We start from the raw sequence: 71780 nt of genomic DNA, 5'->3' as shown, positions 1-71780 counted from the left end.
AAAGAAATCGAAGCAGCTCAATCCTTGGATCACTAGAGAGATCATTCAGTTAACTCTTTCCTGTCCGCACCTATTCCCATCGATAGCCCGCTATCGATGGTTTCAAGTTCGTATTTTCCTGCTTTTTGAAGCGTTCCTGGACAACTTGCGCCATCCAGTGTGAAATAAAGAAACTCTTCTTTCAGTTTCGCTTTTGGTTTGACTTTTTCCGCCAAGCGGTGATTTTTGAAGCTCCTACAGAGTCAGCTGACCGGCGCTCCTTGTTTCCACCATGGCGTCGACGTCGCGCGCTGCTGCTGCGCCGAAACCGCGCGTTTCCACAGAAATTGATGCTCCTGAGAGTTCGTTTTTGGACGAGAACAGCAGCAGTGAGGATTCAGAAGACGACTTCAGCTCTTCAGACTTCACCACCGACAGCGAAACTGCGTCAGACCGACCCGGAACGTCAACAGCCATGCCTCGGTAAGTTTCGCTTTCTCCCCCGAAATGTTCCGCTTTTGTTGCGCGCTTATCGGAAAAGATCAGAGTGTTCTGAAGGTCATAACTCTTATCTGCAGGGTGTCAACGTCTTTCGGGCGGGATTACTTGATGCCGGCAGCGCAGAGAGTCGTGTTTTCGGCTCGAAGACAGCCAGGGGTCGACCTCGGCGTTGCGCGCCGGAGTGTCGCACGGCGCTCGGCGGTGCGGTCGTCAACAGCTTCATACTTTTTGACGCGCATCGCCAGGAGCATCCCGAAGCGCCAGAATTGTCGAGGACATCAAGATTTGATCAGTTTGCGGTCAGACTTGAATTGATCGAGCAACTCCTCGGATTTGATCAGCCACATCCTAAGGACCCCAATGTTCGCCCTCTGTTTCCGCCTCGTGATTCACCTCAGGGGCTGCAGCACAAGCCGCAGAAAATGCTAAGTACCGGAACTGCAAATTGTGCTACGAAGAAAAAAAGGTGGAACAAAAAACAAATGTTTTCTGTGAGACATGTGCGGCCAATCTCTGCTTCACGGCAACAAGGAACTGTTTCGCGCGGTGGCACGATAGTCACTAGGACTACTGTTTCCTTTCCTAGCCCAGCTAATACTGTTCGCAGCAAACTAAAATTTGCTGCAATGTTGCATCGATCCCTGTTGTAAAAAATGTATATTTTGAAATTTTTTTATGTTTTACTTTGGTGACGAAACTTTGATGTTTTTGTGTGTTTTTTCTTTGTAACTACAATTTTCTTATAATTTTTTTCATCTCTTACTCAATAAACATGTTGACTGTGACTAATAATAATGTGGAGAATTTCCTCCTCTACAATTCGGTACCATACACTCCTGTACCAAGCAAGTTTTGTTAAACAAAAAAAAATATTAATGATATGACCTGAAAACCACCATTTTCCCCGCGGACAGGAAAGAGTTAAAGCGCAAGGTAAAAAGGCTACGAAAGCAAAAAAATAGAGCGACAGAACTTTCAAACATCAAAAAGAAGCTCAAAACAGTGTTATTGGATTCGAAAAAAACTTTCTTCAATACAACACTGACTAATTTTCTCACAAGCTCACCACAAAAGTTCTGGCGATATTTTTCAGCGAAAAAGAACGCAATCACACAGGTAATGGATGGGAACGATGAGGTGACTGATAAAACCGATATTGCAAATCTGTTTAATGATTTCTTCCAGTCGGTCTTCAGTAGGGATGATAATGACATTGAGAGTGATCATACAACAATTTACACGTTGCCTTACTCAATGCACGAGATTCGCATCAATAGGGAGGGCATCTGTCAGCAGCTGCTGTCTCTGGACCCGAAGAAATCGAGCGGTCCCGATGAAATACCGACGGAATTCCTTAAACGGTATGCTGAGTGGTTATCATATTATTTGCAAATTTTATTTGAAAAGTCATTGCGGGATCATTCTTTACCTCGTGACTGGCGCAGCGCAATAGTAGTTCCGGTATTTAAAGGCGGTAATCGACTTCTTGTAAAAAACTACAGGCCAGTTTCACTCACTTCCGTATGTTGCAAGGTTTTTGAACACATAATAGCTAAACACATCCTTCATTTTTTAGAAATAAATGACCTATTGTGTCCATTTCAGCATGGTTTTCGGACCGGCCTTTCGACAGTGACGCAGTTAATTGAAACAGTGAACGACTTTTGCAAGGCTATAGATGAACGTCAGCAGGTAGATGTGGTCTGTGTAGACTTCTCGAAGGCTTTCGATAAAGTTCCGCATCATAAGCTTCTTTTTAAACTACGCAGATTAGGAATCGCTGAAAATATAGTACTATGGATTCAGGCCTATCTAAGTAACCGCTGTCAAGTCGTCAAAATAGAAAGTGCAGTATCGAATAGGCGTGAAGTTCTGTCGGGGGTGCCACAGGGCTCCATTTTAGGTCCGATTTTGTTTTTATTGTATATAAATGATATTTCTACTATCGTCGAATCGCCTGTCAGAATGAAACTTTTTGCCGATGATTGTTTATTTTCCCTCCCGTGGCTTCCCCGGCAGATCAGATGAACATAAATAGATGTCTTCAGTCGTTAAACTCGTGGTGCCTGAAATGGGGTATGGAAATAAACTACCAAAAATCTAATTACATGCAAGTAACAAGGAAGCAGAATGTTATGATGTTTCGATACAATATCGGTGAAAATTCCTTAGATCAAGTAAAGTGTCTCAAGTACTTGGGAGTGACATTAACAAATAATCTTGACTGGCGCACCCATATTGAAAATGTCTATTTAAAAGCCTACCAGAAGGTCTGTTTCCTGAGGAGGAAGTTGCCGAATGCGACTACAGAAATTAAATTGATTGCGTACAAGACGTTCGTGCGGCCAATAATAGAGTACGCAAGTGCAATGTGGAGTCCTCATCAAAAGGGTTTAAAACGGAAACTGGAAAGATTGCAAAGGATGTCAGCACGTTTTATATGCTCTAAATACCGCCGCACTGATTCAGTCACAGCAATGCTAAAAGAGTGTCAGCTAGAATCACTAGAAGTAAGAAGACTAAAGCAGAAATTGAAACTTTTTTTTCTGATAATGAATGATAAAGTCAAAGTTAATAAACATCACTATGTTGCACCTCCCCTGAAGCGTTGCCCTCGGAAAAATCACAGTAAGGTATTACAACCTATTATTACACGTACTGATGTCTATCGCTACTCCTTTTTTCCCGATGCTGTAGAAATTTGGAATCAACTACCAAGTGACGTTGTGGACCAAACAGATGTAGACAAATTTGTGATAGGTGTGAACGCGTTCCTGGAAGATTGCTGTGCAAATCTGTAATTCTGTGCATTTGAGTGTTTCTTTTTTAGCGAAGAGAATTGCACTTGTGTCTGTATATGTTTCCCTCCCTGTAATGACCCTCATGCAGAGGGTTAACAGTATGAATAAATAAAATAAATAAAATGTTTTGAAAAGAGTGAAGAGGATGCCGGTGGCGGCTGGGGCTAAGACGTTCTTTTTTAAGCTCCACACCAGCACGCTAACGGTCAAAAAGTGGATGGACCAGAAAGGACTTTTTGTGCCTTGGGGGGTGCACTGCATCATATGCCGGAAGGACGAAACCATCGAGCATGTGTTTCTGGAGTGCTGGGACGCCATTTTTCTTTGGGATGGTCTCCAGCGGACACTCAAGAAAGAACTCCCCCTGAACCTACACGGCATCCGGTTTCTCCCTGTAGAGAGTGATGACGGCACACCTTTTGCTCTCATCATGTTACTTGCATTGCATAGCATATGGAAAAGCAGAATGTCTGTTAAAAATGGTGACATTGATGCTCGTTCAGCACGACAGTTCTTTAAGGAAAGTATTAGAAGCTATGTCAATGAGCAAGAAGTGCAGAAATGTGTACCTGAATGGCTGGAACGCGTGGAAGTGCTGGCAAATGTCAGAGACTTTTAATCGCACAAATTCAGCCGAAGGAGGGCTGAAGAATATTAGTATCGTGAAATGAGAGTTTGGATGAGCTATTCAGGCAATAAAGAAAAAAAAAATGGCCTGCTGGCTCAGTCTGTCAGAACTTCGTGCTAATAACGTAATAACGCGAAGATCGTAGGTTCGATCTCTGCGCAGGCCACTTTTTTGTTTTCCTGCTCTCAGCGCACTTTATTGTTTGTAGCGCAGGCAACACCACTTTTACTTCAGTCGCCCAAGTGCACTGCTTACATGAAGGAAGGACGAGTGGTGTGGATGAACTTGGTGCCGTGAACAGTTCTGGCCTGCTAGCTGGCATCCCACTTCCGGCTTCCGTGGGGGACGGTCGTGTGATGGGAAGCTCTGAGCGCGCTTCGTTATCGGTCATGTCTGGCCGAGGTTTCGGTGAGCGACGGCCACCAGTGGGCTATCGCTTAGTTTTGCCTACGCTGCCTTCGGGAGACGCAATGAAGACAGCGGTTTTCCTTCAGCGCATTATTTCCGGGCGGCCTTATCGCATACAGGATTTTCGTGAGCCTTTGGAAACTGCCGGTGTTCTACCTTTCGTGGCTGGCATTGGGGCCTTTCAAATGTCGCATGTGTGGATGTTGAAGCTGAAAACTGCGGAAGCGAAGGAACTACTGCTGAAAGAAGGAGCACTTGAAGTGAAAAAACGCTATTGTGCGGTCATTGACCCCAACAAAAGTGAGTTGACATTCAGGGTGCACTGGGTGCCCTTGTACGTGTCGAATGAATCTGTGCAGAAAGCTTTTGAAGAATTCGGAGATGTGACAGACGTCACTCGCGAGCAGTGGAACAGTCCGGGTTTCGAAGACGTCGAATCGACAACCCGTCTGGTGCGTATGGTTCTGAAGGAGGGGCTCTCTATTGGTGACTTACCTCACATGCTCAAGTATTTCGGAGGGCAAGTGGTAGTGGTGGTGGCCGGACGGCCACCAATATTCCTACGGTGTAAGAGGACGGGGCATATTCGACGCGACTGCCGCACGCCAAGATGCAGTTTGTGTCACGCCTTCGGACACGAAAGGGAAGGATGCGTCCGCACGTATGCGCGTGTGGCCACGGGTACTGCTCCGGCACAAGACGACGGGAGCGAGCTGCTCATAGACCAGGAGGAACTGGAGATCGCCGGAGCCCCGCCTCCTTCAGGACTCAGCGACGGCCCTGCTTCCCAGCAGCCGGAGCTGCGTGCTGGCGACGAGAAGTCACAAGGTGACCCCGCTGCAGTAACGACTGGCAAGAAGGCGGATGCTGCTGCGCCGCCAGAAGAGCCAACGAGGGAGAGGCGACCACGACTCCGAGGCGCCGATGGATGCGACAGTCTCTTCCATTAAGCGACCTCGTGACTACGAAAAGGCACCGGCCACGGAACGAGAACTTCGTCGGCTAGAAAGGCTTTGGAGAGGGGAGGGAGCCAAGAAAGGCAAGTTAGCCTTGTCGCGGTCCTCGTCGCTCACTCGCGACGAGAGACCGAAACAGTGAGCTTTAGTCACTGTTGTTTGTTTGCTGTGTGCACGCTCTGGCTTATTTGAAGATACCGCTAAATGTTGGCACTCTGAACGTACGAGGACTTGCCTCGAAGCGCAAGCAAGTGCTGTTGAACCCACTGTTCGGTGAGTTAGATCTAGATATCGCGGCTATTCAAGAATTAAAGTTGAGGATGAGCAGTAAACAGATAACATGGTGCTTGATTTTGGTTCGCATTTCAGTGTTTGTGTAAGCCATGCGGCTGGTTTGTCGGCGGGATGCTGTCTTTTCCTGAGGAAAAACATAGGCATAGTAGAGGAACAAATAATAACTTGTGCAAGGGTGCGGCTTATCGTGTGTGAATTCACATATGAAACATTCGCGGCGAGGGTTGTTGTCCTGTATGCTCCTACGATACAAAAGGAACGGCGCGGTTTTCTGGAACAGTTAGCCTCGTTCCTTGATTGCAGTCGAGTGCTCATATTATTGGGAGACTTCAATTGTATTTTGGACCCTGAAGATCGTTCAAATGTAAAGGATGTAAAACACCTGAGTGTTCATTTCTTGAAGAGTGTCCTCAACGAGTGCAGCTTGGAGGATGTAATAGGCCTGGCGAAGAGTCAGAATCACGTGCATTTCACGCATTTACGAGGTAGTAGCCACGCACGACTGGGCAGAATATATGTTTCGCCGGAGTTTTCACCTTCCTGTGAGCAGTATGAAGTGAAGCAAGTGTCTTTAGTGACCACTGCCTAGTTACGGTAACTTTGGTAGGAAGGAAGCAGCGTAAAGCAAAAATCGTTTGGTTTGGTTTAGTTTATGGAGTTTAAAAAAAAAGCAGGCTTCTCCGCAGTCACGTATGGGGTTTAACGTCCCAAAGCGACTAAGGCTATGAGAGACGCCGTAGTGGAGGGTTCCCGAAATTTCGACAACCTGTGGTTCTTTAACGTGCACTGACATCGAACAGTACACGAGCCTCTAGGATTTCTCCTCCAAATAAATTCAACCGCCGCGGCCGGGATCGAACCCGCGTCTTTCGGGTCAGCAGCCGAGCACCATAACCACTGAGCCACCGCTTTTTTTTTCTTTATTGCCTGCTTGGCACACAACAAAATTACAACAGAGCATTCACATTGCAAAACAGATAAAATCCGCCAGTGATGCTGTATTCAGCTGACGGTATTCATTTAAAAGCGCTTAAGTGCTGCAAGACGATTCAGCACTGGCATCCACTCTGGCCGCTCCTTCTGGGTCTTTAATACTTCTCTTAAATGCAATATGCTGTCAATAAAGTACTCTCTGACAGATTTCACAATTTCATCAGCATGTCTGAAAGCCATACGGTTTTTCCATATACTGTGCAAGCTCAAAGCCATGAACATATCATATGGGACCTCATTTTCTACAGGAAGGAAACGAATACCATAGGGGGTAACAGGTAGCCGCTTGCTGAGCGTCCGCTGAAGAATGTCCCAGTGGAAAACTGCATCACTACAGTCAAGAAACATATGCTCGATTGTCTCCGGTTTCCTACATATTATGCAATATACGGACCACGGGACAAATATCCCTTTCTCCTAGAGTCATGGCTTCACTGGCAGTGTCCCTGTGTGCAACTGGAAGAAAAAGGTTTTCAGTGCTGGCCTAACAGGCATCTTCTTTACCCTTTTAAGGACATTACCTTCTGAGCCTACACAGTATATGGAGCGGTAGATAGGTACAGGTAACCAAACATCGACAAGATCTTTATATAATTTTTTCCGTGGAACAGCGGCGAGGTATTCCATTGAAAACCGAACTTTAAGCGTTTGAAAAGCACGGACGACTTCCCAGAGAAAACCTCGCACTCTAATACTTTTAACATTGCTGGAAGACACAATAAATTCTGGCAAAGCGTCCTTCAGCCTCACTTGCATAAGAGATCGCAAAAACCCATCCGTTTGGTCCCTAAGAAAGACAAACCTCGAAATTACTTGCCTTAAGCAGAAATGTGCCAGTCCCAGCCCGCCACTTCCCACAGGACGAAATAGGTTTGTGCGACTTGCTCGCTCCCATCCCGACCCCCAAATAAACACCGCAAAGACTCTATGCATCTTCTGGACGCTCGTCCGTGCCATGCATAGTACTTGAAGGACGTACCATACTTTCGCCACAACAAACAGGTTGCAGACAGTGGCACGGCCGAAAATGAAGAAGTCTCGGCCACCCCACTTGTCCGTATTTGTACGAGAACGCTGGGTTTCTTCCCGCCAGTAATCTTCAGGTTCGCGATAATGCTCGAGCGGCACCCCTAAATATTTTATTGGTGATGTTGTCCACTCAATATTTTCAAAGCTCGCAGGCGCTCTGTCCCAGTTACCATGCCAGTAACCGAAACACTTGTTCCAGTTAATCAGGCTTCCTGACAATTTACAAAACCGTTTCGAGTCTTTCACCGCCTCTGACACACTTTCATTATCGCTGCAAAATACAGCTGTATCATCAGCGTAAGCCAGCAGCTTGACTTCATTTGATAAGAACTGAAATCCCTTTACCCTTTAATTGCACATTAGATTGAGACAAAAGGGTTCTAGGTACAGAGCAAATAATAAGGGGGACAAGGGACAACCTTGTCTTACTGACGATCGAACAGTGAAACTCTCAGTCAGTTCCTTATTGACGGCCGCGTTGCAGCCCGCATACGCCATTTCCACACCTCGAAGGAGCACTCGGCCCACATTCACATGCTTTAATATCGAAAAGAGAACAGTGTGCGCCACACGGTCAAAGGCCTTTTCGAGGTCAAGTTGTAACATGGCCACCCGCCCATCATATGCATCACAACATTCTAGAGCGCTTCTTGCTACGTGTATGTTAGTCTGTATGGTGCGGCCCTTAATTCCGCATGTTTGATGCAGACCTGCAATCAATTTTATCACATTCTGCATCCTACTCGCCAGGACCTTCATAAAAATCTTATAGTCCACATTTGTGAGACTTATAGGACGGTAATTTTTCACTGACACACGCTTCATTGGATCGTCACTTTTCGGTATCAAAACAATGTGAGTTTCCGAAAAGACGGAGGCAGCATACCACTTTCGTAAGCTTCAGCCATTATACCCGGAGTAAAATATGAGCTAAAATGCTTTTGTACACTTTATAAAACCCTGCACCAAGACCACCCGGTCCAGGCGATTTTCCAGGGCTTAACTCGTGAATAGCTCGCTCTACTTCAGCTACGCTTATCGGTTTCCTCGAGTCTCTGTTTTTCATCATCGTCTAATACCGGCATGAGTGACAGGAACTCGCTTTCAAACCCGTCTTCCACGCTTGTCTCGTGTCCCAGTAATTCGTGATAATATTCTTCGAAAGCGCGTTGAATAGCCTTACTATCGCGCACGATTTCATTCCCGTACTCAATTTCTTTTATCTCATTTTTCGTAGTGTGCCTCTTTTCATCACTGATTGCTCGCTTTGTCGGTGCTTCCCCCAACCACAGTCTTTCTGCGCGTGCCTGTATGGCCGCGCCCTTGTATCTTTCTTTATCAATTACCTCTAGCTTGCTTTTGATTTCCCGAGCATCTTTCGTGAACTTCCCTGGCTGTGCACTTTCCAGTGCCATGACCACATCAAGACGATGTTGCAACGCTCTTTCCTCTTTTTTTTGTTCATGGTGAAGCTCGCTAGCTCGTCCTATGGCGCTCATCTTGCTTTCTTCTTTAAACAGTTCCCATTATCTTATGATGTTGCCATTCGCCACTGAAAGTAAACTATCCATGTTGTTCGTAATTGCCTTCTGAAATGTTTCATCCTCGAGAAGCTTTATGTTGAATTCCCACAGGTCCCAATTAAACCGAGATTGCTTCCGTTTCGTTCCAACGGCAAACATCACTAAGGTCACTGAAACTAACACTCTTAACTTGATAGTTATTGCTCAATGACACAAGGCATGTGGAAACGTACGCTCTATCAAGTCTAGCGTGACTTGCTCCTTGAAAATGTGTATATTGTGGTCTCCTACCGTCGGACAAAATGTTGCCTATATCCTCAAGATTGTTTTCTTGGGCAATAGCTATCAGGCGCCCTGCGCTTTGATCAGGGGTGGGCGTATTAGATACTCGATCTTCTGGGGAACACACACAGTTAAAATCTCCCATCAGGACTGTGTATCGCTGAGTGCTGAGATAAGGTTCCACCATGTCAAAAAAGGCCCTGCGTTCATTGTCCTTGTTTGGTGCGTACACACAAATTACACGCCACTGTAAATTACAGAAAGAAAAATCGCACAGAACAAAACGACCGGTATTACAAACAGTTACCGCTTCTTCTGTAGCACCTATCGAGTTTCTAATTAAAAGCACACATCCACCCGAAGTACGAACAGAGTGGCAAACACACACGTTGTATCGGCTCGTGAAGGGTTCGACCATGCGGTTCGTTTGTTCTTCGCTTTCCACCTTGGTTTCTTGAATTGCCACAACATCAAGGTCATTTTACAGAAGGAGGCGACACAGTTGGTGCTGACGTCGCCTCGCAGCTAAACCCCCTACGTTAATAGTTGCAAAACGAAGTGCCGTAGCTGAGCTGGCCACCATGTACGCGATAAACCCAGACAAACCGCATGGTGCTCACCATGATGCTTAGCCAGAATAAAGACCAATCCAGTGACCTTCAGTCTTACTGCGGAAAATCCATGGGCATAGCGACGACGTTGCACATTGTCGCGGTGCTCGCTGGCTTCCTCGGTCGTCTCTCTCCCCCCTTGCCACAGCCGAGCTGTAGCCATCGTCACTGCGTTGGTGTAACCGATGCCGGCCTTTTATCCGGCGGGAGATTCGGCTTCGGGCGAAAGGACGCCCGACACTGTCCCGTCGTTTTAGCTGGCGGCTCTTCCGCACTTGAAGCGGCTGGCGTTCCATCGCTAACGGTCTCTTTATGCGTCCTCTATCCCGCTGCGCTGCTTGTGTCTGTCTGAGTTAGCTCCATTTTTTCGACGTCTCCGCCTGCTGCTGGCGCCTTCGCAGCATTGACCTTGTCTCCTTTGCCGCGGTCGTCAATGGTAGTTTCTGCGGCGACCACTACTTCCAGCTTCTTCTTTGCATCATTGCTGCGCTTCTCCTCTACACTGTTAGTTGCAGTGGCTAGATGGTCCGCTTTCGCACTTGCTCCTCTAGCTGCTTCTTCAGCTTCAGCCTCGTCCATGAGTAGTTCGGACTCGTCCTCTCTTCGCATGGGCCCTGTGACATTTGCGTAAGTCCTGACACATTGGGACTCGTCCTGCCCAAAGCGACGACGGTGCGTGCACCGCGGGACTCGACAGTCACGTCGCACATGACCCACAGTACGGCACTTTAGAAAGAGCGGGGCTCTGCCAGAGACCATGACTAGTGCCTGCTCCCCGGCGATTCGCAGTTGCTATGGTAGGTCGTCAATTGTGATTACAGGCTTCAACTTCAAAGACACTGATCTCGTTGACGAACCTTTTTCCGTGACGCCTTGCACACGCCATAATTCCCGGCTGACGTCGGTGCCGTACGGCGCTAAGGCCTCCCGCACATCTTCATCCTGAACGTTGTAAAGCAACCAGTGAATTTTTATTCTCACTGCCTGGTTCCCGGGGTCGACAATGATGCACTGCCGTTTTTTCACTGTCACGTCACGGGCCGCAAGCAGGCTTTTCATTCCTTCTGCACTATTGAATGTGACCGCCCACACGTGGTTCATTTGATACGCCCCCAAGGCAACGACCTCGGGGAGCAGTGCCAAAGGAACAAGTGCGTCGCGAAAATCCTCTACCTTGTAGGGCCTGGCTCTAACGTCGGCATGCACATAAAGCGTATTCATGACGATACGACCTGTTGGCAGGCGGAGCAAAATACCTTCGTAATCCTGTTGACTTGATGCATCAGACCTGTTTTCACGTCCAAGCTGGGCCGCTGATACCGCTCCAGCGGAGCTCATGATCGCACGTCGTTCGCCACGGCGGCCGGATGTAGAATCCGCTACACCACGGAAACGGGAATAGAAGCAGAGAGTTCTTGTCGGTTCTGCAGGTTGTGTCCGCGACTGCCAAAAATTGTACCGCTGCGAATGCGAGCAATTAAAAAAAAGTTAGCAAAATATTTCCGCCCGGGATCGAACCGGAGACCTTGCGCATGTTAGGGACACGTGATAACCGCTACACCACGGCAACTTTTTTCTGTATTTCCGAAAACGACATAACATAAAGGTTCATTTAAAATACCACTTCAGCTGCACTTCAGCTGACGCGAGTGAGGTTAAAATTTCTTCAGCTTGACCAAGTCATCCAGAAGTGTCACCTACTGGGGTGGGTCAGGTTGTTCCCGGAAACATTCCCGTAGGCAAACAGCACTTTCAATGAAGTTTTCCCGTGCACTGAGGATATTGGTATCTACGTGCCTTACTTGCATACGTGTTTTCCACAAGCTGTGGAGGCCAAGGAGCATGACTAAATCATAAGGTACATCTATGTGATCCCCTGGTAAAAACCGGATGCCGTAAGGGTCCAGCGGAAGTTCTTTTTTAATAGTTCTCTGTAGAACGTCCCAATGAAATACTGCGTCCCAGCAACCTAAAAACACGTGCTCGATAGTTTCTGGCTTCTTACATAACAAGCAGATGGTTGTCCAAGGGACGAAGAGTCCTTTTTCATGAAGCCAAGTTTTTACGGGCAGTGTATTACTGTCCAACTTGAAAAAGAATGTTTTCACTGCCGGCCTAACTGGCATCTTCTTCACAAGTTTGAATATATCCTGCCCTGGGCCTCCACGGTAAGGCGCACGGTACAAAAGTACCGGCATCATGGTGTCAACCAGGTCTTTGTACAGCTTTTTTTTTCCGTACATTGTACAAGTAGTCCGGGGAGAAACGAACTTCTAACAACTTGTAATACAGCACGACCTCACGCAAATATCCCATCGCCACACATGCATTCGCCGGACGACACTACGATTCTGGGGAGCAGTCTTTGCAGCCGTGCTTGCATAACAGTTCTCAAAAAGATGTAATTTTGGTCGCGCAGGAAAATAAAGCGTGATTCCACTTGACGCAAAAACAAATGAACCAGTCCAACGCCTCCATTTTTAACTGGAAGAAACAGGTTTGTTCGCCTGGTTTTCTCCCAGTTCGACGAGCAAAGAAAAACAGCAAACACGCGGTGAATATTTTGAATAGCGGCTCTCGATGCACACAGCACATTCATGTCATACCATACCTTCGAGATCACAAACACATTGCAGACATAGACGCGCGAAAAGATTGAAAGCTGCCTTCCTTGCCACGCATCCGCTTTCTCTCTCGCCCTTGACATCTCTTCAGTCCAGTGTGAGCTGTGATCGCGATAACAGTTCAGGGGCACACCAAGGTAGCGCGTTGGCAAGCGAGACCACTGCAGTCGTGAAAAAAAATTCGGTGTAATGTCCCAATCCCCGTACCAAAATCCAGAGCTTTTCTCCCAGTTGACCTCACATTCAGTCTGGCCACAGAACTTTTCTACAACCCTCGTAACTTCAAGAATGCTGTGTCTGTTCGCGCAAAAGGCTGCTATGTCCTCCGCATATGCAAGGAGTGTGACATGCGCAGACTGCAGCTTGAAACCCATGACCATGAGCTTTTGCCAAGCCTAGCTGTATCATAGCAACCCGACTTCGAAGCGCGTCAACACATTCCAGTATTGTTCTTGCCACATGTACGAGGTCTGTTAGAAAAGTATACGACCTTTGGCCGAAGAAAAAAAACTGGCATAACTGGAGCGTTGGAAACCTAATCACCTTCAAAGTAGTCACCTTGGGACTCCACACACTTCTCCCAGGGGTGCTGCTATTGTTGGAAGTATTTCGAAAAGGCCTCTTTCGGAATGGAGTTTAGCTCCGCTGTCGTTGCAGCCATAATGTCCTCTCTTGTCTGAAAACGCGCTCCTTTCAACGGCCTCTTGATTTTGTGAAACAGCCAGAAGTCGCAGGAGGCCATATCAGGAGAGTGAGGACAGGAGTCTGGTCTTTCGCCAAAAAAAGTCGGAATCAAGTGCAAGGAATGTGCAGGAGCAGTGTCGTGATGGATGCGCCAATTTCCAGTTGACCTGAACTCAAGTCTCTTGCGCCGCACTGCATGACGTAGGCGATGGAGGACATCCCTATAGTATTCTTTGATCATTGTTTGACCCTGCGGGTTGCGTACTGGTGGTGTGCTACACAGAGGGAGTCAAAACAAGCAGTCAGCATCACTTTGATGTTGCTGCGCATTTGGCAGGCCTTCTTTGGTCTTGGTAACGTGGAATGCTTCAACTGTGACGACTGGGATTTGGTTTCCGCGTCGTACCCGTACACTCAAGACTCGTCACCAGCGATTATGGTGTTGTTGAAGTCGGGGTCACTGTTTGTGGAATCCAGCATGTCCTGTGAGACTTCAACACGAAGCTGCTTTTGCTCCACCGTGAGCAGCTTCGGCACGAATTTCGCCACAACTCTCTTCATGGCCAAATCTTCGGTGATAATAGAATGTTCGCAAAAAGTGCTCATGTCCACCTCTTCCGCAGTTTCTCGGATCGTCACACGACGGTCCCGCATCACCACAGCGTTCACTTCGGAAATGACCTGATTATTTCGGCATGTTGATGGCCGACCGGAGTGTGGCTCGCTATCCACCGATGTGCGGCCATCTTTAAACCAGTTGTACCACTGCTTATTCTGTGTGCTGCTCATAGCATCGTCACCGAAAGCCGTCTGAATCTTCCGAATGGTTTCCACTAGACTGTAGCCCAGTTTGTCGCAAAATTTGAAGCATTAGCGCTGCTCCTGTAGCTCCGCCATTTTCCTTGTAATAAAAAACCGACGAGAGCACTGTGCACTACCTCACTGAAACGCTGCGTCCCAGCGACTGACGCTATCGGCAGGCGGGAAAAAATTCGTGCATGCGTACGAAAGCTCATGGTCGGCTGGAGCAAGTGTGCTTGTTTCATATCCATCAGGTGATCGAAAAAAAAAAAGTAAGGCCGGATACTTTTCTAACAGACCTCATATATTTGTGGCTATGCTGCGACCTCTGATGCCACAGGTTTGGTGTGGCCCAACTAAATTGTCGATTACGCTCTGCAGCCTTTTGGATAGAATCTTCATGTACACCTTGTAATTGACGTTGGGTGAGACTGATAGGCCTATAGGAACCAACCAACAATCGTTTTTCTACGTCATCAGACTTGGGAATAAGAACAATGTGTGAAGTAGTGAACGACAACGGGACCTTTTTTCGTTCATAAGCTTCAGTTATGACATTAATAAAAACTGAGAAGCTTGGTTTTTAAAGTATTTATAGAAGGCAGCGTTCAGCCCATCTGGCACAGGAGATTTCCCAGATGGGAGGTCATCTATTGCTGTCTCAATCTCTTCCAAAGTAATAGGCAGCTCAAGACGCTCCTTAACATCGTCCTCTAGAGTTGGCATCAGTCGTAAAAAATTCTCTTCAAAGCCTTCAGTGCGCTCGCGATCATTACTAAGAAGCTCAGAAAAGTGCTCCGTAATAGCGCACTGAATACCTCTACAGTCGTTGATAATGTCCCCCTCGTGTCTTATTTGCCTGATTTCCTTCTGGCAAGAGCGCTTTTCATCTGATAGCGCTCGTTTCGTAGGTGCATCGCCTGCCCATTATCTGTCGTTCCTTGAGCGTACCACCGCCGCTCTCTACCTGTCAGTATCGATTCTTTCGATCTGACATTTGACGTCTTTTATTTGTTTAGTGAAAAAACCTGGCTTACTGCTTTCCATGCTCAAGAGGCACTCGCGCTGCCCGTTAAGTTCTTCTTTTTCCTTCCTTTTGATACTGAATTACGCTACTCCTTTCAATTGCTTTAATCTTCACTCGTTTGAAACTTTCCCATTCGACTGAAACGCTGTCTTCAGGCGCAGCTAGCGCACTGTCCAAGTCTAATATAGTTTCCTTGACAAATTCTTCGTCACCTACAAGATTTTTGTTCAGCTTCCATGGATGCCAGTTAAAGCGTGATTTTCTTCCTTTCATTCCAAAAGTCGCACTCACAAGGCAGTGATCACTAAACGACACTGGTTTTATGTCGTATCCAGTGCACAGCGGCATGATATCAACCCATACACACAACCTATCTAATCTTCCATGACTATCGCGCTGATAATGCGTGTATTCAGGCAGGGTTCCGGCAGAAAACATATCTCCAACGTCTTCCAAGGAATGGTCATGCACGAAGGCATTCAACAGTTCCGCACTTTTGTCCATCACTTGTCTACACTTTACGCAGTCAGAAGCAGCACACACGCAGTTGAAGTCTCCCATTAGGATGAAAGCCTTGTCACAACTCAAGTAAGGCTCAATGGAAGAAAAAAAAAACAGCTGACGATCACTTTCAACACTGGTCGCATGAATGCCAACTGCGCACCAAAGTAAATTTGAAAACGAAAAGTCGACAACCAAGAGACGACCACTTTCACATGCAAGTACATGCGCTACACTTGTACCTAATGTATTACGAATAAAAAGAAGGCATCCACCTGATGCACCGACAGAATGACACACACACACACGTCGAAGTTTGCGCGGAAAGATGACACCATGCGGTCCACCTGTTCTTGAGAGTCTATCTTTGACTCTTTCACAGCTGTTAAGTCTAGGTCATTATCAAGCATCAAGCGATTAAGTTGACATTGCCGCCTTCGGGCTCCCAGCCCTCTAAATTTCAAAGTTGCGACACGCAATGGGGCTTCTAGTTTAATAGCCATGCGATTAAGCAAAAAAATGCAATCAGCTCCATATGGCGCCTACCTCCTCAGTCGTGCGTGTGGCTCTCCTTGTTCCGCTGCGTTCGCACGCATATGCGGCCTTCCAACGATGCGTCTGGAGGCACTATAATCCCATTCCCCGCAGCAGCTTCCATAATCCGCGCACGCAAACGCAGAGTTCCAGGTGAGAGCACACTACGCGGACGACGCACAACCAACACTCCCGCCAACGAAACACAACAAAACTACGGAGGCGGTTTCTCCGCCTGCCGTGTCGCAGCGTCAACGTTCGGCCGCGGCGTCAAGGACGGACGTAGAATCCCCGTTGTTTTTGATGGTGGCTCGTCGCTGCCAGCTCCGGCCTGCGCCTTGTCGCCGACGCTTTCCTCATGGGACCGTTTCGCAGCGGTTAAGACAGCCACATCATCGCTGACTTCCATGGTGTCGGCATTGCACGACTGCACGCTGCCTGGGGCTTGGAGAGTTTGTTGTGGCGTGTCCATCGTTCTATCACCACCACCTTGTTGGGGCTCCTGCTCTACTCGTGGAGTAGCCGCTGCGGTGGCGGACGTCGTCTTTTTTACGAGAGGCGTCAACGTAGGCCCATCTTTTCTCGCTGGTTGCCCCGTTGTTTTGGCAACCTCTTCTGCGTTGTTTTGGCAGCCTCTTCCGGCAGCCGCTTCCGCGCGGATTTCTTCTTTGTTCTGGTGCTTGCGTCCGCGACTGCCAATAATTGTACAACCGGGAAGGCGAGCAAATAAAAAAGAAAAGCAGAAACAATGTTTCCGCTCGGGATCGAACGGGGACCTTGCGCGTGTGAGGCGCACGTGATAACCGCTACACCACGGAAACTTTTTTCTTTATTACCGACTTGGCCGCAAAAACAAAACACAAATATGCAATGACATGAAAATAAAAGCCCTGGTCAGTTTCTAGCTGGTGTACGATGATAAAATGGGTGAAATGATTTTAGTTGGTCGAGGACAGGCAACCACTCAGGTTGTGAAGGTTGCTGTCCGAAGACTTCCTGTGTGTAGTACATGATGCTTTCAATGAAATACTGATGTGCAGGATGCGCAGCAACATGTTCATGCCTTACATCCATTCGGGTGCGCCGTAGGCAATGCATCCAGAGCAACATTAGCAGGTCGCAAGGCACTTCACCTGGTTCTGCACATGGTAGGAAGTGTATTCCAAAACAAAAGGCGTCAAGGGTAACTCTTTTTTCAGGTTGCGTTTAAAGACATCCCAAAGAAAAACAGCGTCATGACAATCGAGAAAGATTTTCCACTTTTTTTTGCAAATAAGACATTCCACTCACCAAGGTACAAAAAGGCCTTTGCTCTGCAACCATGGCTTCGCTGGGAGGGTTCCAGCATGCAACTGAAAAAAGAAAGAACGCACTGAAGGCTTCACCGGTATTCTATTGACTCTTTTTAGCACATCGCGTTCGGAAAGCAAAAGATATGCACTGCGATAAACATTCACTGGCAGAAACACATCGAGCAGGTCCTTGTACATCTTTTTCCTTGTTACAATGGTTAGATACTCATCTGAAAATTTTGACCTAAGAATACGGACAGCTGAAACAACTTCTTGCAAGGAAGCATTCATCGCACTCCGACTTGCAGACATGGACGACACAACATAATGAGGCAGTGATTTTGACAATCGCACTTGTATAACAGTTCACAGAAAATCATTATCTTGACGCAAGAAAAAGAATCTAGCCACTATCTGTCTCAGAAATAAATTTGATAACCCTAGCCCACCGTACCTCACCTTGTGGAACAAATTGCATCGGCTGGAACGTTCCCATGTTGACGACCAAATAAACGTTGCAAACACTCTGTGCAACATTTGCACTGAAGTCCTTGGCAAAGTTCACGCTTGCAGAACATAAAAAATCCTCGCTATTAAAAACATGTTGCACACCGTAGCTCTTGCAAACATGGAAAAGTTGTTACCGCCCCATTTGCTTGTCTGAGCTTTGACTCGTTCGGCTTCATGGGCCTTATATTCTTTGCTTTCTCTGTAGTTCGTTAGCGGCAGGCCAAGGTATTTTCCTGGCGTGTCTACCCACTTCATTCGACTGAATACTTCTGGCGTGGCCTGCCACTTTCTATGCCAAGAACCAAAACATTTCTGCCAGCTTGTCACACAGCCCCTTGCATCATAAATATTTACGGCTTCTCTCACCACTTCCTGCACGCTTTCTCGGTCTCTGCGGAACACTGCTATATCATCTGCATATGCCAATACCTTCACTTCATTATGAGAAAAGGCGTAACCTCGAATGTCTGGCGTAGTTAACAGCTTTAAATAAAAGGGCTCCAGGTAAAGTGCGAAAAGCAGTGGAGAAAGAGGGCAACCCTGCCTCACTGACGACAAAACATAAATACTATTACTCAAGCGCTTATTAATTATGAACCTTGATGTACAGCCATTATACACCATTTTCACGCCATCAGTGATGATACATCCTACATTCACATGTTCCAAAAGCACGAATAAAATTTCATGCACAACTTTATCAAACGCCTTATGCAGGTCTAGTTGGATCATGGCGACACGACCCTCCGCTGCATCACAGCATTCAAGGACACTCCTAGCTGCGTGTATGTTAGTAAAAATAGATCTGTCTTTTATGTCACAGGTCTGGTGTGGGCCAACAAGGGTTTTAATTACTGTTTGGAGTCGTCCGGCTAGCACTTTCATATAAATTTTGTAGTCTACGTTAGTTAAGCTTATTGGGCGGAAAAACTCAACTGACTGCAACCTACTCGGGTCGTCCGATTTTGGGATCAACACAACGTGGGAGGTTCGGAAAGACGCCGGAGTTAACTTTCTTTCGTAACACTCGCTTACTGCGCGTTGCAATGCTATTGCCATTTCTGTTTTCATAGCCTTGTAAAGTGCGGCACCGAGGCCGTCCGGCCGAGGCGACTTGTTTATGCTCAGCTGCTGTATTGCAGCTTCGATTTCTGCTGCCGTTATGGGCTCCTCAAATACCTGCGCCAGGTCATCCTCGACTCTTGGCATTAGCGACAGGAATGCAGTTTTATAGTGTTCAATATCGGGCGTTTTAAGGCTGAACAAGTTTTGGTAATATTCCAGAAACGCCCTTTCAATCATCTGAGATTCGGAAGTTACGTCATTGCGATAACAAATTTCCTTTATCTCTTTCGAAACTGCATACTGTTTTTCGTCGCTAAGCGCCTTTTTTGTGGGCGTCTCCCGAAGCCAAAATCTTTCGCTGCACGCCCGTATCACAGTACCTCAATATTTCGTTTCATCTATAAGTTCAAGCTTAGTTTTGGTGTCTTATTTTTTGTCTGTACAACCCCGGCTTGACGCCTTCCATGCTGAGCATGAAATCATACTCGGTACGAAGTTCCTTTTCTTCCTGTTTTTGTTTACGCTTTAAAATACAAACTCTTTCTATAGCGGCCACTTTCACGTCGCATTTAAATTGTTTCCATGTTTGTATAAAGTCTGACTCTTTTTCTAACAAGCTTTTGACTGAGTGTTTTAGTTTCTTGCTAAACTCTTCATCCTCCAACAATGTGTCATTAAATTTCCATAATTCCCAACTAAACTTGATAGTCCTTTTCCTCGCCCCAAGTGAGACCACGACTAAAGAATGATCACTGAAGCTGACGTGCACAGTCTGGTACTGGGAACACTACAAGGGCACAACCTCAGAAGGAACATAAATTATGTCCAGACTTGCATGACTATAACCTTGGAAATGCGTGTACTGTGCTTGTTCTCCACCTTGCATATTTATGCCAATATCTTCCAATTCTGCCTCGTTAATCATCTCAAACAGCAGCTCGGCACTCGTGTCCCGGAGGGTTTTGTTCGTTGTTTCATCTTCAGGTGAACACACACAGTTCAAAATCTCCAAGCAATAGTACACGCTTTTCTGTTTACAGGAACGGTTGAACACGGCGAAAAAAGGCATCTCGTTCGTAAATTCTACTACGTGCATATACACACACAGCTCTCAACTCCACACCAGAAAAGTAAAAATCGCATGCTACAATCCGGCCACTTTCACCGGAAAATACAGTTTCCACGGCGACGTTGCCGTTTCGAGTTAAAATCAGACACCCTCCCGACTTTCCCGTTGCATGGCACACGCAAACACTGAAATGTGCGCGGTAAATTTCAGCCATCGCATCTGTCAACTCTTCACTTTCAATTTTTGTCTCTTGAACAGCCAACAGATCGATTTCGTTTTCGAACACGAGACGCTTAAGCTGATTTTGCCTCCTTCGCGCAGAAAGACCTCTCACGTTCACTGTGGCAATATGCAAGCTAGATGCTAGTTGAGACGCCATCTAAACGGTTGGGATTCGCCGCTCTCGAACTTACATCGGTTTGCAGCTCACCTCATCAGAAATCCTTCCAGTTTGCAAAGTACGGCGGTGTCAGCACTGAACCCGATCGAAGACCGGGTTACCAAGACGAAGACCCAGCAAGGCACCTCCGCTAAGGCGGTGGTACAGCCAACGAAATCCTACGATCAGGAGGGACGTTCGGCCTGGGCTTGTAGGCCGCGCGTAGAACAGGAGGCGCCTTGGGGAGAGGTTCCTCACGGCCCGTTTCTTCGTAGCTCGTCGCCTTGTGATCAGCTCCGTCGTGCGTCCTCTTTGGTGGCAAAGTTGACGCCGCGGGCATCTCCAAGTCAATGTCCTTTTCGTCAGTCGGTTTCAAAGCCGTCTCAGGTGCTACAACCGTAACATCATCTGCTGTTCCCGCCCCCGCCTCAGTTCTGGTGTCAGACAGAGATGGTTCTGCTGAGTTGGAAGCCTCATGTTCCGTCGGAAGCGTTGCTTTTTCTGAGGCTATGCTTTTCGATACTGCGTCTTCCAGACTCTCACGGGTCGCCTCTACCCCGCCGCCTTCGGCCATAATATGCTCCTCAGTAGTATCCCTACGACCAGGATCAGCTACGGTAGCATACGTCCGCACACACTGGGCGTCGTCGTTGCCGAAGCGACGACAGAGCCCGCAACGTGGCACACGGCACTCCCGACGTATGTGTTAGGTGCCGCGGCACCGTAGGCAGAGCGGAGCTCTGCCAGGAACGTGGACGAATGCGACGTCCTCTCCAACACGCAGCTGGTGCGGGAAGTCCTCGATGGTGACGCCCACGTTCAGCTTCAATGTCACTGAGCGCGTAGTAGACGACTTGTCGACGCAGCCTTTGACTTTCCACTTGTCCCGAGTTATGTCGGTCACTTTTCCAAAACCCGCCAGAGCTGCCTTCACGTCATCATCTTGCACACCGTGTAGCAGCCAGAACAGCTTCAGCCTGACGCCCTTGTTGCATGGGTCAATGACCACACAGCGGTGGTCCTTGACTCTGAACACATCTGCCTGTAGCATTTCTTTTCCTTCTTCAGTGCAGAATGTCACGGCCCAAACATGATTCATCTGATATGCCCCGAGGGCAACCACTTCCGGCAGCAATGACAGACGCTCAAGAGCGTCACGAAAGTTTTCAACACGGTATGGCCTGGCTCGGACGTCGCCATGCAAAAAAACAGTATGCAAAGCACTCGAACCTGTTGGCAAATGCGGCAAAATCAGCTGGTAGTACTCGTTCGGTTTGACCGTACTCCTGATACCGCGGCCCGGCTGGGGCGCGGAATCCGCTTCTTGGGAGCCCATGATACACACGTCCGTCACGCTCGGTGACCGGAAGTCGAATCACACCACGGAAACGGGAATGGAAGCAAGGATTTCTTCTTTGTTCTGGAGCTTGCGTCCACGACTGCCAATAACTGTACCACCGGGAAGGCGAGCAAATAAAGGAGAAAGCAAAAACAAATGTTTCCGCCCGTCACGTTGTAGTGACGGCAGTCCAGCGGTCAGGAAGACACCAAGAAGTCTTGTAAACGAAGCTCTATATTTGGGCTGACTTGCGCCCGCAAAAGAACTGAATCAATCGGCGGCGGCGTAGAAAGAGAAGTTTATTTTTTCTGTTTTAACATAGAAAATACAAAACAAAACAGATGAACTTAATGCTCTGATCTGTCAAGCACATGCTCAGTGACGCAGCACTGAGCACGTCAGTAATGCAGTAGAAATGCCGATACTCGACCGCCGCGCAGGACGATAAAGTATGTCGACCATTTGCGCAAGAACTCAGCCTCGCTCATTGACAGAGCGTCCATGCATGCTTGTTTAAAGAGGCGCGTGCGCAGGCGCTGCAACATTGGGAACATTGTTCTTTGCGGACGCCCATTTAAGGATGCCACTCCACGCTGCCGCCACAAAACGAACATGCCGACACACAAGAGCATATTTTGAAACACTTCGGGAGAACTAGTGCGCGCTTCCAGGCGGGTTAAAAACATGCGTGACACTAATGTCCAAAATGTGCGCGCAACTACACACTCAAACATTGCGTGCTGCAAAGATTCAAGCAGACCGCACTGCGGGCATCGGGCGGAGGGCGCCACGCCCCACGCCGCAAGGCGGTCTCTTGTGGGCAGGACCCGCCAGCCTCGCAGCCAGCCGAAGTCTCTGACATCTGCAGGAAGCGTAGCTGAGGTCAGTTGGCGCCAGCGTGCCCGTCTCGTTTTCTGGAGTTGTTCGCGGGTCAGCGCAGCGACCGTTAGTGCTTCACACATTCTGGAGGGCGGGGTTCCATCAACATCCAGATCGGGCACGCTGGCAGTCAACGACGTCAGTGTGCGACGCACATTAACGAAAAATGCCGGCGGCTGCTCGGCTGTAGGGCCAACCACGTGTTGTGAAAAAAACACGTTACGCGCTGTACCCAGAAAATATGTGAGGAGTGTTCTCCCGGGATAGTCTGGGTTGCGTACAAGATCTCGTACTCCTCGCAAGGCGAGCACATTGCACATGGTGCGGATACAAGGTATACCAAACCCACCCATGTACGATGGAAGGCGCATGAACATTCGTGACACAAGTTCGGTTTTGCCCGCCCAAACGAAAGAGCCACAGGCCGAGGTTAGCCTGCGCGCAAACGTGCGCGGTGGGTTTGCGACGCGGGCGACAAAAAAACATGCGGCTAGGATTGTGGACTTAACTATATAGCAGCGCTCTGCCATTGAAAGGCGGAAAGTTGACGCCACCGAGAGGCGTTTCTCAGCGTTCGTGCGGAGGTTAGTCCAGGTTTCGCGGGCTACTTCTCCGCTGGCGAGGAATACTACTCCCAGGACTTTCACTCCCTGCACCCACTCCACCTCGCCCGCAAAGTTCGGTGTGAAGGTGCCAAACCTTAGTGCCTTGCTTTTTCCCCTGTTCAATAGGGCCCCAGATATCTCGCTGTACTCGAGAAACAGCCGCGAAAAAGCGGCGTAGCTATCCTCGTCCTTGAGGAAAAGCGACACGTCATCGGCGTAGGCCGATACCTTGATTTGGCCCTGGCCAGGCAGAGGGAAGCCGCGTATGGATGGGCTGTCGTTAATGCGCCGGATGAGTGGATCCAGGCATAACACGAAGAATGTTGGGGAGAGAGGGCATCCTTGCCTTATGCCCCTGGTGACTGAGAAGGGAGCGCTCTGGTGGCCGTTTACGGAGAGGCGAGCATTCAGGTCTGCGTAAAGTAAGCGCAGCCTGCTGACAATTTGCGGAGGGAATCCGAAGGCTTCAAGGACTCCGAACAGATACGAGTGTTCCACCCGATCGAATGCTTTCGCCTGGTCTAGTGAAACAAAGCACCCGCTGAAGCCCGTCCTGCTGGCAAATGTGAACAGGTCTCTAGTGAGTGCCAATGCATCAAACACAGAGCGGTCAGGGGCACTGCTGGTTTGAGCCCGGTGGATTAGGTGAGGTAGGATCGTCCGCATTCTTGTGTTCAGTAAAGATGTGACTATTTTGTAATCTGCGTTTAAGAGGCTTATGGGCCGCCATGCTTGCGGGTCGGAGGGGTCACCGCCCGCTTTCGGAATGAGTATGATGCGACATTCGCGGAAAGAGTTTGGACGTAACCCATCCGCGAGGAAGCCGTTGACCATCTTCAGGAGTGCTCCTTGGATCTCGTAAAAAAAGTTTGAATAAAAACTTGTTGGAATGCCGTCTGGACCGGGGGCAGAGGCTGCATTCATACTCTGCAGGATGGCGTGTAGCTCTTGGCTTGTGGCTGGTGCGCAAAGGTTTTCATGCAACTCTTCAGCTACTCGTGGCAAGTTTCCAAAAAAACTTTGTAGAAGCCCGTCATAGCCATCCTGAAGATGTAGCCAACTGTCCGTAGAGAACAGGTTCGAAAAGTGGCTTGCGAAGATCGTGCAGATATCGGCCGTGGTTTTGCTTTGGGTGCCGTCTGGGAGTGTCACGAAAGGCACAGTAGCGGCAGCGAATTCCTCTGCCGTGCCTGCGCGTACGTGTCGTAGCACAGCCGGGTCTGATATCGGCCGCCCGAGCTGGTGTGCACGACTAGCTGCCCGTGATGACTGGCAGAGCAACACGTGGTAACGTGCTTTAAGTAGACTCAGGTAATCGCTCATGGCAAAGGTTAAGGGTGCTCCCCTTTGCACTATACGGATGCGCTTGAGGGTGTCATTCAGTGCATGAGTTACCCGCCGTCTGCGGTCTTGACCGGCCGCCACCAGAGTTGCCTGCCAACGAGCCTTGAGTGTGTCCCATGAATCAGTCGCAACGAAGCTCTTGCACGATGCTGCCAACGCCGTACGCAGCGACGCCACGCTTTCCGGGTCCGCCAGTAGGCTCGTGTCCATGCGCCACGTAACAGTACGTGGGGTGTCCTCACCAAAGTCGAGCCTGACTGACAAGGGGTGGTGATCGGAAATCACCGGCGTGCCTGCAGGGAACGCGAGAACTTCGCAGCTAACGACAAAAGAAGCGAGCTCTGGTGGAAAATAGAATTTGTCTATCCGACTCGCTGACTGTGCTCTCTCAAACGTCGCTCCAAAGGCATCCCCGTGAAGCTGCACCCACGCGTCAGACAAGCGGAACTGAGTCACGAGATCGCGGAGCGCGGGGGCACCGCAATAACGGCGACCGTGACCCTGTCCGCGGACGTCGCGGTCGATGTTAAGTACACAATTGAAGTCACCGACGATGAAAGTGGGGTAGGGATCAAGGAGGAATGAGTCGAGGCGCTCAAAAAAATCAGAACTACTAGTCCGCCGTGCTGGCGCATATACAACCAACGCACGTACCCGCCGCTGGTTTAGTGTGAAGTCGACCGCAAGAGTGCGGCCGTCCAGCCCGAAAGTGCAATGAGCACCCGCGCGCAGGCAGGGGTTTACAAAAACGACACCAACACCGCACATATGAAAATCAGTCAACGAAAAATAAGCAAAAACAGAAAACCGGGTGGTGAAATTCAGCACATCAAGTGAAGTACGGAAGTTGCATTCCTGTAAAAACAGGATGTCGACGCCCCTAGCCCTGGCAAAGTGCATCACCTCTCTCTGTCTGTCTACGGATTGAAATCCCCGAACATTCAGGGAGAGGAGATGCACAACCGCCATGACTGCCAAGAGCACCGACGGCATAGCATACAACCTAAAGAGCGCTGCCATGGGCGGCGCTTGGCGCGCGCGGCACTTTTTTGCTAGAACGTTCGTTAACAGTCCCTTCGGATTCCGATGATTGGGGGTGGGCACGTTTGAAGTCTGGTCGGGAAAAGTCCATGTTTTCGGGGCCGTCGGCGCTTGTGGCCTCGCTCACCGGTTGCTGCGTGGTCTTGGCGACGCTCGCAGCTGAAGCCGATGCCGACGCCAGGGTCGCCGATGGGAGGGTGTGGCTGGCTGGTGACGGGAAGCGCGCGTCGTCCGCACCTCCAGGAGTCGTCGGTCCTGACACCTGGCCGCACGTCAAGTCGCCTGTCAGGCGAAGCGGCGTGACTTTGTCCGGTACGTCCACCAGGTCGCCCGACGCCACGCTCGACTCATCGCCGCTGCTGCTCTCGGTGTTGAAGGAAGCTGTGCGGGGTAGCGGCGGCAAGGGTTCCGAGAAAACTGCACCGAACGGCTCCACCTCGTTTGAAGGCGACCCCTCGAGCTGCTCCTTCACGGGCACTTCCGTCGCGGGGGTGGGCTCGGGCTCCCTCGGGCTGCTGGTCGTAGGGACCACGTCGGCAACAGGCGTCCGGAGGGTTGGTGTGCTCCGTGTTTCCGTGGCCACGTTGTCTTTGCTCGGGGCTTTCCTCGAGGCGGCGGCCGCCGCATACGACCGTGGCCGCAGGCAGTCCGCTGTGGCGTGGCTTCCACCGCAGCGCCTGCAAGCCGCTCCGCATCCTGCCGTGTCGTGGCCGAACACCTCGCAGCGAGCGCACCGCGGCGTTCGACACGCCGCGCCGATGTGGCCGTCCTGCCCGCAGCGGGAACACACCTTCCGGACGCCTCGGTAGTCAAACATGACGCGGTGGCCCTGGACGGTCAAGAAGTTCGGCACCGCCTGCTTCATCTCGATCCGGACCACGCGCGTCCCGTTGCCGACGTGACGACGGCCCTTGAGGACGGGGTGGGTGATGTCCAGCACCTTTCCGTAAGAGGACAGTGCTGCCGCCAGCGCCGCCGACTGCCCCGGTTTTTGAAAAAGAAAAAACAAAAAAACTCTACCATGGAAGTATACGAGCGAGCCAAACGTGAAAAACACAGCTGGAAGGGATGGTGGTTTTCAAGATAATGTTATTGTGGCACCTAGCCGCGTCTCCCACGAACAGCGGGACACGAAAAGCCGTCACGTGGACCACGGCGGGTCCCACGCAGGCTACTGGGACGGAAGTGCCATTCACGTTGAAGGCGCCTTCCACTAGCATCTTCTCTGCCGCCGCAGCCGAGGCCATGGCGACGCAGAACTTCATGCCTCCATGGTGTTGGAGGCTCTCTAGCCCTTTCGGGCCGACAACCGACTCGATGCCGTCGACGATGTCGTCAGCCGTCGCGTCGGAAGTAACTACGAACTGGAAACAGTGCGCCTTTGGGGGCGGCGCACGGAACACCGGAGGTGCAGCAGGTCCCGGGCCTCCCATGACGTCACGGGTGGCCGGCTGGGCTGCTGCTTGCACGAACTTCACACAGTTTGCCCGAGCACCGGCAAAGGCACGGCGCCTGGGCGGGGAGGCTGGTTGCGGAACCTCCGGGCCGCAGTGGATCCGGGGCCCGCCTGCACTTGTCGAAACTTCTCACGAAGCCAGCGCCGAAAAAAACTTCGCTGGTTCTGGACGAGCTCGGGCAGCAACAAGCGTGCTCGTCAGTCGTCGAACTAGGAATGTCCGCCGCTCGCGGCATCACTCAATTTAAAGCCCGCAAGGAAACTTCCAGATAACAGCACAAGATCATCTACAGTAATCTGGAAAAACCTAGATGCAGCCTTTCATGGCTGCGATCAATTAGGATTAGTCTGGTCGCTTCTCGCGTCACGAACAAAAGTGATAACAACCCTTTCCTGCAGCCTTGAGCGTGAACGAACAAATACTACAATGATATGTGGCATTACCCCCCTTCCAAAGAAGCATCGTCTCGATGCTTTAAAATGAAAATAAACACGGATAATGAAAACTTCGAGTCCTTTAGAATTCATAATATGGCTACAGGCCTACGACATGTACGACTTCCGGGCGTGTGCGGCGTCGCTGAGATGCTGTCGTGCCGTCGGGGAAGACTTCATAGTCGAGGTCACCGATGCGATGGAGAACCCTGTACGGGCCAAAGTAGCGTCGCAGCAACTTCTCGCTCAATCCACGGCGGCGAACTGGCGTCCATATCCAAACCAGATCACCTGGCTTATAATGCGTGTCTCGTCGGCGCAGATTGTAGCGTCGGGCGTCGGTGTGCTGCTGGTCTTGAATGCGAAGCCGCGCAAGTCTTCGGGCTTCCTCGGCGCGATGAAGCTAGGCGGCGACGTCGAGGTTGTCTTCGTCGGAAACGTGCGGGAGCATTGCGTCGAGTGTTGTCGTGGGCTTCCTGCCGTATACCAGGAGGAACGCCACTAGGCGCGACGAGAGCGGACGCACCTTACTTCGGCTCCCGCGATCTTCGCCCGGACCGCAGAACATTTTGGCGCAACCTTGGATTATTCAGCTCCATCGTGTGCCGCAAGCCATCAGGACCAACGTTAATGGAACTAAACTAAGTTGCCGAACTCTCCGCCTTCTCCTTGCGGCTGAAGCGGCCCGCAAATTTTAGCGCGAGGGGGCGCTGCCGTCGAAACAGGCTCCCGCTGGCCCCCGCTAGCAGACGCCGCAGGCCCGGCCGCCCAGCGTCGTATGCAGCCTTCGGGAATGTTGAGCAACTGGCGTCCCAAATATCGCACTTACCGATGTTTATCGTAAAGACACCAGTCAGTTCTGAACCCTGTGCGGCGAGTATGCCACATATCTTTGCTGCAGGAACTGGAGTGATAGATAATCGCTGCCTAGCCAATGCCACCGTTAGCCGGAATTGCGGGCGGTCATTATTTTTGAAAGGAGCGTGGCTATTAGAGTTTCTTCACCAAAGTAGCATATTAGACATCTACATTAAAGGTGGAGATCAGATCATCGCAAGGCTCATCGTAAGTTCACTTACCAGCTTATCTAAACGCGAATCCTGCTACTGTGCGCGCATGTCGTAGAGTGCTTTCGCGACGCGATTGCTGCTGTGATCGTTGTCTCTGTGCTACGTGCGCTTGCATGCAGAGTTTCAGGTGCTGTATCTGCCATGCCGACGTGCTGTGCGCCGGGCTGCACGCGCGGCTACAGAAAAAACAAGACTGCGAGGAATTTTTTCGCGGCTCTTCGTGACGCGGATCTCCGTGCGGCATGGGATCGAGCCATTGCCCGCCGTGTTGACTGAAAACTCTCCGACAAATCACGTGTGTGCGACCTTCATTTTAACGAAGAAGACATACTGAAGACCTACACCCATGTTATTAATGGGGAAGCAGCAAAAATCGAGAGGAGTAAGTGGAGCCTCGTCGAGGGGTGCGTGCGCAAAATGTGTTGGGAACAAAATGTAAAAGTATCTCTGTATTTGTGTCCACCTGTAGTGCACTGCGTGAAGGATCGAAAAATATTGTTGGAACGGTAGCGCACGCTAGGCACAATACACGGAGAGCGGTAAGCTCAAAATACTGAAATTTCTTTTCTGGAGTTTGCGTCACGCATCCTCGCTGTTGCAGGGAAAGAGAAACTGGCGACTCAGGAACCCAAGGAAGTTCACTGCCTTCGCAGCTCGGTTTGTGAGCAGCGCGCGGAGTCATTCACGAAGTGAACGCTGTGCGTAAAATCTGCTTATTTCGGAAAACTGCACCATAGAAATCGTAGGTACTTGTGGTCTGCTTTCGAGTGCCATAAATGCAGGGCTTTGCGCTCTAAAGCTATTGTTAATTTATGTTTAAAACACACTGTATCATTGTCTGCAAGACATTCGCGTTTATATAAGCTGGTAAGTGAACTTACGATGAGCCTTGCGATGATCTGATCTCCACCTTTAAAGAATTGTCTAATATGCTACTTTGGTGAAGAAACTCTTATAACCACGCTCCTTTCAAAATGGAAATGAAGATCGCACACACGTGATTTGTCGGAGAGTTTTCTGTCAACACGGAATGCCTCGATCCCATGCCGCACGGAGATCCGCGCGTCACGAGGAGCCGCGAAAAAATGCCTCGTAGTCTTGTTGTTTCTGTAACCGCTCGTGCAGCCCGGCGCACAGCACGTCGGCATGGCAGATACAGCACCTGAAACTCTGCATGGAAGCTCACGAAACACAAAGATAACGATCAGAGCAGCAATCGGGTCGCGAAAGCACTCTTACGAGATGCGCGCATACAGCAACTGATCGGACCGGCTAAAGCCTGGTACGACTGCAGCGGCACTCAAAGCAGCCAGTGGTGGCGGCGCCGCGAAACCGCTTTCGGTTTGGCAACTGAGTTTAGTTCCATGAACGTTGATCAGGACCAAGTAGACACCAAGGTTACTCAGGTGGGATCATGTTTCGGCATTTTATGCCGATCATTGATTTCCCACCCGAGCAGCTGTTGCACTAAGCCTAACGCGTCGCCGCTGCAACGGGAATCCCCGAGCCGCCGTCCAGCATGGCGACCTCCGCTTGTCGGGGATAGGACCCGTTAACTGCGTCGTGGACTGAAATCATCCTAAAGAACCTCTCGAACACGACCCGCCTGCAGAAGAAATTAGTGATGAGCATCTTGCAGCGTGGATCACTCTTCACAAAGGTGGCCACCGCTCCAAGCGAGACGCAGCCTCGAACGCTAACGTGACGGCAAGACAACAGCTGCAGACCGGCGGCGTCCGGTCATCACCTCCAGCCAAACTTTCCTGGCGTCCCAGTCGAACACCCAAATTCGACAAAGACATCATTATTGTTGTCAAGCCACGCATATCCATCGACCTACGGGCAGCATTCCCACCGGGTGAACTTGGCCACGCCTTGACCGCCTATGTTGGCATCGACGCGGCTCAGCAGGCCTCGTTCGTGAACTGGCCCCTGTGGGACCAAAACCTCTTCATTTGCGCAACCCAAGACACCACCATCGCTAACAAATTGGCCAGGGAATTCATCCTTTCTTCCAGAAAAGGTCAGGTTCCCGTGCAAGGACACGTAAAATTGAACGGTGAAGAGTGCCGTGGCATTATGACCGTCAACGAGCGGGAGACCACGGCAACGCTCAAAGGCAAGATTGTGTGGAGGGACGGGGACATTGCCTTCGTCCGAAAACTGGGCAAATCTTCGATAGCTCTCATCACCTTCGTGGGTAGAAGAGTGCCGCGCTTCGTCCGCTATAACACGACTGTTACACAGGTGCGAGAATACAAGCGCACTATTCCCGCCTGCTACCAGTGTGGTACCATTGGCCATCGTGCGAACATCTGCCCCAGGCCAGTGGAAGAAAGATGCGGCCATTGTGGACAGAATGTGGGGACAACGGCCGAAGGTATGAAACCTCATGAGTGCAAGCCATCGTGCCTCGTGTGCGGGGAAGCCTACCTTACGGGCTCCCAGGCATGCAAGGGCAAGTTCCGGCGTCTCCAGGCGGCGCAGCGACCACCTGTGGTACGCCCGCCCAAGGACACTCCGGTGCAGCGTCAAAAGTCATCGCCGGGCACCGTGCCAGGAGGTGCTTCCGGCAGTCCAGCTGCGGGATCGCGGCGAGAAGGTGGCGACGCCCGGCCCCCGCCAGCCAACCCGAAGACGCCACAGCAGCCGCCGAAGACGCCGCCGCAGCAAAACCGACAAACGTCAGATCAGGGCGCTCCGGCCTTCCAGCCTGAGGACTTCCCGGATCTCGGAGGCGCTGCCCAGCAGAAGGCCTCCAAGAAATCACAGGGCAAGGTTGGTGGTCGACCTAGGGTAGTTTCTCAGTCCCCTCAGCCCCTTCCTCATGCCTTTCCCGAACACATCGAGATGCGCCGCGAAATGGCGGCGCTACGCGAGCAAGTTAAACAGCTCACGGCTGAAAACGAAATTCTCCGCATGGGAAAATCCACATCGTCGCCACTGGCACGCGAAGGTGCGCCCGCCTCCGAGAACCCGGAGCCCATGAGCGAAGGGTCTGTTCCCCAATACAATGCGAGTCGTCTGGACGCTCTAGAAAACAGCGTAGCTGAAATTTATATTCAACTTAGCGGTCTCGGCCAGCTAATTTCCGAGATTATTTATTTATTTATTTATTTATTTATTTATTTACCCTAAAGACCCAGAAGAGGGCATTACATAGGGGGGGAATGATTAAAAGAAAGCACACATAACAAATCAACTCATAACAAATGATGGTAAATATACAGAAGGCAGAGTTTGGGTAACATTTGGTTAAGTGCAGTATAACACATTGAAACCGCAAAATTCAACACGTTCAAACAAGTCAGTAATAATTAGGGCAAAATAAGTAACTAAAAATACAATGGCACACAAAAGAGGCTCCGGAGCTGTTCAGCACACAAGAAATGGCAAAGCAAAAAAAGGACCGCCAAAAAGTCACGGACACGGTAAATCATCTAGCACTCTATGACGCATTTTCTGTGTTCAAAAATGTTAGTAAAGCTGTTTGAAACGATGATAATTCAGTATGGCCGACAATGCTGGATGGCAATGAGTTCCATTCATTAATTGACAAAACTAGCGGTGACTTCTGATATTTTAGTGTGCGAGCGAAAATCGGACGTACCTTATGCGCATGATCCAGGCGAGCTGAACAGTGAGGTGCAGGAAAGATATGATTTCGGGAGAACGGCGTTTCGCTATAGTATAAGGTGTGAAATAATGACAACCGGGCGAACTTTCTACGTGTAGCAAGAGGTTGAAGATTGATGGCTTGCTTCATTGCTGATACGCTTTGATGACGTGAGTAGGATGACAGTATGAATCTGACGGCTTTATTTTGTACTGCTTCTAGAGCATTTGTAAGAATCGCGTGGGAGGGGTTCCATACAACAGAAGCGTATTGAACAGACGACCTGATAAGCGTTGTATAAGCGCTGTGCCGTGTTTCAGCGTTCGCAAGGGGTAGACGGCGTTTCAAGAGACCAATTTTTTTAAAGGCTTTATTAGTTATGTATTCAATGTGAACATCCCAGGTTAAGTTCTGACTGAAAAACACTCCCAGATATTTTATACACGACACGGAGTCAATTCCACTATTATTTAACCGGTAATTATTCTGGCATCATCAAAACTACTGCCGAAACCACCCAGAAGATGACCCTCGCGGTCACAAGTAACATTAAAACCTGGATCAGCGATTCCAACCGCCTGGGGCGTCGCCCAAGCCACACTAAGGAGCGTCCATCCAAATTCAACCGCCACATTGATCTCAGCGAAATTAGCGAGGACCCCATCGAAACTTCTTTGGCTCAGGGTGCCGGATAGGCTGCGATGGCGGCTGGCCCAGCTCACCCCGAAATTCATCATGGCACAGGGCACTAAGCGAACCCGCCGCCCCCCAAAACAGCAGGCTTTTTCAGTTATTCAATGGAATTGCAGAGGTCTCAAAGACAGAAAAAAACGAGCTCATCTTCGCCTCTATCTCGAGAAGTTTAATCACTCAACTGCGGTAGTCGCCCTACAGGAATCTGGGGCGGCAGTGAACCTGTCGGGATATAATACGTACCAGCGTGACCCCTCCACCTGTCTGCTTGTCCACAAAAGTTACACAGCGCAAGAGGTTGATCTCGAATTAAATCTACCCTACTCATATGTAATGGTCTCCATCCTCCCCCTGAAAAGGACTGACCCCCCCGTACACATTCTTAATTTTTGCTGTCCCCCTAAACGTAAGAACATAATTTTTTCCGACATCTTCAGTAAGGCACTGAAGGTGGCAGGGCGCGACCCCCTTCTGATTGTGGGTGATTTCAACGCCCCCAGTCGGATGTGGGGTTATCGCAAGGAGGAAACGCGTGGCAGAAAGCTGACGGAGCTTATCTCCACGCTGGGCATCGCCCTCCAAACCGACCCTGCAGTCCCAACCAGAGTGGGTAACTCCGTCAATCGGGACACATGCCCCGATCTTACCCTCACTCGGAACATTCAACACGCAGAATGGATCAACACTGAGGACACCCTCGGCAGCGACCACTGCCTCATCAACATCATTCTCTACACCCGTCCCCTCAAGCGACCCCTAAACCAGGCACGACTCCCAGACTGTACGGCTTTCCGGCAGTCCTTGCCCCCGTACAATCTGGTACAAAACGGCTATTCCTCTTGGGCCCACACCCTTATACAAAATATTCGCAAACATGACAAGCAAATTCAGCTTACAGATAGGGTGACGGATGTGGATAACCATCTCCTTCATCTCTGGGAGGCGCGTCGCAGTCTCCCGAAGAGATGGCGTCGCCAGAAACACAATCGGAAGCTTCAACTTCGAATTCTCGATATCACCCAGCAGGCGGCGGACTGCGCTACCCAGCTTGCCGACTTTTCCGTAGTCTGATTGATCCCACCCAAACATGCTCCGAGACCCAAAAACACCTTCAAAGAGCTATTCACAACTTTAAGGGCAATACCGACCATCTGGGAAAGACATTGTGGGATCGATATCTGTGCCAGACACAAGACCCCCGGGGGTCGGAGCTTCTCTATGCAGGCAGAGAAAATCCTGATCTCGATCGGCGATTAACTCCATGACCTACGGGCGGCTCTTGCCAAAATGAAACGAGGCACGGCTCCGGGTCGGGACAAGGTAATGGTCAAACTTTTGGCCAACCTACCGGACCCGGCGTACGAAGCACTCTTAGAATACATAAATGCCGTCTGGGAAGGGTACCATCCTCTACCCATAGAGTGGAAAACTGCGCTAGTCACCTTCATCCCGAAGGCCGGCAAACCAATCAATACAGACAACCTCCGACCCATTTCCTTAACATCTTGTGTGGGCAAACTCATGGAAACTATGGTTCGAGATCGACTCTCAGAATACTTAGAAAATCGCAACACCTTCGCGGATACCATGTTCGGTTTTAGGCCACATAGGTCATCTCAAGACATACTCCTCCAACTAAAACATGAAGTGCTTACTCCTGTCGAGTGCCCCCATAACGACAAGATTGTCCTGGCCTTGGACCTTAAAGGAGTATTTGACAATGTTAAGCACAGCGTCATTCTCGCCCACCTGAGCGAGACTGACTGCGGCACTAACACCTTCAATTATATTAAACACTTTCTCACGGATCGGCAGGCCTTCGTCCGCGTCCAGGACGAAGAGCACGGCCCGTACAGTATGGGCAGCAGGGGTACACCACAAGGCGCTGTACTGTCCCCTCTGCTCTTCAACTTAGCAATGCTTCACCTACCCTCTAAATTGGCCGATGTCGAAGGCATCCAGCATGCGCTCTATGCCGACAACATCACTATTTGGGCCACCCAAGGTAATGTGGGTCACATGGAGGAATGCCTGGAAGCAGCCGCTGACACAGTAGACAACTATGCGGCTTACTGCGGCCTCCAGTGCTCCCCACAGAAATCAGAATTCGTGCATATTCGGCCATCGCCGAAGTGTGCAATCCCCATTTCCCTCTCCCTCGCCAGCGGCCCCATCCGTGAGGCATCGGAGATCAGAGTTCTCGGACTCTTTATTAGTAGAACACGTCGCGCAGACACAACACTGGCCAAGCTGCGTAAGGTTGGAGACCAGGTGGGCAGCATGGTCCGTCGGGTCTCCAACAAACGCGGAGGTTTACAGAGCACACATGCGTTGCGACTCGCACATGCTTTCGTTACGAGTGGAATACTCTATTCGACCCCCTACCTTCACTTACGCAAGCAGGACGAAGATGTCTTGGAGGTTACCCTCCGTAAGATCATCAAAAGGGCGCTCGACCTTCCGATCTCCACCTCCAACGCGAGGCTCCTCGCGCTGGGAGTGGTGAACACCTATCGGGAGCTGCAAGAAGCGCACCTCACCAACCAATACACGCGTCTTGCCCAGACCGTGTCCGGTCGTCGCCTTTTGGACCGACTACACATTCAACACAACCATCACACCGAGGAAAGGGTACCAGTGCCCGAAATGTGGAGATGCGCCATCCACGTTCGAGCCCTTCCTACGAAAATGTCCAAAGAAGACCATAATGGCCGGCGGCAGGCGCGGGCGGATGCCCTCCACCGCCATTATGGCAACAAATACGGTGTATTTTATACGGACGTGGCCGGCCCGCACCGCTCTAAGGGGGGATGGTACACGGCCGCGGTCATACACCAACAAATACAGGTGGACGGGCTCACTTTCAAAGCTCCCAGCGCAAATCACGCTGAGGAGGTAGCCATCGCCCTGGCGGCCTCTCACTCTCAGGCGCAATAAATCCTCTCAGACTCGCAAGGAGCTTGTCGAAATTACGAGCTGGGTTGGGTCCCCCTCACAGCTTATCGAATACTTCGGAACGCGGCACGGGACCGAGATCCTACGCTCCGCTACTTAGTCTGGACTCCGGGCCACCAAGGCCTACCAGGTAACAAGGCTGCAGACGCAGCCGCCCGCGCACTCACTTCCCGGGCCCCTGGCGATGACCTTACCGATTCGGATCTGGACAACGAACCCCTTTTAAAATTTAAAGATATAGTCAATCACTATCAAGACTCTCACCGCAAGTACCCGACCCCCCTCAAGGGGCTGGGAAAAGCAGGTGAGCGTCTTCTGATAAGACTTTTTACAAATACATTGCTGTGCCCGGCAGTCATGAAACACTTCGACCCCTCCTTTTCTGGCCTCTGCCCATAGTGTACGGAGGTGGCTGACACCTACCATATAGTGTGGGCATGCCAGAAAAATCCTTCCCTCATCCCCCACCCCAACCCAACCAGAGAGGACTGGGAGGCGGCCCTGCTCGGCTGCCACGACCTTCCGGCCCAACAGGCCATGGTCCGGCGTACCCGAGCGGCGGTAGAGTCAAATGGGGTCCCGAAATAGGGACCCCACCTAGTATTGTGAGGGTGGTGGCGCACTAGGGGCCACCTCCCAAACTACCTCTCTGTGTAAAACCTGTAATAAATGCTTTTCACCACCACCACCACCACCGTATACCAGCTGGAATGGTGTAAACCTGGTTGCCTCCTGGGCGGCACTATTATAGGCGAAGATCACGTAGGGCAGAATAGAGTCCCACGTCTTGTGTTCGGCGTCGATGTACATACATGGAGAGCATGTCTGCGATGCTCTTGTTCAGACGCTCTGTGAGTCCGTTGGTTTGCGGATGATAGGCAGTTGTCCTCCGATGGCTTGTCTGGCTGTACTTTAAAATGGCTTGCGTCAGCTCCGCTGTAAATGCCGTCCCTCTGTCTCTGATGAGCACTTCGGGGGCGCCGTGTCGCAGGAGAATTTGTTCGACAAAAAATTTTGCGACTTCTGTTGCGGTGCCATTAGGCAACGCTTTTGCTTCGGCGTATCGGGTCATGTAGTCGGTGGCCACGATGATCCACTTGTTACCTGATGATGAAGTCGGAAAGGGGCCGAGGAGGTCCATTCCTATTTGCTGAAAGGGCTTAGTTGGAGGTGGTATGGGGTTCAGGAGTCCGGCTGGTCTAATCGGAGGCGTTTTGCGTCGCTGACACTCACGGTATGTTTTTACATAATAGGAAACGTCGGCAGCTAGCCGCGGCCAATAGTACTTCTCCTGGATGCGGTGCAACGTGCGAGCAATCCCGAGATGCCCTGCAGTCGGCTCATCATGACATGCCTGCATAATTTCTTGCCTAAGTTTCTTGGGCACGGCAAGAAGATGCACTGTCCTGTTGGACGCAAAGTTCTTCTTCAGGAGGACATTATTGTGAACGACGAAGGACGACAGTTGGCGCTTGAATCCTCGAGGAGGCGATGCAGTCTTGCCTTTCAGGTAATCAACTATGCTTTGCAACTATGGATCGGAGCGCTGCTGCTGCGCGAAACTGCTGGCGCTTACCGGTCCTAAGAAAGCATCGTCGTCTTCTTCTTCACTTGCTGCGTCGACGGGGGCTCGCGACAAGCAGTCTGCGTCGGAATGCTTGTGGCCAGGTTTGTAGACTACAGTAATGTCGAATTCTTGAAGACGCAGGCTCCAACGAGCAAGGCGGCCGGAGGGATCTTTCAAATTGGCTAGCCAGCACAGAGCATGGTGATCGCTCACAACCTTGAATGGTCGTCCGTACAGGTAGGGGCGAAATTTCGACGTGGCCCAAATAATGGCGAGACATTCTTTCTCGGTAGTCCAATAGTTGGCTTCGGCTTTCGAAGTGAACGGCTAGCGTACGCGATAACTTTTTCCTCTCCACCATTTTTCTGAACGAGCACCGCTCCTAAGCCCACACTGCTTGCATCGGTATGGATTTCGGTTTCGGCGTTTTCATCAAAGTGCCCGAGCACAGGAGGGGACTGTAAGCGGCGCTTTAGCTCTTTGAAAGCTTTTTCTTGTGACATTTCCCATTTAAAAGGCACGTCTGCCTTGGTAAGTTGGGTCAAAGGCTCAGCGATGCGCGAAAAGTTCTTGACGAATCGCCGGTAACAAGCGCACAATCAAAGAAATCTGCGTATAGCTTTCTTGTCATTAGGCTGTGGAAGCTCTGCGATCGCAGCCGTCTTCTCAGGGTCTGGGCGAACTCCATCCTTGCTTACGACTTGACCAAGGAACAGCAGCTCCTCGTAGGCGAAGTGCCACTTCTTTGGTTTCAGTGTTAGGCCTCAAGACTTGATTGTTTCCAGCACTATCCGAAGCCTTCTGAGGTGATCTTCAAAGCTTGTGGAGAAGACTACAACGTCATCTAAGTAGACTAGACAAATTTGCCACTTCAAGCCTGCGAGCACCGTATCCATTACTCGCTGGAACGTCGCTGGGGCAGAGCAGAGGCCGAATCGCATCACCTTGAACTCGAAGAGTCCGTCTGGTGTGATGAACGCAGTTTTTTCGCGATCTCTTTCGTCGACTTCAATTTGCCAGTAGCCGCTCTTCAGGTCCATCGATGAGAAGTACTTAGCGTGCACAGCCGGTCCAGTGTATCGTCGCTGCAGGGGAGGGGGTAGACATCCTTCTTCGTAAGGCTGTTCAGGCGGCGGTAATCATCGCAAAAGCGAAGGGTGCCGTCTTTTTTTTTTCACTAGGACGACTGCTGCTGCCCAGGGGCTCCTCGATGGCTGGATGACGTCGTCACAAAGCATTTCCTCAACTTGCTTGCGGATAGCTTGGCGTTCTAGCGCCGATACGCGGTAGGGGCTCTGTCGCAGTGGTTGGGCGTGGTCGTCTGTGTCAATGCGGTGCTTGGCAAGCCCGGTTAGTCCACATTCGATGCTGATGAGAAGCAATCGCTGTACTTCTGAAGAAGACTGCGTATTTGGTCTTGTCTGCTCCTTGGTAATGCTGGGTTGATATCAAACATTGGTTGATGGCGTTGGTCAGACGGTTCTACGGGCTGGTCGGATAGGAAAAATATGTCTCTCGATGTCTGCCAGCTCGTCGAGGAAAGCGATCGTGGTACCTTAGTTTAGAGGCCGGTATTCTTCGGTGAAGTTGTTTAGCAACTCCTGGACTTGGCCATTTCGGATTTGGGTGACTCCCCTTGCGACGGCCAGTCCTCGATCCAGGAGTAGCTGGGTGTTCCCCTCGATGACGCCTTCGGCAGTTTCGATGTCTCCAGTACCTATGCAGGCGAGGACACTCGAATGGGGCGGCACGCTCAATGCTTCGTCGAGGACGTTTAAGGCAACGTGATGAGTTGCGCTCGTCGCAGCAGGTATGGCGTTCTCCGTGGAAAGCTTGATCGACTTAGATCGAAAGTCGATGATCGCTCGATGTTCATTCAGGAAGTCCATTCCGAAAATGACGTCTCGCGAGAATTGCTGTAGCACCAGGAAGGTTGTAGCATAGGTTCTCCCATTTACAGTAACTCTCGCGGTGCAGCGTCCTGACGGCGTAATCAGCTTACCACCTGCGGTGCGGATCAGCGGGCCATCCCAAGTTGTTGTTACTTTCCTGAGTCGGACAGCGAATGGCCCACTCATGACGGAGTAATCACCTCCGGTGTCCACCAAGGCAGTAACCGTGTGACCGTGGACCATAACTTCAAGGTCCCTTGTTCGTTTTTTCGTATTGCACGTTGTCTTCGATGTACGATCTCGGCTCTGTCGGGCAGTGAGACTGCGGTGGGCGTACTCCGACGTTACTTCTCTGAGCGGTGGTATAAGGTTGAAGTCTGGCCGCGTCGTCCTCGTCGTCGTCGTCGGTGTTGTCGTCGTAGTTGAGGCATGGTCTTAAGTTTTCGTCGATGGAGGATCTTTCATTTTGCGCTCAGAAGCAACCTCACCTCCGGAGGCTGCTTTATTCAGTTTAACCTTCGGGGGCTGGGAGAGCGTCCACGCATCGTGTAACCTCGGCTAGGAGATACAAAGCGCGGTGAAGATGGCGACGGGGAACGTCATAGGCGGCTCGGCGGTGAGCATCCTTCACGACGCAAAAACTCCTCGATTTCGGCTGGTCGCTGGCCGGGTCGGGGTCGTGGAGCGTCGTAAGAGAACCCTCGGATGCCCAGTCTTCTGTATGGGCAGTTCCGGAGGACGTGACCGGCTTCGCCACAGTGGAAGCATAGTGGGCGGCGCTGGTCGGGAGTTCTCCACTCGTCGCATTTCCTCGGTTGTGTGCGACGCTCTTAGGACGGGCGGGTTGGGGCGAGAGGGCGGCGGTCCAACGCAGCTGGCTGAGGGCAATAGGGGCTTGGCTCCCGTCGTCGAGGTGCAGGACGGCGCACTGCTGCGGCGTAAGTCATGGCTGGAGGCTCCAGAGGCTGGGTGGTGGTCGGCGTCACACCCAAGGTCTGTTGCACCTCGCCCCGAATGACGTCGGTGAGCGAAGTGAGCTGCGGCTGCGTTCCTGTTGGCAGCAATCGTCGGAGCTCTTCTCGCACAATTTCACGTATAACCTCCCGCAGGTTATCGCTAGCGGTGTACATGCAGCTTGCTGACAAAAAGCGCTGCTGGCCGTCATACTGGCTGGCTCTGGCATCAAGGGTTTTTTCCGTGGTGGATGCCTCTTCGACGAATTCCGCGGCGGTTTTGGGTGGGTTCCGTACGAGGCCCGCAAAGAGTTGCTCTTTAACTCCTCGCATAAGAAGCTTTACTTTTTCTTCTTCTTTCATGTCTGCGTCGGCACGCCGGAAGAGACGCTTCATCTCCTCAGTGTACATTGCAACGGTCTCGTTTGGATGTTGTATGCGAGACTGTAGCAGTTGCTGGGCTCTCTCCTTTCGTACGACGTTTGTGAAGGTCTTCAGAAGCTGCTCCTTGAATGTTTCCCAGTTGGCAAGGCTGGCTTCCTCATTCTGGAACCTGACTCTTGGTGGTCCCTCCTGGGCGAAGAAGACGTACCTAAATTTCATGGCATCGTCCCAGTTGTTAAAGAAAGCCACACGGTCGAACTGCTCCAGCCATTCTTCGGGGTCGGCGCCAGGCGAAACGTCGAAGGTTGGTGGCAACCGGGGCTGCTGCAGAATGATTGGAGTGATCGTCTGGGTTAAGCTCATGGTGGAGGCTGCTACTTGCTTTGGCTTCCGGGTAGGGTCCGGCAAAGTCCCGAACTCAGGTGCGTCGCCTAGCAGACGTCGGCTTGCGCGGTGTACTGGAGTCAGGCCCTCCGGTGAATGACTCAGAGGGCTGGCGTCACGACTTGCTGGGGGTGTCCGGTACATAGAAGGCGACCCCGCACCTCCACCAGATGTCACGTTGTAGTGACGGTAGTCCAGCGGCCAGGAAGACACCAAGAAGTCTTGTAAACGAAGCTCTTTATTTGGGCTGACTTGCGCCCGCAAAAGAACTGAGTCACTCGGCGGCGGCGTAAGCAAAAACGTGCTCGTCAGTCGTCGAACTAGGAATGTCCGCCGCTCGCGGCATCGCTCAATTTTAAAGCCCGCAAGTAAACTTCCAGATAGCAACACAAGATCACCTACAGTAATCTGTAAAAAAACTAAATGTAGCCTTTCATGGCTGCGATCAAACGAGATTAGTCTGGTCGCTTCTCGCGTCACGAACAAAAGTGATAACAACCCTTTCCTGCAGCCTTGAGCGTGAACGAACAAACACTACAATGATACGTGGCAAACCGGGGACCTTGCGCGTGTGAGGTGCACGTGATAACCGCTACATCACGGAAACGGTATTGGAGGAGCGGATTTCTTCTTTGTTCTGGAGCTTGCGTCCGTGACTGCCAATACCACCGGGAAGGCGAGCAAATGAAAAAGAAAGAAACAAATGTTTCCGCCCGGGATCGAACCAGGGAACTTGCGCATGTGAGGCGCATGTGATAACCGCTACACCATGGAAACTTTTTTTTTTCTTTATTGCCGTCTGTGACATCAAAACAAAAAGGAACAAATGATAAAAACATCAGCCTAATTCGGCTGACGTATCAGGGCTTAAAATCTTCTCAATGCGACTAGGCCATCAAATACAGAAATCCATTCAGGTGGGTCACCTTGCGCTCGGTACATTTCTCTCAAGCTCGCAACACTTTCAATAAAGTTTTCGCGCACCGAGCGAACGTTAACATCCGCGTGTCGCACTTGCATCCGTGTCCTCCAGAGGCTGTGGAGGCCCAGAAGCATGATTAAATCATACGGTACTCCTGCTTCATTCTGAATTGGCAAGAATCTGATGCCGTAGGGGTCCAGGGGAAAACCTTTTTTGACTGTTCGTTGGAGCACATCCCAATAGAAAATAGGGTCCCAACAGTCGAGAGATACATGTTCTACTGTCTCAGGCTTTTTGCATAAGAGACTGTTTGTGGCCCATGGGACGAAAAACACATTTTCGTGCAGCAGCGTTTTAACAGGAAGTGTATTCGAGTGTAATTTAAACAAAAAGATTTCGTAGATGGGTTCACCGGCATATTTTTAACTCTCTTTAATACATCGTGCCCTGGGCCTCCACGATAAGGTAAACGGTAGATTGGGGTCGGTAACAAGGTGTCCACCAGATCCTTATATAGCTTTGCTTTGAAACTTTACACAAGTACTCAAGGGAAAATCGCACATGGAGCAGCCTAAAAGAGAGTACAACCTCTCGCATGTAACCATTGACAGTGCCACACATATTCGCACAAGATGAGACGACAAATTCAGGAAGAAGTCTCTGCAACCGCACTTGGATAACAGTCATAAGAAAATTGTCCCTTTGATTTCGAAGAAAGAAACGTGAAAGAACTTGACGCAGAAATAAATGCACAAGGCCGGGGCCTCCTTTTTTCACTGAAAGAAACAGATTGGTACGACTGGTTCTCTCCCAGTTTGACGACCAAATGAAAACAGCAAATACTCGATGCATCTTTTGAATACTGGCCCGAGATGCGCACAGCATATTCATCAAATACCATATTTTAGATACAAGGAAAAGATTGCAGACGGAGGCTCGCGCAAACATTGATAACTGCCTCCCTTTCCAGGCATCTGCTTTCTCCCTCGCCCTTGACATATCCTCATTCCAGTGTTCACTTGCATCACGATAACACACGAGGGGAACGCCGAGATATTGTGTCGGCAAAGACGACCATCGCATCCTAGAGAAGTGTTCAGGCATCGCTTCCCAGTCGCCATGCCAAAAGCAAGAGCTTTTGTCCCACTTTATGAGACACCCAGTTTGTTTGCAAAATTTATCCATGCTGATCACCTCGGTAATGCTGCCTCTGTCTGAACAGAATACCGCACTATCGTCCGCATAAGCAAGGATTTTGACGTGAGTCGACTGCAATCGAAAGCCCGTGGTGCTCTCAATTTTGATGATAGCTAAGCAGAGTGGCTCCAATAGGCCGCAAACAGCAGAGGCGATAGCGGGCATCCCTGCCTTACCGACGAATGATCTGCTATCCTGTCTGTGAGGTCACCATTAACAATAATGCGCGTGGCGCAGTTGGCATATGCCATCTTGACACCTTCTCCAATAATACGGCCGACATTAGCGTACTCCAAAATGCTGAAGATAACATCATGGGAAACGCGATCAAAGGCTTTTGCCAGATCTAGTTGCATCATAGCGATGCGGTCCCCGAGCACATCGCAACATTCCAGCTCGGTCCGCGCGACGTGCACATTTGTGGCGATACTCCTACCTTTGATTCCGCAAGTCTGGTGCGGCCCAACCATTTTGGTAATTATGCTCTGCAATCTCTTTGCTAAAGCCTTCATGTATAATTTATAGTCCACGTTGGTGAGGCTTATCGGGCGATAGTTCCCCACCAACAACCTCTTTTCTGGGTCATCTGATTTCGGAATCAACACTATGTACGACGTGGTGAATGAGAGTGTGTGTTGTGTTGTGTTTTATGGCGCGTAAGCGACTAAGGCTATCATGCGCCAAGCTCAGGGTATAAAATTGTTTTATATAGGATGTTATACAAAAGTCTAAATGAACGGTGGTGTAAAGGGCCTAAAAAGTTAGTTTGTGCAGCATAGTTAAAAATATAAAAATTTAAGACAAAATTTTAGAAGTCACTTATGGTAAAAGCTTTAAATAGAGTCGGTAACCTCAGCAGCCATCCTTGGCTGGGCAAGGATCTCGAGGTTCCTACCCGATGGAATAGGGACCTCAGCCATCTTCTCGGGAATGAGAAAGTGGCTGAGGTGTTTCAAAAACAAGTAAGGCAAGATGAGGTATGTCAATAAATTGTAAAGCACGGGGTTAAATGCATGTTTCTAGAATTTATGTGTTACAGTTGTTGTAACCTATAGTTTGTTTAGAATATTTGCTTCTTGTAAAAAGTTAAATGTGCAGGACAAGTCGACAAGTGCATTCTCTCCCAAAACCAGTGATAGATGAAAAGGGATTTGTTCATTGTAAAACCGCGTGAAATGTTTCTTCCTCAGTGTTTCGAGCTTTCGACATGAGTATAGCAAATGGTTTACGGTGAGGTCGTCTCCGCATGCGTCACATATAGGTTTGTCTTGTTTTGTTAGTATGAAGTTGTGTGTGAGGTGTGTGTGTCCTATGCGAAGACGGCATAAAATGACTTCCTTAAAGGGAGACTGAAGCACTTTTTCTGAAAATCGGGCTGGCAGCGGCATCCTATAGTTTTTAATGCTATATACTGGAATATTGCATCCAAATAAGGCAAAAACAAGCGCGAATTGCCTTTTTTAGCCGAAATATGCGGCCTGTGCCGCGGGGCACGCCGCGCGGCGCGCCGCCGCCCGTGATTGGTCAAGAGAGGTCGTGACGTCACTTTGAGGACTGGAGCAGCTGCCGATGCGGATCCGGCGCTGCATTGAGGGCAGATCGCAGCTTTCCGTGTCGTTGTAAAAGCGAATACGGCGACTATTTTTTTTTACTGACCACCGAAGTAAAAGATACTACAGTTTGCTCATTCCACGTATCGCCTGAAACCAAAAAAGACACAATGAAAAAATTATATGCCTAGCACAAGCATACGCCAGCGTCAAAGACGCGATAGAGACCATGCGTAAAAGGCGCCAGCACAACATCGGCTCGTATTCTCGGAAAGGAAGGGGTGCGAACAATACTCAAGTAAGTCAATTACCACCACCGGACGCCTCCTGGCTCGCCCGGAAGAGCGTCATCCTAAAGAAAAGGCCCAAAGCACTGTGTAAATCCTGTTCTCAATACCCGGCGTTGCAGGTTGGGGCAAGAAAGTATTTCAAGTGAACGATGAAGGAGCACAAAGTTGGTGTCAAAATTAGCGAAGCGCAGTGGCCAAGCACTGCGAGGCATGTGACCACAAGATAGTGACGCAATCATGGTGCGCTGGAAACCAAGCCAAATACGCGCACAAATACGCTTCACTCCTGGCGCGTTCAGCAGATGCCAGAAAATATTAATCGCTGCCTCGGAAACGTTCGCCCTTCCTAGATTTGCAGTTTAGGTTCAGTGAAGTAGTTGCCAACTATATGTGTGTTTAAAAGCCAAGCTAGCTGCAACTCGCCCGCTGCCACAACTTGATGAAGAAACCGAGTAAGGTTGCGGTGTTTTTTTGCAAAAACTCGGTTGGCATTCATTTCTCTCATAAATTTGCATCCGAAATCAACGTCGAACGCTTTCATATTAATTGCTTAGCTAGGATTAAACGAGATGCCGCATATGAAGAGCTTCGATGCTTGCTTGCTTTGCTTTATTGTGTTTTGCTCTGCTTGCTTGCTTGCTTGCTTGCTTGCTTGCTTGCTTGCTTGCTTGCTTGCTTGCTTGGACCCGTCGAACCGAGTATAAAATCACTAACCGAGCCTTGCTGAGCACGTCTCAGGTGGTCTGGCCGCACCTAAGCTGAGGAGAGCGACACATGCTTAAGCCTCTATAAGGTTTCTTCAGGGGCTAAGTGAGCATGTTTCTACTCTTAAAAGAGGCGCTTCTTCGGAATGGTGACACGCCTCTTATGCGCGAGGAAATCGATGGAACTGTGTCATGGTTCAGCCGCGCCTTTTCGACAGAAATCTCCAGAGATCACACTAGGACAAGCTCTGCCTGTAGCCGCTCTTACGAAAGTGTGTCGAGCAGAGTAAGCTTGCTTTAGACGGCTTGAATTCTTCGTCACAGCAGCGAGCGGTTGTGCTGCGAGCTTGTAGTATTGCGGAAAACAGTGGAAGACGACACAGTCGCGGCCGTAGTTGTTCGTGGACACGAACGCAGAGTAGTACCTGTTGAATCTGATTCTCAAGATCGGCTGACACGTTTTGTACGTCGCAACGCACGCAGTACGAGGAACAACGCATGCAGCACGAGAAACAACGCGCGCTGAAAGCGCGCTCGGGTGCGCCGAAGCATCCCCGGCTCCTCAACATGACGTCACGCTGGCCGACATGGACGAGGTTTCCCTCTCCGCTGTTCCCCTCTCCTGCGCTCGCGCGGGGCGCGGGAATTTTGAACATCGCGTTTTTAATTGGTGATTGCGCCGCTGTTTTAGCCAAAATCGAAAAAATAATTTCACAGACGTGATCAGCAATGACACTACTTCAAAACCCTAGAAGGTTAGCTGATTCGAAAACCGCCTCAGTATCCCTTTAATGCGTTCCTGGTGAGTACATGTTTTCCATTCGCCCAACACAGGCTTAACCAAGTGGAGTTTATTATTTATTGTATTATTCCATGTTGCCTGTCATTTATCCCTTAGTTTAGAATGTACTAATTTCATGTAATTCTTAAAAGGTAAATTTACTTTCTCGATTTGTTTGTTCCGGGTTTGAGCTGCGCATACGTCTGCTTTTTTATTCCCTTTTATACCGACGTGACTAGGGACCCAGCATAATTTGACGTTTAGTCCGTGGGCAGTGGCTGTTATTATGTTATGTATGATGTCGCCGAGTAGGGGCGTGACTGCATTTCTGATGTGAAGCGCTGTGAGTACACTGAGCGAGTCTGTTAAAATAACGCTGTTGCTTATGTTCTCGTTTACTATTTTTCTCTACCGCAACCCAGATGGCATAACATTCAGCAGTGAAGATGGATGCATACTGCGGAAGTCTTATTATTTTTTCCCATCTTCCTTGTACTACGGCACTTCCAACACAATGGGCTGTTTTTGAACCGTCAGTATAAAAAGTTTCAAGGCCACTGTACCTTTCTTCGAGTGCGAGGAATTTTTGGATGATGTGTTGTGAGGGAGTTTGTGCTTTTCGGAACTGTGTAAGCGTGAGATCACAGTCGGTGTAAAAATTATTCCATGGGGCAAGTGGGTCCCGTCTTTGAGCCATGTTAGGTAATGTGTAAGCTATGCCAAGATTCTGGCATATCTCTTCGAACCTTAAAATCAGAGGCCTGGTAGCTTGTGGTTTGTTCCTGAATATTATTCTAGAGGGGCACTTTGTTACGATTGAATAGCAGATGTGTTTTTGCAAGGATCTCACTTTGAAAACATATGTACATGTAAGGGCGTTTCTTCTGACTTCTAGCGGGGGTTCATTTGTCTCGACGTAGAGACTTGTTATGGGCGATGTTCTGTAAGCGCCGCATGAAAGGCGAAGGCCTGAGTTATGCATGGGGTCTAGTCTCTTCAGATATGATGGCCGTGCTGATCCGTACACTACGCATCCGTAGCCTAAGATGGAACGTGTCCAGGAGCGATAGATGTGTGGGAGGCATGCTCTATCAGACCCCCAGTGTTTTCGAGACAGTACTTTCAATATGTTCAGTGATTTAGTGGCTTTCTTTTTTAGGTTCTTTATGTGGGGTAGGAACGCAAGTTTTCTGTCAAATGTTACGCCCAAAAATTTATGCTCCTTTTTCATAGGCAATACTGTTTCATTTAAGTAATGAAAGTGGCACTTGTTTTCTTTTGTACGCTTCCTCTAGGACTCTTAGCAGTAATTGAGCGACTGTGGGCTTAAATGCTTTGTAAAATTCAGCCCCTATTCCATCAGGTCCTGGAGCTTTTCCCGCTTGCAGGTCTTCGATTGCAGTCCCTATTTCTTTTGCAGTTATGGGCTGCTCAAGACGCTCCTTTACTTCGTCCTGAAGTCTCGGCAGGAGAGGCAAAAAGTCAACCAGGAAGGCCTCGTTCATGTCACGCTTATGTCCAAGAAGCTCAATGTACTGCTCTTTAAATAGCTGCTTGATTATATAAGCGTCACACGTGACTTCATCTCCGTTCCTTATCTGCCTGATTTCATTTTGGCAAGCATAACGCTTTTCGTCACACAAAGCTCGCTTCGTCGGCGTTTCACCAGCCCACATTTTTGTGTCCTTGCGCGTATAACGGCGGCTTTATACCTTTCAGTGTCTAAGCGCTCGAGCAGGCTTTTCACCTCCCTTAGGTCCTTGGAATACTTCCCAGGCTCGGAGCTCTCCATGCCTATTAAAAATTCCAGTTGTTCGCGAGCTGCCTTTTCTTCCTGTTTATCTTCGTATGGCTTCAAGCAACTTTTTTCAATGGCCCTTCTCTTTATTCACTCCTTGAAATCTTCCCACTGAACCGCAAAAACGCTGGGTCGCTCTTCAAGCAGCTTCTGCATTTCATCCGCAATATCAGTTACGAATTCCTCGTCCTCTAGAAGCTTTACATTAAATTTGCAGAGATTCCAGTTAAATCTTGTCTTTCTTTGCTTTATGCCGAAACTTGCGATTACTAGGCAATGATCACTAAAAGCTACGGGTATAACTTTGCAACTCGTGCAAAGAGACAAAAGATCTATGGATGCATAAATTCTGTCCAATCTGGAATGGCTATTACGTTGAAAATGAGTGAACTGAGGTCGATTCCCTTCGGTAAGTATACTGCCATTATCCTCTAAACTATTATCATTGAAGCAATTGAGCACTCTTATCACGCACAGGCGTACCCTTCACTCGATCAGTAGCAGCACACACACAATTAAAATCTCCCAACAGCAACAACACTCGGTCACAAACAAGGTAGGGCTCCAAACAGGCAAAGAAATAAAAACGCTCAGATTCAACATTTGGAGCATACACACATATAATGCGCCAACATAAATTGGAAAAAGAAAAACCTGCAACCATAAGCCGTCCACTAGGGCAGGAAAAAACCGACTCGACAATGATGCCTACATTATTTCGGACAAATAATACGCACCCACCCAAGGTGCCAACGAAATGGCAAACACAAACGTTAAAGGCTGCACGAAAGGTGGACACCATGCGATCAGTTGATTCCCCACTTTCGATCTTAGTCTCTTGGACTGCAACTACGTCAAGCGCGTTTTCAGCAAGCAGGCGATTAAGCTGGCATTGACGCCGTCGTGCACCAAGACCTCTCACATTCAAATGAGCTACATGTAAAGCTGTGTCTAGTCTCATCGCCATGCCCTATGGAAAGGAGACTTGAGTCACATAGTACCCCTCATAGTCAGCCGAGCAGTATTCTTAAACACACTGTGCATGTACGGTGTCGCCTTTCCAGATATCCGCGTGCAGGCGTCGGGAACCCATGGGTAATTCCTTCGCCAGCAGTTCCAGATCCGCGCACACAGTCTGATGGGTACCTCTCCCCACCAAAAAAAAAAAAACAAGGAAAAAAGGAAAAGCAAGGAAAAAAACAGCACAGATGCACATTGCAGAACTACGGAGGCGGTTTCCCCGCCTGCCTTGTGTCGGCCATGATGTTCGGCCGCGGCTTCAACATCAGACGCCGGATTCCCCGGGGCCTTCGACGGCGGTTCGTCGCTGCCACCATCAAGATGCGTCTTTTCGCCGGCGCTTTCCTCGCGGGAGCGTTTCCCGGCTGTTAGGGTGCCAGCCTCCTGAGTGAAGTCCATGCCTTCGGTGTTGGCAGGTTCAGCGCTGTCCAGAGCTTCGGCCGCGGCTTCTGTCACGCCCTTCGGCGCGCCATCGCCATCCTGTTGAAAGGCACTCTGAACTTGTACTACACTCGCCGGTACCTCACTTGACGTCGCCTGCTGCTTTGTCAAAGCCGTAAGCGACGGCCCTTCCCTCGCTGCTGGTTGCCCGTCAGCACGGGCTGCATCTTCCGCATCAGCCTCGTCCATCCGCAACTCAGACGAGTCTCCTCCTGTACCGCGGCCGGTTATGCTCGCGTAAGTGCGGGCACACTGACCGTCTTCGTGGCCGAACCGTCGGCAGGCTCCGCAACGCGGGACTCGGCATTTCTTACGGATGTGCCCCGACAGCGTAGGCACAACGGTGGTCTGCCCGGCACAACAACGAGCGCCAGCTCACCGCTAACTTTCAGCTGGTGCGGGAGGTCTAGTAGTCGAGCCTTTTTCTGACATACCACTCACGCGCCAGCGCTCGCGGGCAACTTCCGTCACTTTTCCGTACGGCGCAAAGGCGCCCAAACATCCTCGTCTGGCACGTTGTGTAGCAGCCAGGGAAGTTTCAGTCGCACGTCTTGGTTGGCCGGGTCAATCACCAAGCAGCGGCCTTTTTTCACTACCAGCTCACCGACACTAATAATCTTGGTCACCGCTTCAGCATCCTTGAAAGTGACGGACCAGACGTGGCTCATCCGATACGCCCGCATTGCGATAACATCGGGGAGCAACGACTGCTCTGCTAAAGCGTCCCGGAAATCTTCCACCCGGTACGGGCGGGCCCTGATATCGGCGTGCAAAAAAAACCGTATTCAAAACGAACCGACCTGTAGGCAGTGCTGGCAAAACAACTTGGTATGTATTTTCCTGCTCACTAGCCCTGTCAACGCGGCCTGACACGGCCGCTGAAGAGGCTCCAATGGAGCCCTGCATCCTGCGTCCGTTCACTGGCGTGGCCGGAAGCACAATTCCTACACCACGGAAACGGTATTGGAATTGCGGATTTCTTCTTTGTTCTGGAACTTGCGTCCGCGACTGCCAATAATTGTACCACCGGGAAGGCGAGGAAATAAAAAAGAACACAGAAACCACGTTTCCGCCCGGGATCGAACCGGGGACCTTGCGAGTGTGAGGCGCACGTGATAACCGCTACACCAACGGAAACGGGAATGGAGGCAGGTACTTCTTTTTTTTCTTTATTGCCTGTTTTGACAACGATAACAAACAAACACACAAACAAACCAATAAAACACGTGAACCGGCCTACGGTAAACGTGGTTTTTTAAAACTTCTTGAGGGCTGCAAGTTCATTCAGCACGTCAAGCCATTCGGGTAGATCCGATTGGGCTCGGTAACATTCCCGCACACGCACAACACTTTCAATGAAATTTTCTCTGACAGGTCGAATGTACACATCGGCATCTCTCACTGACATCCTGGTATTCTATATGCTGTGGAGGCCCAGTAGCATGATGAGGTCATAAGGAACATCTCGGTCATCTTCTACTGCTAAGAACCGGATTCCATACGGCGTGATTGGCAGGTCTTTCTTTATTGTTCTTTGTAGAATGTCCCAATGGAATACCGGATCCCAACATTCTATAAACACATGCTCGACTGTCTCAGGCTTTTTGCAGAGCATACAGTTAACCGTCCATGGCACAAAAATGCCCTTTTGTTCTAGCCAGGTTTTAACTGGCAGAGTGTTAGTATGGAGTTTGAACAAAAAACTTTTTACGTTAGGATTTAATGGCATACGTTTCACCCTTTTCAGAACATCTTGCCCTGGGCCTCCGCAACCAAGCTGTCGATACACTGGTGCAGGCAGCATGGCATCCAACAAATCTTTACACAGTTTCTTTCTCGACACATAACTTAAATAATCTAAAGAAAAGCGCACTTTCAGCATGTTAAAAGCCGTGACAACTTCGCGCCAAAATCCTCTTACGGCTGTCGTTCTTTTATCGGAACAGAAAACCAAAAACTCAGGCAAAGCATTGCGCAGGCGCACTTGCACAAAAGTACACAAAAAGGGATCATTCTGGTCTCGCAGAAAAGTAAAACGCGACACCATCTGTCTGATAAACAAATGCACAAGCCCCACTCCCCCTTTTCCAACCGAAAGAAACAGATTTCTCCGACTCGTACGTTCCCACGTGCTTCCCCACACGAAAACACCAAAGATTCGATGTATTTTTTGTATGGTTACGCGCGACATGAACAACACCTGCAAGACATACCACACTTGCAACCAAGAAAAGGTTGCAAACAGTTGCTCGTGTGAACATAGATAGGTTACGGCCGTTCCATGCTTGCGTTTTCCTTCTGAGATTATCTACTTCCCTATTTCAAAATTCCTCAGTGTCATTGTATTGGTCAAGTGGTGCACCTAAGTACTTTGAGGGCAGCGCTGTCCTTCGCACATTGGCAAACACTTCAGGCTTTTGATCCCAGAAGATTTGACAGCCGTCGCCGTAGCTCAGAGGTAGAGCACCGGACGCGTAATTCGGAGGTCGTGGGTTCGGATCCCACCGGCGGCATGTGGTTGTTTTTTCTTCTGCTTTTCTAATCAATTTTCTTTAAGCGATAACATATTCAGTAATATTCTAAATTGATCAACACCACAAAATAAATAAAAAAAAAATCCCCTGTGCCCCTTGGTTTCTGTGGTTGTTGGCTTCTGTCATATTTATAACGAGCCCCTCATTCCCCTTCCCTTGTTTGCTTAATTGCTTAGCGAGGGCCTCGGTTCTGGCAGCCTTGATGCCATAGGAGGCATAAGAGGGTTCTCACGCAGCTTCCACCCTCTCCGTTCGATGACGTTCTACGTCACACTCTGCGGTAACTCAGGACGTTCTACGTCCGCCGCTTATGAACGTGGGTGGCGCTGATGAACACTCTCAAGGTTAGGTTACTTGTAAACATAAATACCCCCGAAAGCAGAAGATTTGACAGCCGTCGCCGTAGCTCAGAGGTAGAGCACCGGACGCGTAATTCGGAGGTCGTGGGTTCGGATCCCACCGGCGGCATGTGGTTGTTTTTTCTTCTGCTTTTCTAATCAATTTTCTTTAAGCGATAACATATTCAGTAATATTCTAAATTGATCAACACCACAAAATAAATAAAAAAAAATCCCCTGTGCCCCTTGGTTTCTGTGGCTGTTGGCTTCTGTCATATTTATAACGAGCCCCTCATTCCACTTCCCTTGTTTGCTTAATTGCTTAGCGAGGGCCTCGGTTCTGGCAGCCTTGATGCCATAGGAGGCATAAGAGGGTTCTCACGCAGCTTCCACCCTCTCCGTTCGATGACGTTCTACGTCACACTCTGCGGTAACTCAGGACGTTCTACGTCCGCCGCTTATGAACGTGGGTGGCGCTGATGAACACTCTCAAGGTTAGGTTACTTGTAAACATAAATACCCCCGAAAGCAGAAGATTTGACAGCCGTCGCCGTAGCTCAGAGGTAGAGCACCGGACGCGTAATTCGGAGGTCGTGGGTTCGGATCCCACCGGCGGCATGTGGTTGTTTTTTCTTCTGCTTTTCTAATCAATTTTCTTTAAGCGATAACATATTCAGTAATATTCTAAATTGATCAACACCACAAAATAAATAAAAAAAAAATCCCCTGTGCCCCTTGGTTTCTGTGGCTGTTGGCTTCTGTCATATTTATAACGAGCCCCTCATTCCCCTTCCCTTGTTTGCTTAATTGCTTAGCGAGGGCCTCGGTTCTGGCAGCCTTGATGCCATAGGAGGCATAAGAGGGTTCTCACGCAGCTTCCACTCTCTCCGTTCGATGACGTTCTACGTCACACTCTGCGGTAACTCAGGACGTTCTACGTCCGCCGCTTATGAACGTGGGTGGCGCTGATGAACACTCTCAAGGTTAGGTTACTTGTAAACATAAATACCCCCGAAAGCAGAAGATTTGACAGCCGTCGCCGTAGCTCAGAGGTAGAGCACCGGACGCGTAATTCGGAGGTCATGGGTTCGGATCCCACCGGCGGCATGTGGTTGTTTTTTCTTCTGCTTTTCTAATCAATTTTCTTTAAGCGATAACATATTCAGTAATATTCTAAATTGATCAACACCACAAAATAAATAAAAAGAAATCCCGTGTGCCCCTTGGTTTCTGTGGCTGTTGGCTTCTGTCATATTTATAACGAGCCCCTCATTCCCCTTCCCTTGTTTGCTTAATTGCTTAGCGAGGGCCTCGGTTCTGGCAGCCTTGATGCCATAGGAGGCATAAGAGGGTTCTCACGCAGCTTCCACCCTCTCCGTTCGATGACGCTCTACGTCACACTCTGCGGTAACTCAGGACGTTCTACGTCCGCCGCTTATGAACGTGGGTGGCGCTGATGAACACTCTCAAGGTTAGGTTACTTGTAAACATAAATACCCCCGAAAGCAGAAGATTTGACAGCCGTCGCCGTAGCTCAGAGGTAGAGCACCGGACGCGTAATTCGGAGGTCGTGGGTTCGGATCCCACCGGCGGCATGTGGTTGTTTTTTCTTCTGCTTTTCTAATCAATTTTCTTTAAGCGATAACATATTCAGTAATATTCTAAATTAATGAACACCACAAAATAAAAAAAAAAAAATCCCCTGTGCCCCTTGGTTTCTGTGGCTGTTGGCTTCTGTCATATTTATAACGAGCCCCTCATTCCCCTTCCCTTGTTTGCTTAATTGCTTAGCGAGGGCCTCGGTTCTGGCAGCCTTGATGCCATAGGAGGCATAAGAGGGTTCTCACGCAGCTTCCACCCTCTCCGTTCGATGACGTTCTACGTCACACTCTGCGGTAACTCAGGACGTTCTACGTCCGCCGCTTATGAACGTGGGTGGCGCTGATGAACACTCTCAAGGTTAGGTTACTTGTAAACATAAATACCCCCGAAAGCAGAAGATTTGACAGCCGTCGCCGTAGCTCAGAGGTAGAGCACCGGACGCGTAATTCGGAGGTCGTGGGTTCGGATCTCACCGGCGGCATGTGGTTGTTTTTTCTTCTGCTTTTCTAATCAATTTTCTTTAAGCGATAACATATTCAGTAATATTCTAAATTGATCAACACCACAAAATAAATAAAAAAATCCCCTGTGCCCCTTGGTTTCTGTGGCTGTTGGCTTCTGTCATATTTATAACGAGCCCCTCATTCCCCTTCCCTTGTTTGCTTAATTGCTTAGCGAGGGCCTCGGTTCTGGCAGCCTTGATGCCATAGGAGGCATAAGAGGGTTCTCACGCAGCTTCCACCCTCTCCGTTCGATGACGCTCTACGTCACACTCTGCGGTAACTCAGGACGTTCTACGTCCGCCGCTTATGAACGTGGGTGGCGCTGATGAACACTCTCAAGGTTAGGTTACTTGTAAACATAAATACCCCCGAAAGCAGAAGATTTGACAGCCGTCGCCGTAGCTCAGAGGTAGAGCACCGGACGCGTAATTCGGAGGTCGTGGGTTCGGATCCCACCGGCGGCATGTGGTTGTTTTTTCTTCTGCTTTTCTAATCAATTTTCTTTAAGCGATAACATATTCAGTAATATTCTAAATTGATCAACACCACAAAATAAATAAAAAAAAAATCCCCTGTGCCCCTTGGTTTCTGTGGCTGTTGGCTTCTGTCATATTTATAACGAGCCCCTCATTCCCCTTCCCTTGTTTGCTTAATTGCTTAGCGAGGGCCTCGGTTCTGGCAGCCTTGATGCCATAGGAGGCATAAGAGGGTTCTCACGCCGCTTCCACCCTCTCCGTTCGATGACGTTCTACGTCACACTCTGCGGTAACTCAGGACGTTCTACGTCCGCCGCTTATGAACGTGGGTGGCGCTGATGAACACTCTCAAGGTTAGGTTACTTGTAAACATAAATACCCCCGAAAGCAGAAGATTTGACAGCCGTCGCCGTAGCTCAGAGGTAGAGCACCGGACGCGTAATTCGGAGGTCGTGGGTTCGGATCCCACCGGCGGCATGTGGTTGTTTTTTCTTCTGCTTTTCTAATCAATTTTCTTTAAGCGATAACATATTCAGTAATATTCTAAATTGATCAACACCACAAAATAAATAAAAAAAAATCCCCTGTGCCCCTTGGTTTCTGTGGCTGTTGGCTTCTGTCATATTTATAACGAGCCCCTCATTCCCCTTCCCTTGTTTGCTTAATTGCTTAGCGAGGGCCTCGGTTCTGGCAGCCTTGATGCCATAGGAGGCATAAGAGGGTTCTCACGCCGCTTCCACCCTCTCCGTTCGATGACGTTCTACGTCACACTCTGCGGTAACTCAGGACGTTCTACGTCCGCCGCTTATGAACGTGGGTGGCGCTGATGAACACTCTCAAGGTTAGGTTACTTGTAAACATAAATACCCCCGAAAGCAGAAGATTTGACAGCCGTCGCCGTAGCTCAGAGGTAGAGCACCGGACGCGTAATTCGGAGGTCGTGGGTTCGGATCCCACCGGCGGCATGTGGTTATTTTTTCTTCTGCTTTTCTAATCAATTTTCTTAAAGCGATAACATATTCAGTAATATTCTAAATTGATCAACACCACAAAATAAATAAAAAAAAAATCCCCTGTGCCCCTTGGTTTCTGTGGCTGTTGGCTTCTGTCATATTTATAACGAGCCCCTCATTCCCCTTCCCTTCTTTGCTTAATTGCTTAGCGAGGGCCTCGGTTCTGGCAGCCTTGATGCCATAGGAGGCATAAGAGGGTTCTCACGCAGCTTCCACCCTCTCCGTTCGATGACGTTCTACGTCACACTCTGCGGTAACTCAGGACGTTCTACGTCCGCCGCTTATGAACGTGGGTGGCGCTGATGAACACTCTCAAGGTTAGGTTACTTGTAAACATAAATACCCCCGAAAGCAGAAGATTTGACAGCCGTCGCCGTAGCTCAGAGGTAGAGCACCGGACGCGTAATTCGGAGGTCGTGGGTTCGGATCCCACCGGCGGCATGTGGTTGTTTTTTCTTCTGCTTTTCTAATCAATTTTCTTTAAGCGATAACATATTCAGTAATATTCTAAATTGATCAACACCACAAAATAAATAATAAAAAAATCCCCTGTGCCCCTTGGTTTCTGTGGCTGTTGGCTTCTGTCATATTTATAACGAGCCCCTCATTCCCCTTCCCTTGTTTGCTTAATTGCTTAGCGAGGGCCTCGGTTCTGGCAGCCTTGATGCCATAGGAGGCATAAGAGGGTTCTCACGCAGCTTCCACCCTCTCCGTTCGATGACGTTCTACGTCACACTCTGCGGTAACTCAGGACGTTCTACGTCCGCCGCTTATGAACGTGGGTGGCGCTGATGAACACTCTCAAGGTTAGGTTACTTGTAAACATAAATACCCCCGAAAGCAGAAGATTTGACAGCCGTCGCCGTAGCTCAGAGGTAGAGCACCGGACGCGTAATTCGGAGGTCGTGGGTTCGGATCCCACCGGCGGCATGTGGTTGTTTTTTCTTCTGCTTTTCTAATCAATTTTCTTTAAGCGATAACATATTCAGTAATATTCTAAATTGATCAAAACCACAAAATAAATAAAAAAAAATCCCCTGTGCCCCTTGGTTTCTGTGGCTGTTGGCTTCTGTCATATTTATAACGAGCCCCTCATTCCCCTTCCCTTGTTTGCTTAATTGCTTAGCGAGGGCCTCGGTTCTGGCAGCCTTGATGCCATAGGAGGCATAAGAGGGTTCTCACGCAGCTTCCACCCTCTCCGTTCGATGACGTTCTACGTCACACTCTGCGGTAACTCAGGACGTTCTACGTCCGCCGCTTATGAACGTGGGTGGCGCTGATGAACACTCTCAAGGTTAGGTTACTTGTAAACATAAATACCCCCGAAAGCAGAAGATTTGACCGCCGTCGCCGTAGCTCAGAGGTAGAGCACCGGACGCGTAATTCGGAGGTCGTGGGTTCGGATCCCACCGGCGGCATGTGGTTGTTTTTTCTTCTGCTTTTCTAATCAATTTTCTTTAAGCGATAACATATTCAGTAATATTCTAAAATGATCAACGCCACAAAATAAATAAAAAAAAATCCCCTGTGCCCCTTGGTTTCTGTGGCTGTTGGCTTCTGTCATATTTATAACGAGCCCCTCATTCCCCTTCCCTTGTTTGCTTAATTGCTTAGCGAGGGCCTCGGTTCTGGCAGCCTTGATGCCATAGGAGGCATAAGAGGGTTCTCACGCAGCTTCCACCCTCTCCGTTCGATGACGTTCTACGTCACACTCTGCGGTAACTCAGGACGTTCTACGTCCGCCGCTTATGAACGTGGGTGGCGCTGATGAACACTCTCAAGGTTAGGTTACTTGTAAACATAAATACCCCCGAAAGCAGAAGATTTGACAGCCGTCGCCGTAGCTCAGAGGTAGAGCACCGGACGCGTAATTCGGAGGTCGTGGGTTCGGATCCCACCGGCGGCATGTGGTTGTTTTTTCTTCTGCTTTTCTAATCAATTTTCTTTAAGCGATAACATATTCAGTAATATTCTTAATTGATCAACACCACAAAATAAATAAAAAAAAATCCCCTGTGCCCCTTGGTTTCTGTGGCTGTTGGCTTCTGTCATATTTATAACGAGCCCCTCATTCCCCTTCCCTTGTTTGCTTAATTGCTTAGCGAGGGCCTCGGTTCTGGCAGCCTTGATGCCATAGGAGGCATAAGAGGGTTCTCACGCAGCTTCCACCCTCTCCGTTCGATGACGTTCTACGTCACACTCTGCGGTAACTCAGGACGTTCTACGTCCGCCGCTTATGAACGTGGGTGGCGCTGATGAACACTCTCAAGGTTAGGTTACTTGTAAACATAAATACCCCCGAAAGCAGAAGATTTGACAGCCGTCGCCGTAGCTCAGAGGTAGAGCACCGGACGCGTAATTCGGAGGTCGTGGGTTCGGATCTCACCGGCGGCATGTGGTTGTTTTTTCTTCTGCTTTTCTAATCAATTTTCTTTAAGCGATAACATATTCAGTAATATTCTAAATTGATCAACACCACAAAATAAATAAAAAAAAATCCCCTGTGCCCCTTGGTTTCTGTGGCTGTTGGCTTCTGTAATATTTATAACGAGCCCCTCATTCCCCTTCCCTTGTTTGCTTAATTGCTTAGCGAGGGCCTCGGTTCTGGCAGCCTTGATGCCATAGGAGGCATAAGAGGGTTCTCACGCAGCTTCCACCCTCTCCGTTCGATGACGTTCTACGTCACACTCTGCGGTAACTCAGGACGTTCTACGTCCGCCGCTTATGAACGTGGGTGGCGCTGATGAACACTCTCAAGGTTAGGTTACTTGTAAACATAAATACCCCCGAAAGCAGAAGATTTGACAGCCGTCGCCGTAGCTCAGAGGTAGAGCACCGGACGCGTAATTCGGAGGTCGTGGGTTCGGATCCCACCGGCGGCATGTGGTTGTTTTTTCTTCTGCTTTTCTAATCAATTTTCTTTAAGCGATAACATATTCAGTAATATTCTAAATTGATCAACACCACAAAATAAATAAAAAAAAATCCCCTGTGCCCCTTGGTTTCTGTGGCTGTTGGCTTCTGTCATATTTATAACGAGCCCCTCATTCCCCTTCCCTTGTTTGCTTAATTGCTTAGCGAGGGCCTCGGTTCTGGCAGCCTTGATGCCATAGGAGGCATAAGAGGGTTCTCACGCAGCTTCCACCCTCTCCGTTCGATGACGTTCTACGTCACACTCTGCGGTAACTCAGGACGTTCTACGTCCGCCGCTTATGAACGTGGGTGGCGCTGATGAACACTCTCAAGGTTAGGTTACTTGTAAACATAAATACCCCCGAAAGCAGAAGATTTGACAGCCGTCGCCGTAGCTCAGAGGTAGAGCACCGGACGCGTAATTCGGATGTCGTGGGTTCGGATCCCACCGGCGGCATGTGGTTGTTTTTTCTTCTGAATTTCTAATCAATTTTCTTTAAGCGATAACATATTCAGTAATATTCTAAATTGATCAACACCACAAAATAAATAAAAAAAATCCCCTGTGCCCCTTGGTTTCTGTGGCTGTTGGCTTCTGTCATATTTATAACGAGCCCCTCATTCCCCTTCCGTTGTTTGCTTAATTGCTTAGCGAGGGCCTCGGTTCTGGCAGCCTTGATGCCATAGGAGGCATAAGAGGGTTCTCACGCAGCTTCCACCCTCTCCGTTCGATGACGTTCTACGTCACACTCTGCGGTAACTCAGGACGTTCTACGTCCGCCGCTTATGAACGTGGGTGGCGCTGATGAACACTCTCAAGGTTAGGTTACTTGTAAACATAAATACCCCCGAAAGCAGAAGATTTGACAGCCGTCGCCGTAGCTCAGAGGTAGAGCACCGGACGCGTAATTCGGAGGTCGTGGGTTCGGATCCCACCGGCGGCATGTGGTTGTTTTTTCTTCTGCTTTTCTAATCAATTTTCTTTAAGCGATAACATATTCAGTAATATTCTAAATTGATCAACACCAGAAAATAAAAAAAAAATCCCCTGTGCCCCTTGGTTTCTGTGGCTGTTGGCTTCTGTCATATTTATAACGAGCCCCTCATTCCCCTTCCCTTGTTTGCTTAATTGCTTAGCGAGGGCCTCGGTTCTGGCAGCCTTGATGCCATAGGAGGCATAAGAGGGTTCTCACGCAGCTTCCACCCTCTCCGTTCGATGACGTTCTACGTCACACTCTGCGGTAACTCAGGACGTTCTACGTCCGCCGCTTATGAACGTGGGTGGTGCTGATGAACACTCTCAAGGTTAGGTTACTTGTAAACATAAATACCCCCGAAAGCAGAAGATTTGACAGCCGTCGCCGTAGCTCAGAGGTAGAGCACCGGACGCGTAATTCGGAGGTCGTGGGTTCGGATCCCACCGGCGGCATGTGGTTGTTTTTTCTTCTGCTTTTCTAATCAATTTTCTTTAAGCGATAACATATTCAGTAATATTCTAAATTGATCAACACCACAAAATAAATAAAAAAAAAATCCCCTGTGCCCCTTGGTTTCTGTGGCTGTTGGCTTCTGTCATATTTATAACGAGCCCCTCATTCCCCTTCCCTTGTTTGCTTAATTGCTTAGCGAGGGCCTCGGTTCTGGCAGCCTTGATGCCATAGGAGGCATAAGAGGGTTCTCACGCAGCTTCCACCCTCTCCGTTCGATGACGTTCTACGTCACACTCTGCGGTAACTCAGGACGTTCTACGTCCGCCGCTTATGAACGTGGGTGGCGCTGATGAACACTCTCAAGGTTAGGTTACTTGTAAACATAAATACCCCCGAAAGCAGAAGATTTGACAGCCGTCGCCGTAGCTCAGAGGTAGAGCACCGGACGCGTAATTCGGAGGTCGTGGGTTCGGATCCCACAGGCGGCATGTGGTTGTTTTTTCTTCTGCTTTTCTAATCAATTTTCTTTAAGCGATAACATATTCAGTAATATTCTAAATTGATCAACACCACAAAATAAATAAAAAAAAATCCCCTGTGCCCCTTGGTTTCTGTGGCTGTTGGCTTCTGTCATATTTATAACGAGCCCCTCATTCCCCTTCCCTTGTTTGCTTAATTGCTTAGCGAGGGCCTCGGTTCTGGCAGCCTTGATGCCATAGGAGGCATAAGAGGGTTCTCACGCAGCTTCCACCCTCTCCGTTCGATGACGTTCTACGTCACACTCTGCGGTAACTCAGGACGTTCTACGTCCGCCGCTTATGAACGTGGGTGGCGCTGATGAACACTCTCAAGGTTAGGTTACTTGTAAACATAAATACCCCCGAAAGCAGAAGATTTGACAGCCGTCGCCGTAGCGCAGAGGTAGAGCACCGGACGCGTAATTCGGAGGTCGTGGGTTCGGATCCCACCGGCGGCATGTGGTTGTTTTTTCTTCTGCTTTTCTAATCAATTTTCTTTAAGCGATAACATATTCAGTAATATTCTAAATTGATCAACACCACAAAATAAATAAAAAAAAATCCCCTGTGCCCCTTGGTTTGTGTGGCTGTTGGCTTCTGTCATATTTATAACGAGCCCCTCATTCCCCTTCCCTTGTTTGCTTAATTGCTTAGCGAGGGCCTCGGTTCTGGCAGCCTTGATGCCATAGGAGGCATAAGAGGGTTCTCACGCAGCTTCCACCCTCTCCGTTCGATGACGTTCTACGTCACACTCTGCGGTAACTCAGGACGTTCTACGTCCGCCGCTTATGAACGTGGGTGGCGCTGATGAACACTCTCAAGGTTAGGTTACTTGTAAACATAAATACCCCCGAAAGCAGAAGATTTGACAGCCGTCGCCGTAGCTCAGAGGTAGAGCACCGGACGCGTAATTCGGAGGTCGTGGGTTCGGATCCCACCGGCGGCATGTGGTTGTTTTTTCTTCTGCTTTTCTAATCAATTTTCTTTAAGCGATAACATATTCAGTAATATTCTAAATTGATCAACACCACAAAATAAATAATAAAAAAAAATCCCCTGTGCCCCTTGGTTTCTGTGGCTGTTGGCTTCTGTCATATTTATAACGAGCCCCTCATTCCCTTCCCTTGTTTGCTTAATTGCTTAGCGAGGGCCTCGGTTCTGGCAGCCTTGATGCCATAGGAGGCATAAGAGGGTCCTCACGCAGCTTCCACCCTCTCCGTTCGATGACGTTCTACGTCACACTCTGCGGTAACGCAGGACGTTGTACGTCCGCCGCTTATGAACGTGGGTGGCGCTGATGAACACTCTCAAGGTTAGGTTACTTGTAAACATAAATACCCCCGAAAGCAGAAGATTTGACAGCCGTCGCCGTAGCTCAGAGGTAGAGCACCGGACGCGTAATTCGGAAGTCGTGGGTTCGGATCCCACCGGCGGCATGTGGTTGTTTTTTCTTCTGCTTTTCTAATCAATTTTCTTTAAGCGATAACATATTCAGTAATATTCTAAATTGATCAACACCACAAAATAAATAAAAAAAAATCCCCTGTGCCCCTTGGTTTCTGTGGCTGTTGGCTTCTGTCATATTTATAACGAGCCCCTCATTCCCCTTCCCTTGTTTGCTTAATTGCTTAGCGAGGGCCTCGGTTCTGGCAGCCTTGATGCCATAGGAGGCATAAGAGGGTTCTCACGCAGCTTCCACCCTCTCCGTTCGATGACGTTCTACGTCACACTCTGCGGTAACTCAGGACGTTCTACGTCCGCCGCTTATGAACGTGGGTGGCGCTGATGAACACTCTCAAGGTTAGGTTACTTGTAAACATAAATACCCCCGAAAGCAGAAGATTTGACAGCCGTCGCCGTAGCTCAGAGGTAGAGCACCGGACGCGTAATTCGGAGGTCGTGGGTTCGGATCCCACCGGCGGCATGTGGTTGTTTTTTCTTCTGCTTTTCTAATCAATTTTCTTTAAGCGATAACATATTCAGTAATATTCTAAATTGATCAACACCACAAAATAAATAAAAAAAAATCCCCTGTGCCCCTTGGTTTCTGTGGCTGTTGGCTTCTGTCATATTTATAACGAGCCCCTCATTCCCCTTCCCTTGTTTGCTTAATTGCTTAGCGAGGGCCTCGGTTCTGGCAGCCTTGATGCCATAGGAGGCATAAGAGGGTTCTCACGCAGCTTCCACCCTCTCCGTTCGATGACGCTCTACGTCACACTCTGCGGTAACTCAGGACGTTCTACGTCCGCCGCTTATGAACGTGGGTGGCGCTGATGAACACTCTCAAGGTTAGGTTACTTGTAAACATAAATACCCCCGAAAGCAGAAGATTTGACAGCCGTCGCCGTAGCTCAGAGGTAGAGCACCGGACGCGTAATTCGGAGGTCGTGGGTTCGGATCCCACCGGCGGCATGTGGTTGTTTTTTCTTCTGCTTTTCTAATCAATTTTCTTTAAGCGATAACATATTCAGTAATATTCTAAATTGATCAACACCACAAAATAAAAAAAAAAATCCCCTGTGCCCCTTGGTTTCTGTGGCTGTTGGCTTCTGTCATATTTATAACGAGCCCCTCATTCCCCTTCCCTTGTTTGCTTAATTGCTTAGCGAGGGCCTCGGTTCTGGCAGCCTTGATGCCATAGGAGGCATAAGAGGGTTCTCACGCAGCTTCCACCCTCTCCGTTCGATGACGTTCTACGTCACACTCTGCGGTAACTCAGGACGTTCTATGTCCGCCGCTTATGAACGTGGGTGGCGCTGATGAACACTCTCAAGGTTAGGTTACTTGTAAACATAAATACCCCCGAAAGCAGAAGATTTGACAGCCGTCGCCGTAGCTCAGAGGTAGAGCACCGGACGCGTAATTCGGAGGTCGTGGGTTCGGATCTCACCGGCGGCATGTGGTTGTTTTTTCTTCTGCTTTTCTAATCAATTTTCTTTAAGCGATAACATATTCAGTAATATTCTAAATTGATCAACACCACAAAATAAATAAAAAAAAATCCCCTGTGCCCCTTGGTTTCTGTGGCTGTTGGCTTCTGTCATATTTATAACGAGCCCCTCATTCCCCTTCCCTTGTTTGCTTAATTGCTTAGCGAGGGCCTCGGTTCTGGCAGCCTTGATGCCATAGGAGGCATAAGAGGGTTCTCACGCAGCTTCCACCCTCTCCGTTCGATGACGCTCTACGTCACACTCTGCGGTAACTCAGGACGTTCTACGTCCGCCGCTTATGAACGTGGGTGGCGCTGATGAACACTCTCAAGGTTAGGTTACTTGTAAACATAAATACCCCCGAAAGCAGAAGATTTGACAGCCGTCGCCGTAGCTCAGAGGTAGAGCACCGGACGCGTAATTCGGAGGTCGTGGGTTCGGATCCCACCGGCGGCATGTGGTTGTTTTTTCTTCTGCTTTTCTAATCAATTTTCTTTAAGCGATAACATATTCAGTAATATTCTAAATTGATCAACACCACAAAATAAATAAAAAAAAAATCCCCTGTGCCCCTTGGTTTCTGTGGCTGTTGGCTTCTGTCATATTTATAACGAGCCCCTCATTCCCCTTCCCTTGTTTGCTTAATTGCTTAGCGAGGGCCTCGGTTCTGGCAGCCTTGATGCCATAGGAGGCATAAGAGGGTTCTCACGCCGCTTCCACCCTCTCCGTTCGATGACGTTCTACGTCACACTCTGCGGTAACTCAGGACGTTCTACGTCCGCCGCTTATGAACGTGGGTGGCGCTGATGAACACTCTCAAGGTTAGGTTACTTGTAAACATAAATACCCCCGAAAGCAGAAGATTTGACAGCCGTCGCCGTAGCTCAGAGGTAGAGCACCGGACGCGTAATTCGGAGGTCGTGGGTTCGGATCCCACCGGCGGCATGTGGTTGTTTTTTCTTCTGCTTTTCTAATCAATTTTCTTAAAGCGATAACATATTCAGTAATATTCTAAATTGATCAACACCACAAAATAAATAAAAAAAAAATCCCCTGTGCCCCTTGGTTTCTGTGGCTGTTGGCTTCTGTCATATTTATAACGAGCCCCTCATTCCCCTTCCCTTCTTTGCTTAATTGCTTAGCGAGGGCCTCGGTTCTGGCAGCCTTGATGCCATAGGAGGCATAAGAGGGTTCTCACGCAGCTTCCACCCTCTCCGTTCGATGACGTTCTACGTCACACTCTGCGGTAACTCAGGACGTTCTACGTCCGCCGCTTATGAACGTGGGTGGCGCTGATGAACACTCTCAAGGTTAGGTTACTTGTAAACATAAATACCCCCGAAAGCAGAAGATTTGACAGCCGTCGCCGTAGCTCAGAGGTAGAGCACCGGACGCGTAATTCGGAGGTCGTGGGTTCGGATCCCACCGGCGGCATGTGGTTGTTTTTTCTTCTGCTTTTCTAATCAATTTTCTTTAAGCGATAACATATTCAGTAATATTCTAAATTGATCAACACCACAAAATAAATAAAAAAAAAATCCCCTGTGCCCCTTGGTTTCTGTGGCTGTTGGCTTCTGTCATATTTATAACGAGCCCCTCATTCCCCTTCCCTTGTTTGCTTAATTGCTTAGCGAGGGCCTCGGTTCTGGCAGCCTTGATGCCATAGGAGGCATAAGAGGGTTCTCACGCAGCTTCCACCCTCTCCGTTCGATGACGTTCTACGTCACACTCTGCGGTAACTCAGGACGTTCTACGTCCGCCGCTTATGAACGTGGGTGGCGCTGATGAACACTCTCAAGGTTAGGTTACTTGTAAACATAAATACCCCCGAAAGCAGAAGATTTGACAGCCGTCGCCGTAGCTCAGAGGTAGAGCACCGGACGCGTAATTCGGAGGTCGTGGGTTCGGATCCCACCGGCGGCATGTGGTTGTTTTTTCTTCTGCTTTTCTAATCAATTTTCTTTAAGCGATAACATATTCAGTAATATTCTAAATTGATCAAAACCACAAAATAAATAAAAAAAAATCCCCTGTGCCCGTTGGTTTCTGTGGCTGTTGGCTTCTGTCATATTTATAACGAGCCCCTCATTCCCCTTCCCTTGTTTGCTTAATTGCTTAGCGAGGGCCTCGGTTCTGGCAGCCTTGATGCCATAGGAGGCATAAGAGGGTTCTCACGCAGCTTCCACCCTCTCCGTTCGATGACGTTCTACGTCACACTCTGCGGTAACTCAGGACGTTCTACGTCCGCCGCTTATGAACGTGGGTGGCGCTGATGAACACTCTCAAGGTTAGGTTACTTGTAAACATAAATACCCCCGAAAGCAGAAGATTTGACCGCCGTCGCCGTAGCTCAGAGGTAGAGCACCGGACGCGTAATTCGGAGGTCGTGGGTTCGGATCCCACCGGCGGCATGTGGTTGTTTTTTCTTCTGCTTTTCTAATCAATTTTCTTTAAGCGATAACATATTCAGTAATATTCTAAAATGATCAACGCCACAAAATAAATTAAAAAAAAATCCCCTGTGCCCCTTGGTTTCTGTGGCTGTTGGATTCTGTCATATTTATAACGAGCCCCTCATTCCCCTTCCCTTGTTTGCTTAATTGCTTAGCGAGGGCCTCGGTTCTGGCAGCCTTGATGCCATAGGAGGCATAAGAGGGTTCTCACGCAGCTTCCACCCTCTCCGTTCGATGACGTTCTACGTCACACTCTGCGGTAACTCAGGACGTTCTACGTCCGCCGCTTATGAACGTGGGTGGCGCTGATGAACACTCTCAAGGTTAGGTTACTTGTAAACATAAATACCCCCGAAAGCAGAAGATTTGACAGCCGTCGCCGTAGCTCAGAGGTAGAGCACCGGACGCGTAATTCGGAGGTCGTGGGTTCGGATCCCACCGGCGGCATGTGGTTGTTTTTTCTTCTGCTTTTCTAATCAATTTTCTTTAAGCGATAACATATTCAGTAATATTCTAAATTGATCAACACCACAAAATAAATAAAAAAAAATCCCCTGTGCCCCTTGGTTTCTGTGGCTGTTGGCTTCTGTCATATTTATAACGAGCCCCTCATTCCCCTTCCCTTGTTTGCTTAATTGCTTAGCGAGGGCCTCGGTTCTGGCAGCCTTGATGCCATAGGAGGCATAAGAGGGTTCTCACGCAGCTTCCACCCTCTCCGTTCGATGACGTTCTACGTCACACTCTGCGGTAACTCAGGACGTTCTACGTCCGCCGCTTATGAACGTGGGTGGCGCTGATGAACACTCTCAAGGTTAGGTTACTTGTAAACATAAATACCCCCGAAAGCAGAAGATTTGACAGCCGTCGCCGTAGCTCAGAGGTAGAGCACCGGACGCGTAATTCGGAGGTCGTGGGTTCGGATCCCACCGGCGGCATGTGGTTGTTTTTTCTTCTGCTTTTCTAATCAATTTTCTTTAAGCGATAACATATTCAGTAATATTCTAAATTGATCAACACCAGAAAATAAAAAAAAAATCCCCTGTGCCCCTTGGTTTCTGTGGCTGTTGGCTTCTGTCATATTTATAACGAGCCCCTCATTCCCCTTCCCTTGTTTGCTTAATTGCTTAGCGAGGGCCTCGGTTCTGGCAGCCTTGATGCCATAGGAGGCATAAGAGGGTCCTCACGCAGCTTCCACCCTCTCCGTTCGATGACGTTCTACGTCACACTCTGCGGTAACGCAGGACGTTCTACGTCCGCCGCTTATGAACGTGGGTGGCGCTGATGAACACTCTCAAGGTTAGGTTACTTGTAAACATAAATACCCCCGAAAGCAGAAGATTTGACAGCCGTCGCCGTAGCTCAGAGGTAGAGCACCGGACGCGTAATTCGGAGGTCGTGGGTTCGGATCCCACCGGCGGCATGTGGTTGTTTTTTCTTCTGCTTTTCTAATCAATTTTCTTTAAGCGATAACATATTCAGTAATATTCTAAATTGATCAACACCACAAAATAAATAAAAAAAAAATCCCCTGTGCCCCTTGGTTTCTGTGGCTGTTGGCTTCTGTCATATTTATAACGAGCCCCTCATTCCCCTTCCCTTGTTTGCTTAATTGCTTAGCGAGGGCCTCGGTTCTGGCAGCCTTGATGCCATAGGAGGCATAAGAGGGTTCTCACGCAGCTTCCACCCTCTCCGTTCGATGACGTTCTACGTCACACTCTGCGGTAACTCAGGACGTTCTACGTCCGCCGCTTATGAACGTGGGTGGCGCTGATGAACACTCTCAAGGTTAGGTTACTTGTAAACATAAATACCCCCGAAAGCAGAAGATTTGACAGCCGTCGCCGTAGCTCAGAGGTAGAGCACCGGACGCGTAATTCGGAGGTCGTGGGTTCGGATCCCACCGGCGGCATGTGGTTGTTTTTTCTTCTGCTTTTCTAATCAATTTTCTTTAAGCGATAACATATTCAGTAATATTCTAAATTGATCAACACCACAAAATAAATTAAAAAAAAATCCCCTGTGCCCCTTGGTTTCTGTGGCTGTTGGCTTCTGTCATATTTATAACGAGCCCCTCATTCCCCTTCCCTTGTTTGCTTAATTGCTTAGCGAGGGCCTCGGTTCTGGCAGCCTTGATGCCATAGGAGGCATAAGAGGGTTCTCACGCAGCTTCCACCCTCTCCGTTCGATGACGTTCTACGTCACACTCTGCGGTAACTCAGGACGTTCTACGTCCGCCGCTTATGAACGTGGGTGGCGCTGATGAACACTCTCAAGGTTAGGTTACTTGTAAACATAAATACCCCCGAAAGCAGAAGATTTGACAGCCGTCGCCGTAGCTCAGAGGTAGAGCACCGGACGCGTAATTCGGAGGTCGTGGGTTCGGATCCCACCGGCGGCATGTGGTTGTTTTTTCTTCTGCTTTTCTAATCAATTTTCTTTAAGCGATAACATATTCAGTAATATTCTAAATTGATCAACACCACAAAATAAATAAAAAAAAAATCCCCTGTGCCCCTTGGTTTCTGTGGCTGTTGGCTTCTGTCATATTTATAACGAGCCCCTCATTCCCCTTCCCTTGTTTGCTTAATTGCTTAGCGAGGGCCTCGGTTCTGGCAGCCTTGATGCCATAGGAGGCATAAGAGGGTTCTCACGCAGCTTCCACCCTCTCCGTTCGATGACGTTCTACGTCACACTCTGCGGCAACTCAGGACGTTCTACGTCCGCCGCTTATGAACGTGGGTGGCGCTGATGAACACTCTCAAGGTTAGGTTACTTGTAAACATAAATACCCCCGAAAGCAGAAGATTTGACAGCCGTCGCCGTAGCTCAGAGGTAGAGCACCGGACGCGTAATTCGGAGGTCGTGGGTTCGGATCCCACCGGCGGCATGTGGTTGTTTTTTCTTCTGCTTTTCTAATCAATTTTCTTTAAGCGATAACATATTCAGTAATATTCTAAATTGATCAAAACCACAAAATAAATAAAAAAAATCCCCTGTGCCCCTTGGTTTCTGTGGCTGTTGGCTTCTGTCATATTTATAACGAGCCCCTCATTCCCCTTCCCTTGTTTGCTTAATTGCTTAGCGAGGGCCTCGGTTCTGGCAGCCTTGATGCCATAGGAGGCATAAGAGGGTTCTCACGCAGCTTCCACCCTCTCCGTTCGATGACGTTCTACGTCACACTCTGCGGTAACTCAGGACGTTCTACGTCCGCCGCTTATGAACGTGGGTGGCGCTGATGAACACTCTCAAGGTTAGGTTACTTGTAAACATAAATACCCCCGAAAGCAGAAGATTTGACCGCCGTCGCCGTAGCTCAGAGGTAGAGCACCGGACGCGTAATTCGGAGGTCGTGGGTTCGGATCCCACCGGCGGCATGTGGTTGTTTTTTCTTCTGCTTTTCTAATCAATTTTCTTTAAGCGATAACATATTCAGTAATATTCTAAAATGATCAACGCCACAAAATAAATAAAAAAAAATCCCCTGTGCCCCTTGGTTTCTGTGGCTGTTGGCTTCTGTCATATTTATAACGAGCCCCTCATTCCCCTTCCCTTGTTTGCTTAATTGCTTAGCGAGGGCCTCGGTTCTGGCAGCCTTGATGCCATAGGAGGCATAAGAGGGTTCTCACGCAGCTTCCACCCTCTCCGTTCGATGACGTTCTACGTCACACTCTGCGGTAACTCAGGACGTTCTACGTCCGCCGCTTATGAACGTGGGTGGCGCTGATGAACACTCTCAAGGTTAGGTTACTTGTAAACATAAATACCCCCGAAAGCAGAAGATTTGACAGCCGTCGCCGTAGCTCAGAGGTAGAGCACCGGACGCGTAATTCGGAGGTCGTGGGTTCGGATCCCACCGGCGGCATGTGGTTGTTTTTTCTTCTGCTTTTCTAATCAATTTTCTTTAAGCGATAACATATTCAGTAATATTCTAAATTGATCAAAACCACAAAATAAATAAAAAAAATCCCCTGTGCCCCTTGGTTTCTGTGGCTGTTGGCTTCTGTCATATTTATAACGAGCCCCTCATTCCCCTTCCCTTGTTTGCTTAATTGCTTAGCGAGGGCCTCGGTTCTGGCAGCCTTGATGCCATAGGAGGCATAAGAGGGTTCTCACGCAGCTTCCACCCTCTCCGTTCGATGACGTTCTACGTCACACTCTGCGGTAACTCAGGACGTTCTACGTCCGCCGCTTATGAACGTGGGTGGCGCTGATGAACACTCTCAAGGTTAGGTTACTTGTAAACATAAATACCCCCGAAAGCAGAAGATTTGACCGCCGTCGCCGTAGCTCAGAGGTAGAGCACCGGACGCGTAATTCGGAGGTCGTGGGTTCGGATCCCACCGGCGGCATGTGGTTGTTTTTTCTTCTGCTTTTCTAATCAATTTTCTTTAAGCGATAACATATTCAGTAATATTCTAAAATGATCAACGCCACAAAATAAATAAAAAAAAATCCCCTGTGCCCCTTGGTTTCTGTGGCTGTTGGCTTCTGTCATATTTATAACGAGCCCCTCATTCCCCTTCCCTTGTTTGCTTAATTGCTTAGCGAGGGCCTCGGTTCTGGCAGCCTTGATGCCATAGGAGGCATAAGAGGGTTCTCACGCAGCTTCCACCCTCTCCGTTCGATGACGTTCTACGTCACACTCTGCGGTAACTCAGGACGTTCTACGTCCGCCGCTTATGAACGTGGGTGGCGCTGATGAACACTCTCAAGGTTAGGTTACTTGTAAACATAAATACCCCCGAAAGCAGAAGATTTGACAGCCGTCGCCGTAGCTCAGAGGTAGAGCACCGGACGCGTAATTCGGAGGTCGTGGGTTCGGATCCCACCGGCGGCATGTGGTTGTTTTTTCTTCTGCTTTTCTAATCAATTTTCTTTAAGCGATAACATATTCAGTAATATTCTTAATTGATCAACACCACAAAATAAATAAAAAAAAATCCCCTGTGCCCCTTGGTTTCTGTGGCTGTTGGCTTCTGTCATATTTATAACGAGCCCCTCATTCCCCTTCCCTTGTTTGCTTAATTGCTTAGCGAGGGCCTCGGTTCTGGCAGCCTTGATGCCATAGGAGGCATAAGAGGGTTCTCACGCAGCTTCCACCCTCTCCGTTCGATGACGTTCTACGTCACACTCTGCGGTAACTCAGGACGTTCTACGTCCGCCGCTTATGAACGTGGGTGGCGCTGATGAACACTCTCAAGGTTAGGTTACTTGTAAACATAAATACCCCCGAAAGCAGAAGATTTGACAGCCGTCGCCGTAG

General features: G+C 49.4%; 1 protein-coding gene, 3 non-coding genes and 1 pseudogene across 4 annotated transcripts; all 5 read right to left on the bottom strand.

Moving 5' to 3' along the window:
* Positions 1-6587: 6587 nt before the first annotated feature.
* On the bottom strand, positions 6588-10614 carry LOC149345983 (uncharacterized). The gene is given in 2 exon segments (XM_089541232.1): positions 6588-7919; positions 10414-10614. Coding segments are annotated over 2 exon segments (1533 nt in total).
* Positions 10615-16925: 6311 nt separating this feature from the next.
* On the bottom strand, positions 16926-16997 carry TRNAV-CAC (transfer RNA valine (anticodon CAC)). The gene has a single exon. It is a non-coding gene; the product is annotated as a tRNA-Val (tRNA).
* A 3645-nt stretch (positions 16998-20642) lies between these two features.
* On the bottom strand, positions 20643-21827 carry LOC149345981 (uncharacterized; annotated as a pseudogene).
* A 19981-nt stretch (positions 21828-41808) lies between these two features.
* TRNAV-CAC (transfer RNA valine (anticodon CAC)) lies at positions 41809-41881 on the bottom strand. The gene has a single exon. It is a non-coding gene; the product is annotated as a tRNA-Val (tRNA).
* Positions 41882-50871: 8990 nt separating this feature from the next.
* TRNAV-CAC (transfer RNA valine (anticodon CAC)) lies at positions 50872-50945 on the bottom strand. Its single transcript has one exon. It is a non-coding gene; the product is annotated as a tRNA-Val (tRNA).
* Positions 50946-71780: the final 20835 nt, after the last annotated feature.

The sequence above is a fragment of the Amblyomma mixtum genome, chromosome 4 (genome assembly GCF_055824585.1).
Source record: "Amblyomma mixtum isolate Tamu chromosome 4, ASM5582458v1, whole genome shotgun sequence".
In the NCBI taxonomy this organism is placed as follows: Eukaryota; Metazoa; Arthropoda; class Arachnida; order Ixodida; family Ixodidae; genus Amblyomma; species Amblyomma mixtum.
The sequence above is the reverse complement of the archived record's forward strand: the minus strand, read 5'-3'. Positions and strand labels throughout refer to the sequence as shown.